Source organism: Euphorbia lathyris, chromosome 7 (genome assembly GCF_963576675.1).
Source record: "Euphorbia lathyris chromosome 7, ddEupLath1.1, whole genome shotgun sequence".
NCBI lineage: Eukaryota > Viridiplantae > Streptophyta > Magnoliopsida > Malpighiales > Euphorbiaceae > Euphorbia > Euphorbia lathyris.
In genome coordinates, this window is record NC_088916.1 from 89,055,692 (window position 1) to 89,127,780 (window position 72,089).

At 36.1% G+C, this 72,089-nt stretch overlaps 1 long non-coding RNA gene, 1 other non-coding gene and 1 pseudogene across 2 annotated transcripts; all 3 read left to right on the forward strand.

Annotated features, from left to right (window-relative positions):
* The first annotated feature begins 19,367 nt into the window (after positions 1 to 19,367).
* LOC136201328 (uncharacterized) lies at positions 19,368 to 21,473 on the forward strand. Its single transcript, XR_010673790.1, has 4 exons — positions 19,368 to 19,739; positions 19,837 to 19,884; positions 21,148 to 21,217; positions 21,307 to 21,473. It is a non-coding gene; the product is annotated as an uncharacterized lncRNA (long non-coding RNA).
* Positions 21,474 to 22,276: 803 nt separating this feature from the next.
* LOC136235768 (small ribosomal subunit protein eS4x-like) lies at positions 22,277 to 24,829 on the forward strand (annotated as a pseudogene).
* Positions 24,830 to 37,111: 12,282 nt separating this feature from the next.
* Positions 37,112 to 37,196, forward strand: TRNAM-CAU (transfer RNA methionine (anticodon CAU)). The gene is given in 2 exon segments: positions 37,112 to 37,149; positions 37,161 to 37,196. It is a non-coding gene; the product is annotated as a tRNA-Met (tRNA).
* The last annotated feature ends 34,893 nt before the right edge of the window (positions 37,197 to 72,089 follow it).

A 72,089-nucleotide genomic window follows, 5' to 3' on the forward strand; every position in this document is an offset into this window, starting at 1 on the left:
GTGTCCTCCCAAAAGCAATGGTGGGTTTCTTTTATAGTGTTGATTCAAGAATCTTCAATCTTCTGAGTTCCTTCCTTCATTTCAGGGATTTCCTTCGTTCAAAACATGTTGTTGAAACTGTGGAGATAAGTTAGTTTCTGATTCTGCTGACTTGGCGATCTGAATAAGTCGACCCTCTTAGTCTTGGGCAAGACTAAGCCAGTTACGTCCGCAAAGCTGAACTTTGAGTGAAAAAGGTCCAAAACAGCCTTCCAAGCCTTCTTTTCTCTAATTTGATCCCTGAAATCACTTATGCAACAAAACAAGTGAAAAGGTCCTAAAACGACACAATTAAGAACGAAATATTCACAAAAAGAACATAATAAACTTGCCGTTTTGGACACTTATCAAATTACCTCACACTTGGGCAAGACTAAGCCAGTTACGTCCGCAAAGCTGAACTTTGAGTGAAAAAGGTCCAAAACAGCCTTCCAAGCCTTCTTTTCTCCAATTTGATCCCTGAAATCACTTATGCAACAAAACAAGTGAAAAGGTCCTAAAACGACACAATTAAGAACGGAATATTCACAAAAAGAACATAATAAACTTGCCGTTTTGGACACTTATCAAATTACCTCACACTTGCCAAATGCTTGTCCCTAAGCATGTCTATGTGTAAGTCAATATTCCCCTTTTCAGATGAGACGCACCTACTAATTTTTCCAATCCCCCTAGCGTTATGAAGATCACAAACCATCGAATCAAGTAGAAAGGGACTTTTGTTATCCCAAACATGCTTGCTTTATGTATGACAAGGAATAAAGTAGTCAACCTTTATTGAAAAACAGTTTGAAAAACGTATCACCCTCGTTGGATTTCAGTCATGCCGCTCAAGTGTTTGGGCAATGATTTATTTTTGGGAATCACTCAATTCACAATTCTAGAATGAAATTACCATAAGCTTGCCAATATATCAAATCTCCACCACTTAGCATGAATTCAAGACACTAAATCAAAAGGACTTAAAACACGGTGTAATGTAGGTTGGGGGTAAGGTTTGGAAAGGAAAGGAGGAAGAAAGGGAAACCGAGAGTAGTAAAAATGTACATTCTACTCTGAAAATGACCAAAATGGAAATCAAAATTACTTGCAAACGAGTTACAATTCTCAAACTTCAGAATGAATGTTCAAGATGAATTTTAACAACTATAAACAGACTGAAATGGAAAAAAAAAAGAAAATTTTCTTTGTTTCTTTTTCTTTTTCTTCTTTCTTTTTCTTCTTTTTTTTTTTTTTTTTGGTTAGGAAACCTTTGATCTAGAACAAGCAAGCTGCTATTTTGCAAACTAATGTCTATTTAGACACCTTTTTGAAGCACACCCACATATACTATAACTAAAGGACTATTCAATTGGGTCCTCATACTTTAGTGAACCTGTGGTTATTTTGAATACGGACATTGCTCAAAGTAGCAACTAAACATTGAATAAACTCAAAGATTATACAGACTCTGACAACTAAAATGTCCCTGGCCAAGGGACTCAAACAAGGGTTGTGTCAAGAATGGGGAAAAGGCTCAAATGTGGCTAACTAAGGGCTAGTACTGTTATTTTTGTTAGTCTTGAGCAAGACTAAAGGTTCAAAGTTTATTTGGAGTGGTTGAAAGAAAGAAAACCTACTGCCTTTATCATGTTTAATACTTGGATTCATCAATGTGGTCTCGAAATGCATAACATGGCAAGTTCTAGAATTCCAAACTAGAATTGGACAACACTCAGAAAAATAGAGCAAAGTGTAATGTTTTTGCTCTTGCAATTTGGCTCAAAAACTTTCCATAAATTGGGGTAAAAAAATGGTGGTACAGGTTTCAAAACGTTTTTCAAGTCCGGGTTGAAAGACTTCATAAGCTATTAAACAATTAAACAAGGCATGATGGGTTATCTACTCGTCCTCGATCTTTTCAAACCAAAGGTTGTGAATTTCCATAAAACAAGGGGGTCCCGTACTAAACCAGCTTCGGTTGTCATCAATTCCAAGTGTAGAATAGGGACGACAGAGACATTTAGGAACATGCATTTGAGTGCTCACCTCGCACTTAGTCAATACTCTGTTTATACATAAAATTTGGTGGGCACCTCACACTTAGTCAAAAACAAAAATCTGCACACGTTTAGCACATAAAATTCACAAGACTCAGCAAAGGACAAAAAAAAAAAACAAAACAAAAAGACTCCTAATGACTAGCAAACCCTTCCTGTAAGACTCAATTGTCCCTCCCCCACTATTAAGATGCATTGTCTCAATGTAGAAAACGGAATAATGAAGAACTAAAGGCAACAATGAGAATGGAAAGGAGAAAGGATAAGAATAACTGCCCTGTGGAGGAGTGAACCCAATTGAATCAAGGAGCGAAGGGATGTGGAGGAGTGAATCCAACCTCCTTGAAATAAGCTGCCTGGTTCTGATAAATTTTCTGGATTGTCTCAGCCATTGTGCCAACAATGGCAGCTAATGAAACTAGTTGCTTAGAGGGATCATCAGTGTGCCTGTTCCGAGTGGAAGTTTCACCTTGTTCTTGTGGAGGGGCTGTGGAGGATGCAACAAATTTTCTGGGAATCTATCCATCGTGGGGGGGTAAGTCTCCTGCAGGGATAAAAGAAACAGAACCTCCTTCCTCGGTCCGGATTAGCTTCATAGCTTTTAACAGTTGCAAATCAAAAGGTAGCATGCGACAAGCAATATGCAAAGGGGATTCATCCACATCAAGTGCATATAGGTTAACAGCCAAACAAGTGATGATATGCCCTAAGTGAAATTTAGCTACCTTTTTCATCATTTCAGAAAATTTTAAGGCCAGCCAATAGCCTAAATTGACTTTCCTTTCAGTCACCATGCACCATAGGAAGAATAATTCTTGCTTTGACACAACAGTTGGGTCCTCATTCCTCGCTGAGTAGTTAATAGCTAAGAATCGATGCATAAAACGTAAAAGGTTCACTCAAAATTAAATTGGCCTTAGACTTTGAGGGGCTAAAAACAGTGTTAGCTAAACCAGTTAACTCAGAATAGACGCTCACGTCATTAAACTCAGCAGGATAATCACAAAGCATGGTAGAATATGCATCAGTGTAGCAAAACTCTCTATCAAACAGGCCCAAAGCTACATTAAACTCAGCTATAGACAGGTTATGTTATCTATCACATAGTCGAAATTAAATGCATGAGGCCTGTGATTTCTTCATTTTCTTCTTATCTACAGTGAATGTGGTAAAGAACTCATGCATCAAACAGTTATAAACAGGATAGTTGAGCAGCAAAAATGGCTTCCAGCCAATGTTATCCATCAAATCATGCATATCAGACCTGATATTCAGAGCAACTAAAGTGGGCTCATCCAACCAACGACCCGCAACAAAAGTCTTAAGTTTCAAAGAATTGTACCTCTGTTGATGTGTCGGCAAGTCGAAAGTCATCTCGGTGTCGATGACGACCAGTTTGGAGCGTTGCGGTCCTTTCTCAAGGCGAGCCCGAGTTGTTTTCCTTGGTTGTGTTGGAGGCTCAGGTTGTCCGGCTTGTTCGCTGTGAGTTTCGGAGGACTCCGATTCTGCTTGCTCGAAGGAGTTGTTGTGTGAGCTCGAATCTGTCTCTATTGAGTCAGTGGAGCTTGACTCGGAGAGTTCGATGGAAATTGTCTTTTTTGGAGGAGGAGCAAGTCGTCGGGACTTCCTGGTAGGAGCTGGCTTCTTTGATGGCGGTGCCTTCCTCTTTTTCTGTGTTTTTGGTGGTGGAGAGTGGTGGTCAGACACCTGAGGTGAGAGTGCCAGACCAGTAGAAATTAGGGGATCGTTACTCGCCGTTGGTGCTGGGGAGTTCGAACCTCCAGGGACTGGTGAATGATGGTCCACCATTGGTGAAGAAGGTGTCGTGTCTGCTGGAAGTGGTGAATGGTGACTCACCGTTGGCGAAGAAGGTGCCGGACCGGTTGGAACTGGAGAATGGTGGCTCGCCGTTTGTGGTGAACCGTTCGGACTCTGCGGAGCTGGTGAATGGTGGTCTGCCGCTGGTGTTTCGTCATCGAAAATGGCTTCTTGAGTCCGCTCTATCATAGCGGCTATCTCGGAGGCGAAAGGAGAGTGGAACCGGTATGGGGAAGGCGGCGCGGATCCCGTTGGAGGCAGCGACTAGTTGTCGGAGGATTCCTTTGGTGGAGGAGTTTCGGCTGCCATCGGGGCCTTTCCTTTTCCCTTCCTCGAGTATCTGCGAAGGTCCGCCAGTGGTGATAGAGACTCGGCATCTGTGCGGTACTGGCGGGGAGGAGACGGAGGTTGATGGTAGCGGCTCCGTCTGGGGACGTCACTGAAGTAGCCGTCCATCGGAGTTAGGGGGAGATGAGGGGTTTAGGGTTTTGGTTCTTTGATGAAGGTGAAAGGTTTAGGCAAAATGAGTCAAGGGGTCTAAACTTTAAACGGGGTAAAAAGCAAATGTATTATTTTTCCTTTTTTTTACCTCTCGTTTAAATTTTTAACCCTTTTTGGGCCTATTATGCCTATCTTGCTTAATTTCTTAACCCAACTCCATGGAAAACCATTACTTGTACCTGCAATCATCAAAATAAAACCCAGAAATCATCCAAGGAAGGGATGAAGTTAGTTAAGTTAGTTGAAGACTAAAAACAGTGGGAAAAAACTGAAATAAAAAGAGTGACTGGTCTTGGGCAAGACTAGTCTCAGGGCTGCCTCCCTGTAGCGCTGCTATTTTACGTCTGTAGCCAGACGTAACTGAACGTCAATATTCAGTTTTTGGGAACTTCAAGGCAAACTTCTTCAGTCCCCTGAGCTTGGAATCCCTCGTAAAACGGCTTGAGGCGATGCCCGTTTACTTTGAAACAATTGTTATTTTTCAGACTTTCAATTTCCACCGCACCATGTGGGAACACATGTTTTACTACGAAAGGGCCAATCCATTTAGTGCGTAGTTTTCCTGCAAAAATCTTGAGTCGAGAATGGTACAAAAGGACTTTTTGCCCCACTTGGCAATGCTTTCGTGTGAGTAGGCTGTCGTGGTAATTTTTGGACTTCTGTTTATAGATTCTTAAACTCTCGTAGGCTTCGGTTCTGAGCTCCTCTAACTCCTGTAGCTGTAATTTCCTTTCTTCCCATGCTTCATCATAGGCCATGTTGCATTTTTTAACCGCCCAAAATGCCCTATGCTCCAGTTCCACGGGGAGATGACATGGTTTTCCATAAACCATCCGGTAGGGAGACATCCCAATAGGAGTTTTGTACGCTGTCCTGTATGCCTATAGGGCATCCTCGAGCCTGATGCTCTAATCTTTTCTTATGACATTTACTGTTTTCTCCAGTATAGACTTAATTTCACGGTTTGAGATTTTAGCCTGACCATTGGTCTGTGGGTGATAAGCTGTGGATGTACGATGATTGACTCCGTACTTTTTAAGCAGGGATATCATTATCCGATTATAGAAATGAATTCCTTTGTCACTGATTAACACCCTGGGCATACCAAACCTACTGAATATGTTTCCCTGCAAAAACTTAACAACTGTTTTGGCATCATCAGTCTTGGTGGAAATGGCTTCCACCCATTTCGATACATAATCAACTGCCAATAAAATGTACAGGTAACCAAAAGAGTTTGGAAATGGGCCCATACGTCGAAAATTTCACAAGTTAAAATTGACGTAAATGGCATTTGACTTCGCTGGCTTAAATTTCCAGTCCTCTAACAATTGGCACAAGATTTGCAAAACAAGTACGAATCACAAAAAATATTGGGCCAAAACAAACCACATTCGAGTACTTTTCGTGATGTTCGCTTGGGTCCAAAATGGCCTCCGCATGAGCTCGAATGGCTGAACTGGAGTATGGACTCAACTTCGGTTTCTAGAATGCATCATCGAATCATTTGATCAGAACAGTGTTTCCACAAATAGGGCTCGTCCCAGACGTAATATTTGGCTTCCTTCCTTAATTTGTCTTTTTCGTTCCTGGTGAAATCTTCCGGCATTACCCCTGTAACCATATAATTTACCAAGTCAGCATACCAAGGTTCAATTGTATTGATGCTAAACAAGTGTTCGTCGGGAAATTCGTCTTTGAGCTCTCCATGGTCATTGTCCGATGAGAGAAGCCGGCTAAGATGATCTGCCACTAAGTTTTCAGACCCTTTTTTGTCATGTATTTCAAGGTCGAATTCCTGTAGCAGAAGTATCCACCGAATTAAGCGAGTTTTCGCGTCTTTCTTCTTCATTAGATACCGCAACGCTGCATGGTCATAAAACACAATGACTTTAGTACCGAGTAAATAGGAACGGAATTTCTCTAGAGTAAAGACAAGAGCAAAAAGTTCTCTTTCAGTGGTCGAATAGTTGCTTTGTGCATTGTCAAGTGTTCTCGTTGCATAATAGATAACGTGAGGTAGCTTATCCATCCGCTGTCCCAGAACAGCGCCGATTGCATAGTTGCTAGTGTCACACATAATCTCGAAGGGGTAATTCCAATTTGGTGGTTGGATGATAGGTGCAGACACTAGCTTTTCTTTCAATTCATCAAATGCATCCTTACAAGTCTGATCGAACTCAAATACGACCTCTTTTTGCAGCAATTTACACATGGGCTGTGTTATCTTGGAGAAGTCTTTAATGAAACGCCGGTAAAAACCTGTATGGCCAAGAAAAGAACGAACTTCCCGGACACTTCTGGGGTAAGGTAAAGACTGAATTACATCTATCTTTGCTCTATCTACCTCAATGTCCCTAGCTGAAACCACATGTCCTAGAATTATACTTTGATTCACCATAAAATGACACTTTTCATAATTTAGGACCAGATTAAACTTTAAACATCGTTTCAGTATTTTACCAAGGTTGATTAAGCATTCATGAAAGGAATCACTGTAAACTGTGAAATCATCCATAAATACCTCGATAATTTGCTCGACATAATCAGAAAAGATACTTACCATACATCGTTGAAATGTCGCCGGTGCGTTGCATAATCCAAACGGCATTCGTCGGTAGGCAAATGTACCGAAGGGACATGTGAACGTCATCTTTTCCTGATCTTCGGGTGCCATCGGAATTTGGTAGAAACCTGAATAACCATCCATGTTGCAATAAAATTTCTTTCCGGCCAATCTTTCCAGCATCTGATCAATAAAGGGGAGTGGGAAGTGATCTTTCCTCGTAGAGGCATTTAGCTTCCTATAGTCGATACAGACGCGCCATCCATTTTGCACACGAGTTGGAACCATCTCACCCTTCTCATTTTGAACTACCGTAATCCCGGTTTTCTTTGGTACCACATGGACTGGGCTTACTCATTTGCTGTCCGAAATTGCAAATATTATGTTGGCATCTAACATCTTTTGGACCTCTTTCTTCACTACTTCCATCATGGGTGGATTCAGTCGTCGCTGAGCCTCACGTTTGGGTGTTGCTCCTTCTTCAAGATGAATTTTATGCATGCACGTTGACGGGCTCAGACCTTCCATATCAGCTATTGTCCATCCTATGGCCTTTTTATGTTGCCGTAACACTTCGATTAACTGTCCTTCTTCGTCCGGACTTAGCTCGTTCGAAATTATTACCGGCAATGTCTCTTCAGCCCCCAAGTAAGCATATTTCAGATGTTTGGGCAGTTCTTTTAACTCCAATCGAGGTGCCTGCACAATAGATGGTAAAGGGCGCTGATTAGCTTTAATTTTCGGAACATGTAGAACATTTCCTACATGCTGGTCGGATTTTTCCAAGGCTTCGACAATTTCTTTTATGCTTTCCTCCATGTATTCGCTGTCCGCGGTCAGGCTCTCGCTTAGCGCTACCTGCAACTTATCTTTTCCACTCATATTAAACATATTTTGGGTCACAGGTTCAATTATGTCAATTCCACACACAGATGATACATCAATTGGGTATTTCATGGCATCATGTACATTGAATTGGACAACCTTACCGTCAAATTCCATGGTCAGTACGCCCTTATGGACGTCAATTTTGGTTCTCGCCGTGGTTAGAAAGGGTCTTCCAAGCAATATCTCAGAAGATTCCAAGGTATTGTCGTCATTTTGCATATCTAACACATAAAAATCGGCTGGGAAAACTAAATCATTGACCTGCACTAAAACATCCTCTAAAAGACCCTTTGGGTAAACCAAAGCTCTATTTGCTAGTTGTATCACTACGCCTGCTTCTGTTAATGGACCAGCGTTCAAAGCAGAGTAAATAGACATAGGCATAACATTAATTAATGCGCCTAAATCGCACATTGCTCTCTTGATACTGGTGTTACCAATTAAACACGAAATAGCAAACATACCCTTATCTTTGCATTTTTGGGGAATTTTTCTTTGTAAAACAGCAGAGACATTTTCTCCTACAACTACCTTCTCATGTCCGGCTAGCTTAGTCTTATTCACACATAATTCTTTCAGAAACTTTGCATGTCGAGGTATTTGCTTAATTGCATCAAGTAAAGGGATGTTTACCTCTACCTTTCGAAAGGTTTTGAAGATGTCCCTTTCTTCCTTTTCCCTCTTTGATTTGGCTAGTCGACTAGGAAACGGTGGTCTGATCACCAAAGGTGGGTCCTGGTCCTCAACTTCTTTTTTTGGAAGTTTGTCATTTGTTGAGCTATCAGTCTCTCTTCCAGTCACTTCGTTTCCTTTCGCAGTGGCCTACTGCTGGACGCAGGGTGGCTTAGTCTTGGGCAAGACCAAGTCCTTCCCGCTGCGTAATGTAACTGCACTTGCGTTCTGTATGGGGTTTGTTTCAGTTTGTGAAGGCATCTTTCCCTGTGTCTGAATTGCACTCAACGAGGTTGCAATCTGACCCATCTGTTTTTCTAGGTTCTGAATGCTTGCCTGAAGACTGGCGTTAACCTTGCTTTGTTCTTCCTAAAATTTAACCAAGTTAGTAATGACAGATTGATCAGTAGAACTAGATGCCATACCTGGGTTAGGGTCGGATTGGGGGGGTCTGTATTGTTGAGGCCGATGGTACTGTTGTGGGGAATTTGGTTGGAGGACATTGTTTTGCTGTTTATAGCTCAGGTTCGGGTGATCATGCAATCCGGGGTTATACGTGTTTGAATAGGGATCATACCTCCGCTGAGACTATCCTTGATACCCGAGAGCAGCATTAAGCTATTCTGGAGTATCCTCTTGCAATGTAGGGCACTCGTCCGTAGCATGTCCGGTCATCGTGCATATCCCGCATGCCTTTACCTGTACTGATTTCCCTAAAACCAAATTCTGAACAAGAGAGGTCAGAGAATTAAGCTTTTCTTCAATCGCTGAAGTATTTACCTCATATGCTTTCCTTGAACTCTCTTGTTGTTTTTTGAATTGTTGTGATGTCGCTGCCATGCTCCGGATTAGCTCTTTAGCTGCTGCTGGAGTTTTATCTATAAGGTTTCCCCCACTAGCGGCATCTACCATTCTTCTTTCCATGCTCAACATTCCCTCATAAAAATATTGAATGAGGGAATGTTCAGTTATACCGTGTTGGGGGAAGCTTGCACAAAGTCTTTTAAACCTCTCCCAATAATCATGGAGCGTTTCTATGTCCTTCTGTTTGATGCCGCTGATTTCTCTACGGATCATTGCTGCTCGTGAGGCTGGGAAATATTTTTCCAGAAATGCTTGGGTCATTTCTACCCATGTTGTGATGGATCCTGAAGGTAGATTTAGGAACCAATCTTTGGCCGCATCCTGCAAAGAAAAAGGGAAAGCTCTCAATTTAACTTGTTCCTCAGTAATTCCTTGTGGGCTCATACCTGAACAAACAGCGTGGAATTCTTTTAGATGATTGTGTGGATTTTCACTCTCCATCCCATGGAACTTCGGTAAATAGTGGATCAGTCCCGATTTGAGCTCGAAGGCTGCGTCCAGATTCGGATATGTCACGCACAGAGGCTGTTGGTCAGCTTGAGGGGCGTGCAATTGCCTAAGGGTTGCCATGGTTTCTGCTTCAGTTTCAATTATCTCAACTTCCTCGTCTGAAATTTCTTTTTCTTCGTTGGAGCTATGAATTCCAATGGCTTGTGATTTTTGTAGCCTTATCTCCTTACAAATTCTTCTTGTTAACAACTCTATTTCTGATTCGAAAAGGAGTTCTTTAGAAGGTTCAGACCTGGTCATATACGAAACAAAATCAAGTTAGATTAATCCCCGGCAACGGTGCCAAAATTTGATGGATGTCGAATCCACCAAATAAATAATTATTTACTGACCGACTACTGATTTGCAGAAATGGTAAGTAAAGATCGTACGCTAAGGATTAATACTGATTGTTTCGTATAATTACTAAATCTAAATGTGTGTAAATGGGGGGTGACTGATTGTTGGGTTGATTATCTTGAGACGAACTTCGTAAAGTTGAATTGCAATTAAATATGTTACTCTTATCTGACAAAAATACCGATCAAGGGATATCCGTAGGCTCGACAATTATTTCCTTTTTGATCATTGAAAGTGCGAAAATATCATAATTAACATGACCCGAGTTGGTTATAGTCGTTCCTTATTCATTCCCGACCTAACCCTTCCTTAATTGTAAAGCAAATCCTAGAGCGCCTAAAGATAAAAGCTCCTATTCGACAGGCAGTTCTAGCTTAGCGCTTAGAATTTAATCTGTCGAAAGCATTAGGAATTAGAAGGACCTAACCTAAGTTAACCGGATTCTTAGCGATTCCGATTCAAACCAAATTACATATTCATACGCTTGATAATAGTTAGGATTTCAGATGATTACAAATCCTATAGCCTAACGTTGTTTAAATGAATGAGAAAACCGAAGTCCGACCGAACTAAAGACTAAACTTTCATTGAAGGTCTGATTTTATAGATTGACAAACATGTAAACGGATCATAAAATTAGATTACTGAAATTAAGAATGACAATCTCACAATTGGAAATAATACTAGCCTTTGATTAATCCCTTAATCGATAAAGGAAATTAGCTACTCATAGTCATGAATCGACTATGATAGCTTACAAAAGTAAAAGTGATTAATGAAATGAGAAATTGTGCTAAAAGTTTACAAAAACCCTAACAAGGAAAATGAAACTATTAATTCAAAAGTGTCCTCCCAAAAGCAATGGTGGGTTTCTTTTATAGTGTTGATTCAAGAATCTTCAATCTTTTGAGTTCCTTCCTTGATTTCAGGGATTTCCTTCGTTCAAAACATGTTGTTGAAACTGTGGAGATAAGTTAGTTTCTGATTCTGCTGACTTGGCGATCTGAATAAGTCGACCCTCTTAGTGTTGGGCAAGACTAAGCCAGTTACGTCCGCAAAGCTGAACTTTGAGTGAAAAAGGTCCAAAATAGCCTTCCAAGCCTTCTTTTCTCCAATTTGATCCCTGAAATCACTTATGCAACAAAACAAGTGAAAAGGTCCTAAAACGACACAATTAAGAACGGAATATTCACAAAAAGAACATAATAAACTTGCCGTTTTGGACACTTATCACGGTATCAAAACGGATCAATCAGAAAATGGCAGCAAGATTCTATGGTCCATTCCAGATTATCCGTCGCATTGGGGAGGTAGCGTATGAGTTGCAATTGCCGCCACAGTCAAGAGTGCACCCGGTATTCCACGTCTCAATGTTAAAGAAAGCAGATCAACCGAGAACAGTGGAACCATCTTTGCCTGCAGGTTTTGAAGTTGCAATCGATGATTCCATTCGTCCGAAGCAAGTTTTGGCCACGCGCATTACCGATAAGAAGGGGGAACGAGTTAAGCAATGGCTTATTCAGTGGCATGGCACAAATGCAGATGAAGCTACTTGGGAAGATGAAATTATAATTCCGTCTCAGTTTCCTTCTCTAAGTCTTGAGGACAAGACTGCTCTTCCAGGGGGTGGTAATGTTAACAACCATGACTCAAAGAAGGTGGGGCCTAAGGAGTTGAAGGTTTATACTAGGAAGAAGGGCAAAAAGGGTAATTAGTTAGGGGAGCGGTTACCTTTGTCTGTAGTAGGTATTAGTGGTATTTAAATAAGGTGAGAGCTGAGGGAAAGGCAGGGATTTGTTTAGTTATTTTGGGAACCACCTGTTTGTGGCAGGAGTGGTGGGGCATAGTCCCTGGGTCTCTTTGTCTTGTAACTTAACTGTTAAGGGAGACTCCTTCTACTGTTCCATTAATCAATTGTTCTTTCATGCTCATTATACTGCCATTGCCAGCTACCTCCCATGCCGCGGTCGGTCAGCTTAATACCGAGGAATGAGGGATGTAGTATCACTGAATCAGTTCTGCAGCAGTCTCCAGCTGAGCCGGTTACCGATCCACAGTGCTTAGTTTCAGATTCTGAAACAGAATGGACAACAGTTCAAAGGAAAAAGAAAACCCTCAACACTCAGGTGTCGAAACCCCACTTGAATAGGCAAAGCAGGCCTCTAAAGCGTTATTTATGATCTGTTTATTCTGGAATTGTAGGGGTATTAATAACCCCCAAACGCAGATAACCCTTAAGCTTCTCTGTACATCTAATCGTCTTGATATTTTATGCATCGCTGAGCCTATGGTGGCCCTTGACAATATCCCGAACTCCCTTTGGTTATCTATCGATTTTCAATTTACAGCTTGCAATGCTAGCAATTCAATCTGGGTTTTTAGTCGCCATTCTATTGCCTCTCAGATTTCAGTCTTGGCCTGCCACAATGAACATATTACTGTTTAGATCACTAATGCAGGGTCATTATCCTTTGTTTATGGCAGTACCACGGCTGTAGGGAGACAAAATTTATGGTCGGATTTTCTAGCTCTGAATTTTGGTTCTGGCGATAAATGGGCAGTAGTGGGTGACTTAAATTCAGTTATTGGGGCTCATGAAAAAATCGGGAGCAACCCGGCTATAGGAAGCTGTAGTGACTTTCAGAGATTCATTGATTCGGGGGTTCTAATTGATGTCGAAACTACGGGTTATCATTACACATGGTCAAATGGCCGACAGGGCACCGTTCATGTGGAATGCAGTCTTGACAGAGCTCTTGTTACTGAAGCCTACCTAGACTCTTAGGATTGGGTTTCTTGCAATGCTCTTCCTCGGCACAGGTCAAACCATTGCCCTATTATTCTTAGCTGTGGCTAGGCATTGGGCTTCCGCTACTCTTTCTTTGCCACCTGCGCAACTGTTGATCCACAAGTTAAGGACGCTTATGCCTGTTATCAGGGCCTGGACTAAACATGTCTTCGGTAGAGTTGAGATGAACATTGTGGCGGATAAAGAAATTTTAGAACAAATCCAACTTGAGATTTCGAGTGACGGACAATCGGTGGAAAGGCACTTGAAAGAAGTTGAGGCTCAGAAGGAGCTAGAGTTGCAATTGTACAGACATGAGTTGCTCCTAAGGGACAAGAGCAAACATAAATGGCTCTCAGATAGGGATATGAACTCAAGTTTCTTCCATAGAGCGGTTAGAATCCAGAAAACATATACTGGTATCTCCTATTTGGTTATTGATGGAGCAATGACTAATGATGGCACTCAAATCTCACAACACATTATGGAATTTTACAAGAACCTGTTCGTCAGTACTGCTGATAGAATTGATTTGGATCTGATTAACTCGGTGATGCCTTCCCTGGTGTCTAACGTGGATAATGCAATGCTTTTAGTTAAGCTTGGGGTTGAGGAAATTAAAAATGTCATTTTTAGCTTGAACAAAGACAGTGCTCCAGGGCCTGATGGTTTCGGAGTATGCTTCTATCAACCCTTCTAGGATATAATTAGTCAGGAAGTTTTTCGAATGGTTTTCAACTTCTTTGAAAGTGGCTACGTTCTCCCTGGTATGAATTCAAGTCATATGGTTTTACTTCCATTGGACGGGGCAAATCAAATTACTTAATTCAGGCCAATTGTAATGGGGAATTTCAGCTACAAAATTATTTCGAAGATCCTGGGAGATCGCCTTGCCCCTGTGGCTGCTCAAATTGTATCCCCTAACCAGTTCGGCTTTATCCAGGGGCGCAGCATTCACCAATGCATCGTGGCTACATCAGAAGGAGTCGATCTTCGTTCCAAACGTTGTTATGGGGGCAATATCGCCCTCAAAATTGATGTCAGGAAAGCATTTGACACATTAGATTGGAACTTCCTTTGGTCGGTTATGGAGGCTTTTGGCTTCTCTCTTCAATTCAGGGACCGAATCCTTAATTTACTTGCTTCTGCCTGCATATCTATCATGATCAATGGTTATCCAAATGGCTTATTCGGATGCTCTAGGGGCGTTAGATAGGGGACGCTTTATCACCAATCCTATTTGGCATTGAAGAGGACTTCTTTAGTAGATGGATTTTGAAATTAGAATATGATGGCAAGTTCACTCCCATGTCCTACACTGGATGAATTGGTTTTCCTTCTATTTACTGTATGCGGATGATATGCTACTATTCGGTAAAGCCACGAAAAAAGATGGACGCGGAAATGGAGATTTAGATGCTCCATCATCTGGTTGTTGCAAGAAGAAATTTGTTGAGCGATTTCCGCAAGTGCACGGGTTCGCTTGTAATAATAAAAAGATATCGATCCCACACGGAACATGGATAACATAGTGAAAGTAAACGTTTTATTGTAGAATTGTGAATCTTCACAAGTTAACAGAGAAAAATAAACATGGATAGCATTTGAACTAAATTGAGTTCTGGGTTGTCAATCCTTTCCTCAAACTTCGTAGGTTTCTCAGACCCTGGGGCGCTTCACCGTTAGTTCTTCTCGATGAATCTTCGGAATAGAGATTGTCCGATCTTCTACCAAAATGTGAACTTGTCTTCGAACAATTCTTAATCTAAACTTAATCGCTACTGTGTTTCTAATAATCTAAGAACAATCTTGTGTACAGCAAGTTTGCTTTACAAAATTGAAAGTTAATCTCTGACTCTTTTCTGAGTCAGAGATTCAACATAATATCTGCTCTCTAAACTCTAATTAACCAACTCCTTAGACTCTGAAATCAACTCTCTATTTATAGATGTTGAAGAGTCGTGTTTGAAGGGTCGTGTCCGTTGTGAAGAGACATTTCAAAAGCTGCTGGTCGTACCAAGATTCTAGAATCTCAGTCGCGACCTAAGGAGTAATTTTTTCCTCAGAATGACTTCTGATTTCGTGCCTCAATTTAGCGTGTCGCGACCGAGATATGGGAATCTCGGTCGCGACACGGGTTGTTCCTCCCGGTCTCGCTCCGTTCCCATCTCCTCGTATCGGTGCGCTGATATTCTCGTATTTTTAGCTCGTAACTTAGGGTTTTTCCTTCGTTTTTGATCCGTTTTAGCTCTTATTTGGATTTAACCAAATAATTGAGTACCTTGCATCAAAGAAACATATATAGACGTAAAAGTACTCTAAATAGGTATAATTAGTACGATTTCATGACAAAACTGACGTAAATATTAATGATATTTTAGGTATATTTTGGGCGTAACAAAATTCGAGCATGTGGTCATTCAGCTTTAATGTTGATTCACTATACGCCTTGACAAGGGTGATCATTTTGACAAGTTGTTGTGGCAAGCATATGTTTCTGCTAATAAATTCATGACCATCACTTATGGTCCTCCTTACATTTTTTAGGAAGTGTTTGTACCGAGTTAAACTTGGTTTCTTCCTTCATTTTCCTCATTGGAAATTTATCAAACTCTCCCAGTTAGAGACGATATTATGTAAGCATTGCTCAATGCTCTGATTTAATTGGTAGAATGGTTTTTGTCTTTTAAAGTTAGAGTTTGATGCAATGAAACTAATGTTGTTCTAGTCATATGCACCCAGTGGTGTTCAATTTCCAATTCGAAATGAAATTTTTTTTTAGGCTGTTACAAAAATGTTTCAGAAAGTTACAACCAAGGTATGTGCTATATTTGCTTTTTTAGGCTACCTGAATTTTCTAAGCACCTTTTAACTCGCCTTTCCTAATCATTCGTCACAACAAAATCAGCAATTGTCTGTAAATTAGAGTAGAACAAAGGAATGTTGTGATGATTATTTATATACGTGAATATCAGATTTTGACAAACCAGTCATATCTATGTAGAAAATGTATTGTATCCAACTTATTCACATCTCTTCCTCTGGTAAATTTTTTTCGTATATATGGTTTCAACCTGTAGAAAAAATGATTGAAACTGGAAAAGTAACTAAACATATCTCTTCAGTGGCTACTATATCTCTTATCTTATATTTTCTTTTCTTTGGTGTTCCTCTTTTATGTATCACCGAAGGTTAACAGCAGGGTCGTCCCTGGCATGAGCATGGGCATGAGGGGCACCTGCCTAGGGCCCAGGGAATGGAGGAGCCCAAAAATAATATTTTTAGAAAAAAAAATACAAAAGTGAAATCTTAAAAGATAAAACAGTTAAGGAAATAATCCTAGCCTTAAATAATTTGCAACACATATCTAGGCACAATGGAGGGAAGGGTCCGAATATAATTTTTTATAAAAAATACAGAAATTAAAATCTCAAAATGATAAATACATGTCATAGTCCTAAATAGTCACAACACGCAAATTTATTATTATAATAATTTTTCACATGTTGATGCAAATAATTCTTTTTCAGAAATGAAAGTGTTGCAAATCTTGGGCCAAAATTATTGCTGTCAGCATTTGATATTCTTGAGTTTGTCAAAACAACAGATTATTATCCAAATGTTCCGATTGTGCTTCGAATCCACTTAACTATATATCTGCTAAAAGAGATTTTTTAGAGTTAAAATTATTGAAAAACTATTTGAGATCATCATCGCAAAAAAAAAAGATTAAATAGTTTAATAATTTTATCTATTGAGAAAAATATATTAGAGAATGTTGATGTATTATTTTTAATAGGAAATAAAATGTTTTTTTTTTAAACTTTATTAGATCCCTTGTTAAAAGTAATAAATAAGTGTCATTTATAAGTCATTTTTCTTTTACATAATTGATTTTTTTAACTGTACTTATTTACTAGGCCCTGGTTTGAAGCTTCGCCCTTAGGCCTCCAGAATCCCAGGATCTGTCCTGGTTAATAGTATTTTATTATATGATAGACAACAGCTTTATACCAGATGGTAGAATTTAAGCAAAATAGTGTAAGGTATTTTATTACATAGTTTCTCATATTTTGAGTTTGCCCCCAAATTCCATTCTTAGCCAACTAAGAGTAGTTTAAGATTCCCTCTCTAACTTCGTCGCCAAATTGAAGAAAATTAGGGATAAGAGGTAATTATTCTTCTAGAAATTATAACAGCTGAACAGGTGGGACTCAATCAAACTATTCTTCTAGAAACAATGGGATACTGACAGCACCAAACAAATCTTATTTCTGGATTTAGTTTCACACAAATCAATCTACTTAATCTTATAATTGATAAATTTTAATAACATTTTTCATTGTAATATCCTTTGAAAAACCGAGCACACACATAGTATGCATATCATGTGTTTAATTAAGTACTTATAAAGCTAATTCCTTCTAAAGGTATTGAAAAAAATAATAACTTTGTCCTTATCTTATAAAACAGCTTAATTGTGTCCATTCATAATTTTTTTTTGTGAATTTTATTTTGATAATAGAAAATTTAATTTAATTTTATCATTTTCAAAATAATTTCGAATAAAAAGTTTGCACGGAATTAGAAAATGATAAAATTGAACCAATATTTTAGGACAATGATAAAAATTAAGCCTTTTTGTAAAATGAGAGGGAAATTCCCAATAACCTCAAGATTAAAATTGAGGTTTTCCTAAAAATAATTTTGACCCATAGTAAAATTATATATGACTCGACAACACCAAAAGTAATCGATACTATCCTGATTAGGTTAATACGAGATGGAAATGAATTTTTTTGGGTTGGATTACGGTTTAATCATTTTGACACTAATTCGAAATTCACACCGCACGATCATTATAGAAACTCAATAATTGTAACCTGTAATATTTATTTTGTAAGTTTTTGTATATTTTTTTAATTGGGATCAGGGTCAAATTTAACCATAACGCTTCAATCAAAGTGCAGATTTAGCTCATAACGTATGAAGTGATGCAAATAAAACCCTAATTTTTCCAAGCAAGACCAATTTTAGCGAAGCTCTGTCGAAAATGCAAAAAGACTAGTTTACTGTTATTTAATTATCACATCGTATCTTCCAAATAAGTTTGTCGTTAGATTGAAGCAGTTTCATATATTTTTTATTTTTTATTTTTTTATAACTATATTAATAACATTCTAAATATTTAAGAGAATTTGATAAAAAAAATTGTGATTAATTTATATGTAGCAGATTTAGTTTTTAGTATTTTAGCATAATTTTTGTAGTTTTGTTACTAATAAATTAATAAACTAAAGTGATAGTAAAATACTAATAAAACATGTTTTTTTCTAAATTTCATAACGTATGACTAAAATTGATCTGACTATCAGAGTTAAATTTGTATCATTTCATACGTTAAGGTTAAATCAGCACTAGAATTAAGAACGTTAGGGTTAAATTTAAGACTAATATTTGGTCCAAACTGTTACAGTGAGAGACACCATGTGTCACATGTCAAAAAGAAAATAACTTATGGGTAAATACTTGTGAACTTTTAAAAACTTAGAGAATAATTGAAGTTTTGAGGTTATTGAAATTAATTATATAAAGATAGAATTGGACAAAAATACGAGGCTATTAAAGATACAACAACAACAACAACAAAGCCTTAGTCCCGAAATGATTCGGGGTCGGCTAACATGAACCATCATATAAAACCGTGAAAATCAAGTCGTGTCAGCGACACAGATTCGCTCCCTCCACTCCGTCCTATCCACTACCATATTTTCCTCAATTCCCAATAAACTCATATCACTCTCGATCACCCTCCTCCAAGTTTGCTTAGGTCTTCCCCTACCCCTCACCACTACATCCCTTTGCCACTCTTCGGTTCTCCTAACCGACGCATCAAGCGCTCTACGTCTCACATGGCCAAACCACCTTAGTCGGTTTTCTCTCATTTTATTCTCAATAGATGTAACCCCTACTTTTGTCCTAATTATTTCATTACGCACCCGGTCCTTTCTCGTGTGACCACACATCCATCTCAACATACGCATCTCCGCCACCGACATCTTATGGATGTGGCAGTGTTTCACTGCCCAACACTCCGTACCATATAACAATGCTGGTCTAATTGCCGTCCGGTAGAATTTTCCCTTCAATCTATTAGGCATGCCAGGATCACAAAGGAACGAGGCTATTAAAGATAATTAGACAAAAATAGAGGGTCTAATTTAGAACTTTAAAACTTTAGTGAGTAGGTGAAGTTTGAGAGTAAGGGATGACATCACCTATATAACTGGACTTACACCTTTGCTTTTCTCAATCCCCGAATAGCAATTAGGGTTACCCAATGTTCATAGATATCTCCTCTGTGAGATCTGAATAGCAGATAGCCCATATATCGTTTATGGATACGGTTAGGATTAGGGTTTATCTTCTCTAGAAAGTGGCATAATCAATTCTATAGAAATCAATGCTTAGGATTAGGGTTTATCTTCTCTAGAAATTTAGCATTCATCAATGCTTTTAGGATCTGATCTCTAACTGCCCCGTCGTCGAGAAAATTTCCAAAGAGAATCAAACTTAATTCTGTAGAAATCCTTCCTCAAGAAAGAAGGGAGGAGCATCAATGGTCATGAACCCTACAAAATCTTCAGGATTAATAACCTCCATAACTTTATCTGCTAAAATATTATTAGCAAAAAAGGGTTGTGTATATTTACAGGTGAATTGAGCAACTGTAACTTCTTTATGTGTTTTTGTTTTTTTTGTTGCTCACCAATTCATATGTATTTTGATCCTATCTTAATTTTTTTTTGCAGGAAACTATCTTGCTTAACAAATCGAATTAATGCTTATAATTGTTTATGGTAAATCTTTGCACTTTTTCTTTGTTGGGTTTTATGTTTTAATGGCAATTCTATTGTTAAATGTGTTTGTTTGTGAGTGCCTTACATATGCTCATTTATATAACCTATCTAATGTGCGAGGATGAAACTATGCTTCTTGTGTTATGATAAGTTTTTTTTATACAAATCAAGATTGTTTGTTATTTGCTATGATGAAACTATGCTGCTAATGCTTGATCTGAATATTATGTAAATTTCAGCAGACAATTATCTTTGTTGTAATTTCCTGCATTTTCAACTAGTTGAGATTGCGGCTTTGGGAGTAACCATTTTTAGCTTAATTTGAAATGGAGAAAATTGCAGAGTCCAAATTGTGTTTGTTCATTTAGTAAAGCATTAGCTATTGTTCATTTTAGTTTGGCAATGCTAGATATTTCTCTCAAAATACTAATTTGTTGTTTGTAAGAAATGATCAGGAAATTGTTGGTGTCTGATTTTCTCAAATGGTATTATTGTTTTGCTTCAACTGATGTACTTTTTTTATGATCAGGATTGATTCAACTGATGTACTTTTTTTATGCTTCTTCTGTATTATGGTTTGGCACTTTCTGGTAATCATTCATTGCATTTATAATGACTATATTATCTGTTTTTTTTAATTGTTTGATCAACACCGAATGAATTTAATTCCATTGAACATCTTAATCTATTTCCATTGTTTCCAAGTAAAGAGAATGAATTTAGAGATTAGCATTTTTGAGAAATATATATGTGCTATGTTGCACGGAAACGGAATACGGAAAAGCTATCGAAGAAGAGTTCAACAGAGTATATAAAAATGCAACTTCCTAGAAAAGAAAAATGTCTCCGTTTGTACCAGAAATGGAAGGATGATTTGAGCCATGTAAGGAATTCAATTCCTACTGACTGGCTTTTTATATACTTAATTAATTCCGATTAAGGAAAACTTATACACAATAATTAGTGATTCATCAGAGAAAGAGAAAGGAATTCTTGTTAGAATTTTTTAGATAACATTTTGGGTGTAGAAAGTGAACTTTTGAAAGTTCATGAGACTTTTGAGATTATTAAATACAATTGAACAATAATATGGATTATTGAATATAATTGTATAAGATTATAATAGAGGGTAATTTAGAACTTTAAATATTTAGGGGATTGTTGTAATGTATGAAGCCTATTATTTGATATGAATTCAATATCCCATAAATGCATGTTGTAAATGTGGCTGTGCATTAGACATTGATATCTCCAATCTTACAGTTCCACAAAAAGCGGCTCAACAGATGTGGCAGGCAACAAATCAAATCAAATTGAAATCAACATCCAAGAGGTAATAAGAATCATTATTTTATAGATAGCTAGGGTTGTTAAGAACGGAAAAGAAACACAAAAATCTGAAAAAACCTTAACTATGTGCAGGAAAAACAATGGTGAAGAAACATGAGAAAACCTTAACTATGCCAAGATGTCAGTACATCAGCAAATATCTTTCAGGCTTTCTCAAGAACAAAAAAGGATATTTTATCACTGATTGCAGAATGTTGCCGGCGAAAACAATCTCTTCCAACACAGAGGATGATAGGAGACTGCAAGTAAGTTTATGTTTAAATTACTAATTTCTTCTTTAAATATGCATTATTTAAAGAAAATCATTCTAGAGATCTTGTGTTGTTTAGATGCATTTTTGGTTGATTGACCCTACGGAAACATGGTGGTGTACATAAAAATTAATATTGATCAATTTGTTCAGAGAATCAATTCAGAGGACACGTTTGCTCCTGGCTAGATTTCTCTGGCAGCCGCAGAGAAGCAGCAGCAGCAGAGTACTTAATATCTAGAACACTCTTGGGTATTGTTATGAACCTCGTCCCCCTCTCGGATATTTTGCTCAATGCCATTGCAGATGAGGCTGTTTTATGTCTGAAATGTCTTGATGCAAACAACAGTACCTTTAGAAATGTCAGCAGAAATCCCTCTCACTGCTAGGATAGTGGAGAAAGAAGTTTCTTTACAAATGTTCCGCCTTAATAAGTTTTCAGCTATCACTGGAGTCAAGAATTTACTTAACTCTGTGTGTTCTAGGATTTTCACTCACATATTGCAACATGTTCTAGGATCGTCAAGATCAAGCCAAGCGCTAGTAATTCCTGGTTTTCCTCATCCAGTGTTCGGAAGTATGAGCATTCTCCCAAGAGCAGTGGATTTTGACTTGGGTGCAGGTGGATTATGGGGCTGGGATCCTTGCAAAACCGTCTCTGAAGATGACCTGACTATGTTCCTGGCGTTTTCAAGAGGTTTTCCAGTGACGAAGGAGGAAGTTACAACTCTTTTACTAAATTAACTCAGTAAAAAGAGTTGTAAATTCCTCCTTCGTCACTCGAAAACCTTTTGAAAACGTCAGGAACATAGTCCGATCATCTTCGGAGACTGTTTTGCAAGGATCCCAGCCCCATAATCTTCCTGCACGGAAGTCAAAATCCACTGCTCTTGGAAGACTGCTCACACTCCCGATCACTGAACGAGGAAAACCTAGAATTACTAGTGCTTGGCTTGAGCTTGACAATCCTAGAACATGTTTCAATATGTGAGTGCAAATCCTAGAACACATAGAGTTAAGTAAATTCTTGACTCGGGTGATAGCTGAAAACTTATTAAGGCGGAACATTTGTAAAGAAACTTCTTTCTCCACTATCCTAGCAGTGAGAGGGATTTCTGCTGACATTTCTAACGGAACTGTGTTTCCATCAAGATATTTCAGACATAAAATAGCCTCATCTTCAATGGCATTGAGCAAAATATCCGAGAAGGGGACGAGTTTCATAACAATGTTTTTATAGCCATTTGCTTCGAGCCATACCCACATGGCCATGACTAGTAGCGACTCTACTACCCAGAAGTAATTGAAGCTTTAGAAACAGTTCTCTTACCAGCTGATTTAGGAGGTTCCGGCTTCTCTCAGTAATGAACAGCACAAAAAGAAAAATGGTAAGATTTCTTCCCTCTTTTATTCTTCTATGTCATCTGAATTCTCACTGTAAAACAAGGTAGATGCTTTTATATTCTGATTTATTTTTCTTTTTGTTGATTGTAGCTAGGAATTTATTTTAAACATCATCAGACGAGTTGAAAAAGAATTCTACTTTTTTGTTTTAGGGTTTCGAGATTTCATGGCCTGTCTTACTGTATATGAGAGAGTGAAAGCTGTCGTTTGCTTAGAAAAAAGTGTTATCTCATATATCAAATATGACTGTTCCTTGCAATTTAGATGAATTATATCACTACCTCTGCAGCATTTGATATTGTTGCTCTTAGAGTATTTGCCATAGAAAGGACAAATATTCGTTGTTCTATATATGAGTACTATTTTAACTATTTTTTCAGATTAGCTAGTTTAAGGACAAAATTTTGTAAATCTATATATGTGTGTGTATGTTTAAGTCTTCTTACTGGTGCTAGACATTTGTGTTTTCTCTTGTTAAGCATTAGATTGTGTGTGGGCTATTAAAAAATATGGAAACTATAAGGTTTTTCAACAATAATACTTTATTTGTTTCATAGTAGACATACAATAATACTTACATTATTTTTTTCTCTGATGAACTGTTGGATGTTTATCAGTCATTAAGATGTGTTCTGAGCCCATATATTGTTGTGTGCATTGCAGGCAAGAGGCTTGAAGAAACACTTGAAGAGGCTCAATGCCCCCAAACATTGGATGCTTGACAAACTTGGTGGTGCTTTTGTATGTTAACTATCTATTTGAACTCAATTATTTTTGTATACATACCTGTTCTTGTGGCTCTAATTCCTGCTTTTTGTTTCTTCTGTTATATTATTAGGCACCCAAACCATCATCTGGACCTCACAAGTCTAGGGAATGCTTGCCGTTAATTCTTATTATTCGTAACAGGCTTAAGTATGCTCTCACGTATGGTGAAGTCATTGCTATTCTACTGCAGCGTCATGTTCTCGTTGATGGGAAGGTTTGGACAGATAAAACATATCCTTCTGGTTTTATGGGTATGTGGACTTCTGGCTTCACAGATTTTATCTTTCTATGTACAACTGCGGTTAAATGACCAAATTTTATGCTTAATTGTTTGGCCAAATATGTTATTATTGTGTTTTATCTTTTCAAAAGTGTGATTTTGTATTATATTGATTACCTTGCTTTAATTTTTCCATTCACAGATGAGAACTTTCGTCTCCTCTATGAAACCAAAGGTCGCTTCAGTCTCCATTCCATTAGAGATGATGAGGCAAACGTTACGCCTGTTTGTATCACATAGACTTTAGTTTTCTTGAATGTTAAATCTTAATCCGGGGACTAAAATGTGGTATAGTCAATGTTATGCAGTTCAAGCTTTGCAAAGTCCGCTCCCTGCAATTTGGCGAAAAGGGAATCCCATACCTTAACACCTATGATGGGCGCACTATTCCTTATCCAGATCCACTTATCAAAGCCAATGACACCATAAAGCTAGAACTGGAGAGCAACAAAATTACTGATTTTCGATGTGGGAAATGTTGTGATGGTGACCGGAGGGAGCAGAGGACGAGTTGGAGTGGTAAAAAACCGGGAAAAGCACAAGGGTAGTTTTGAGACTATTCACATAGAAGATGCAACGGGGCATGAGTTTGCTACCCGATTAGGAAATGTGTTCACCATTGAAAAGGGAACAAAACCATGGGTATCTCTTCCAAAAGGCAGAGGTACGTATTAAGCTGTCCATCATTGAGGAGGCGAGAAAGCTGCAGGCAGCAGCAGCACAGACAGTTTCCTAAAAGGGCTTTTAAGGTTGGCCTTTCAAACTTCATGCCTGAAGGGAGTTAGTTTTATTGAACGCTTGATGAGGGTTACTTGATTTATTCTAAGTGCATTACAGTTTGAATTGTTCTGTTTATTTTTATCTATAGGCACAATTGATTCAGTTAATTAACAACTAATGCTATTCCTGATCTTTCTAGTGCATCTACTACCTCTTCATTTAATTCCTATTCCCTTTTGTCAAACATTATATAATTTGGCTTAGAACTCATTGTTCTGAACATATCACTTTATGCCAACATTGTAGTTGATAATATTGAAGAACTGTTTCGAAAATTAGCACTTGGACTATTTTGCAAGAAAGCAGTGAATTCATAATTAAAATAAAAAAGGCCTAATGCTTCTCCAGCCCTCTTAACTTGTCCAAATTGGTCATTTTACCCCTTCAACTCATCGAATGTCCTATTTACCCCTTTAACTCCATAAAAGTGGTATTCCTCACCCCCTCAACTTGTCCATAAGTGGTGAGAAGTACCACTTTTATAGAGTTAAGGGGGTAAATAGGATATTCGATGAGTTGAGAAGGGGTAAAATGACAAATTTAGACAAGTTAAGGGGGTGATAAATATCATTTTTATGGAGTTAAGGGGGTAAATAGGACATTCGATGAGTTGGAGGGGTAAAATGACCAATTTGGACAAGTTAAGGGGGCTCGAGAAGCATTAAGCCAATAAAAAAAATTCCCTACCTATCATTTTGGAGCATGCTTTGATAATTCTACAGAAAGGAAAACACGTCCTATATTTGATCAATTCGCCAAAATTACAATTACATTTCCAGTTTCGGTCATTTTTGCTATATATCGAAAAAGATAAAGACAAACTTTTAGGATTTTTTACATTAAGTGTATATATACACTTTCTAAAAAAGGTGGGGTAAAAAAAGATGGTGTATGAAACTAACTTAGTAATCATTCACAATGTTCATGGCTATATAAATTGAACATCAACTATATTGTTTCTGACCACATTTTACAAAATTCCTAGAGCAGTCATCACCATCTGAATCTCCTTTCTTGGGTTCCATTAACTAAAGACACTATGCAAAATAACAATCAATATCTAAAAGTATACTACAGGTTTAATTATAACAAAATAAACGAAAATAGCGAACAAACCAATGATTTCAATTATTTTTCATCACATTTATAGCTAGTCCTACATTTAACTAGAATTGATTTTCCAGTAAGAACCGCAACTAGAATATTGAATCTGTTAGGTAAAGGTATTGACAATCTGTTTTTCCTTCAACTCTCATGCCTAATACTTTTGTGGCCTTCCAGTGCATCTACGACCCCTGCATTTACTTAATATTCCCTTTTCTCAAACATTATATAATTTGGCTTAATAAATTGAAACTCATTGTAGTTGGTGAAATGTGATCCAAATTAACCTCCTAAACTTTGAAGATATCGCATTGGCATTCTTCACTTGCTAAATGCAACATGATTACTTCTAAATCGTATGTGACATCGGCTTAAAACTGAGATTTAGACCAGTTGGAGCGAGTATCACTTTATTCCCTTATGGAAGCTGATAATTTTGAAGATGTGTTAGAGAAAATTACCACTTGAAGTATTTTGAAAGAAAGCAGTGAATTCACAATTAAAATCTAAAAACTTTCTCAACCTATCAGTAACGGACTTGGTTATTTTCTATCCATGTGTAATTGGCAATGAAAGGCCACTATAAGATCTTGTTCAACTAAAATTGCTTTGATTCCTTCAATTTTTATATTATCATTGTCAGTTTGCAGTGAGTATTTATCATCCTATTCAAAAGGAACAAGTAGCACTTCCGAAATAGGACCATATGTCATAACATTTAGGGGAAGAATACAAATTTCCAATACTGGAACTTGGTCAACTTCATAACTAGACCACAAGTTTTCATATATGATGTGTACATTACTGAAATGACTGAATTATGTAGTTACTTGTAATTTTCCAAGATAACATTCAACTTAACCAAGTCAAATACCATTCAGGGAAAACACATTATCATAAAACAAAATCAATAAGTGTTGAGAAGAAGAAGTTCAATAAATTAACCACTCAACAATTGACAAATTAAGAAATTTGCTGACATTTGGTAATCATTGTAGAATAATAAGCCAAAACTCATATTTATATTCTCCTTAGTGAGTTCGTGGCTGTTACATATAGATCAAAGACAGAACAAGCATAAAAAGTTCATAAAAAGTTGAATTAATCAGCTTAAAAGTAGGGAAGTGAATTGAAGCAAAACACTAACAGCTTCCAGATCATTTGTTACAAACATCAAATTATAATTTTGAGAGAAATATACAATACAGATCAACTTACCTGTCAAGCATCACAACCACAGTTTCATCATAGAAAATAACAAACAAATGTTGGTTTTTATCACAAAACTTATCATGCCAAAGCAATATTGATAGAAACATCTAATAACAAAAATTAGAATAACAACCCCAGGGTCATAGAACATATCAGATAGTTTATGTAAAAGAAACACATCTAACAATCCAAAAATCAAGTACAATCCAAAAATCAAGTAATTAACCAAAATTAAGAATGATAGATCATTTGTAAACACATATAGTAAGGTAGAATAGCTCCAAAACTCATTAGGAGCATATAATAACGTTTCTAGGTGTCACAACGAGAAAGATAACACATATATAATCGTCTAATTCACAAGAGTGCAGCGTTTGGAGGTTTAATTTCTGTTTCAGTTTCTTGTCCGTATCTGGCTATACTTGTTTTAGAAACATAGCATATATATAATCTTCTAATTTACAAATGTACTCTCTTTACTTGGAAACAACGGAAATTCATTAAGATGTTCAATGGAATTATTTCTCCATTATCAAATAACCTAACAGGAAAGATAATGTTCCAAACACAAGATCTATTCTTTTTAAGATTAGAGAGCATCCGATTACACAGTGAAACATCCCGACTTTCTAAGCATCAGGCTTTAGAAACAGGATGAAAAAAATCATCATTTTTTATTTAGAAATGGAATATTTATACCTTTATTCTTCCTGCTAGGATGTTGTTCATTGTATGTGAGTTTATTGTTTTTGCAACCTCACCAACATCTGCACATCTCACATTCCCAATCCACTTGAATCCATTGTATTTTGTGTTTTTTCTCTTTACCTTCCATTTGATTATGCCTCTTTTTCCAAAGCAGTCCATTGAATCCATTGAATTTGTTGTTTTTTCTCTTTACCTTCCATTTTGATTCTGCCTCTTTTTCCAAAGCAGTCCATTGAATCCATTGAATTTGGTGTTTTTTCTCTTTACCTTCCATTTTGATTCTGCCTCTTTTTCCAAAGCAGTGCAGTCAACATAATCCCTTTAACAATCCAGAATCATTTAGTATCCAGAATCATTTTTCCAAACAATGGCTGTTCATTTTTTGGCATTTTTTGTTGCATCTTAACATCAACAACACCCACACCAATTAACTCAGTAAAAAGAATTGTAACTTCCTCCTTCGTCACTGGAAAACCTCTTGAAAACATCAGGAACATAGTCCGATCATCTTCAGAGACTGTTTTGCAAGGATCCCAGCCCCATAATCTTCCTGCACGGAAGTCAAAATCCACTGCTCTTGGAAGACTGCCCACACTCCCGAACACTGAATGAGGGAAACCGGGAATTACTAGTGTTTGGCTTGAGCTTGACAATCCTAGAACATGTTGCAATATGTCAGTGAAAATCCTAGAACACACAAAGTTAAGTAAATTCTTGACTGTAGTGATAGCTGAAAACTTATTAAGGCTGAACATTTATAAAGAAATTTCTTTCTCCACTATCCTAGCAGTGAGAGGGATTTCTGCTGACATTTCTAAAGCTAATGTGTTTGCATCAAGACATTTCAGACATAAAACAGCCTCATCTGCAATGGCATTGAGCAAAATATCCGATAAGGTGACAAGGTTCATAACAATGTTTTTATAGCCATTTTCTTCAAGCCATAGCCACATGGCCATTTAACTTCCATTTTGATTCTGCCTCTTTTCCCAAAGCAGTGCAATCAACATAATCCTTTTATGTTCCTCGTTCCTTCATATTAATTACTCTGCTGCTGCTGATGTAAAAATTACTCATGCAGGTGTTCTTTTGCCCAAAATTACAGAGAAATCTACCCAGGAGCAAACGTTTCCTCTGAATCGATTTTCTGGAAAAAAAAAATCAATATTATTTTTTAGGTACACTAACAACACCACCATGTTTATGTAGGATCAATCAACCAAAAATGCATCTAAATAACACAAGTTCTCTCGAAAGATGAGATTCTAAAAGCATGGCTGGATGCTGATTTAATTGGAAGATCTGTTGAGCCACTTTCTGGAGAAGGAAAACCCTAACAACACATAGAAGAGGAGGGGGAGGAGGCAATGTTTTGAAAGCTGTAATAAGTGCGGTTATATAGGCTTCACAGTTTCTTGCCCCTTGCTCTCAAATTTCACCTACCCCTAAACTCTTAAAAGTTTTAAATAAACTTTTATTTTTATTTAATTGCGTTCAGTTACTCTTTATTCTTGCTTAATTACATTCAATAACTCAAAAATTATTATCAAATTGTATTTAATAACCTCAAAACTTATTGTAATTTACTCCCAACTTATTAATTTTACCCTTCAACGAAAATTTAGATGGGTTGGTATTATAATTTTGAAAATTTACATACTCATTCCCTTTTGAAAAACTATCTACAAATATGCCAAATCATAATTTTAAATTATGTCCAACTAATAGAATCATTATTTTTAAGGATTGAAGTTTGTAAATTAGGGCTATATTATATTGTCTAGGAGTTTATAATTTTTTGGGGAAAGTTCAAATAAAACTCATGTGGTTTCACTAATTTTCAGATAAAGGACTGTGGTTTACTTTTTGTCAAAACGAGGACTGAGGTTTCACACTTTTATTAAAACTATCTTTAACGACCTGAAAATGAAAATTTTCAAGAATTAAAGTTGTTCAATGTCATATTTTCTATGGAACTACATTTTCGATTTTAGAAAATCATCTTTTTTGGAACTTTCTCTCTCTAAACATTAACTTTCTCTCTCTTTACCAAACATCATCTAAATAATCTCGAAATAAAAAAGTTGAATAATTAAAGTTGCTTAGAATATTAGTAGTTCTTAAAATATGTCAGTTTTGAAGTTGTTAAGGGTGATTTTAATAATATCAATCGAAAAGGTCCTTATTTTGCTAAAGTTGAAAACCTCAGTCCTCGTTTTGACAAAAAATAAACCACAGTCCTTTATCTGAAAATTAGTGAAACCACAGGGATTTTATTTGAACTTTACCCTAATTTTTATAACTATATTTTATTTATTATATAGAAAATAATGAAATATTAAGAATTAAGTATGATAATATGATTTAGTTGTAAATCTATAGTCAATTATGATGTTAATGTAAAAAGCCCTATAATTTTTAACCTGGATTGTGTTAATAACATTATAAATATTTTAAATGTAATTGATGTTTGTAGGATTTAGAGTGTGTTTGTTTCAGTTTTTCAGATGAGCGTTTAGCGTTTCACTCCAACCGCATGAAATATAGCGTTTGGTTAGGTTTATATAACCGCAGCGTTTAGCATTTTCTCTGAAAACTGCAACATTTTAGAGCGTTTCACTAAAAACTCATATTTGGAGCTTTTCATAAACAACTGTTTGTAGTTAGTTGTTATTGACAGAATTATCCTTCTTATTTCCACAAAATATGTTTATTATTTAACATTATTTACATTTCTACAACATAATTACCAGAAAAATAAGGTTTTGTTGCATTCAATAAATTTTTTATTTTTTATATAGAGTATTTTTATTAATTTATGTAATACATTTTTTATTTTATAATAGGATAAGCTGCAAAAATACCCCAAGCATTTAGAGCTAGGAGCAATTTTACCCTTAACGTCTAAAATGATGCAATCATACCCCTAATTTTGGCAGCCAAAAGCAATTTTACCCATAACATTGACAAGTTGGATCAATTTGAGAAATAATTTATCAAACTGTCTTCTTAGTCATGAATATTGTCATCTACACTTCACATGTGCACCATTTTGTCATCGTTAGTAACAGATCTCACACATATGATTATACGTGGATTTTTTTTAAGAAAATAAAAATATATTGTCTTTTGTACGAGTTGGACAAGAAAAATTTCAATATTTCATCGAATTTATAAATATTAATTTTCAATTTTATTATTAAATCATAAAATAATATGAAATCTCTTTGTTGGAACCACCAGTATGTGCAATTTGTGTATAATAAGAAATAAAATATCTATGTTTTCTAATAATATCTGAAATCGACCCAACTTGCCAATGTTAGGGGTAAAATTGTTTTTAGCTGTCAGCGCTATGGGTAAAATTGCACCATTTTAGACATTAAGAGTAAAATTATTCCTAGTTGTAAACGTTATGGGCATTTTTTCACATTTTTTCCTTGTATAATTTCACCGTTGATTAATTTAAAATATGTCCATTTTAGACATTTTAAATCCGAACAGCAACAGTTCAATATAATTTTACCAAACACTAGTAATTAAATAGCTAATAACAAACAGCTAACAACTTACTGTAACCGCAAACAGCTAACAGCAACCGCAACAACTATTAGCTAACAGCTGAACCAAACAAGCCATTAATATTAGTTAAACCAACATATAAATTCGTAGGATAATTAATAAAATTTATACTCCTCGAAAGATGACAAGAGCACATTTATATTATATATGATATAAATACAACATGAATAATAAATATGTTAAATGAATTATATCTATGGCCACTAAATTTTGTCGATGATTATTAAATTTCCAAATTGGCTAAAGAAAGCCATTTAACTTTGTCCTTTATTTATAAATTTCCATATGAAAATAGGGTCGGTCCCGATATTTTATGAGACCTATTAATTAAACTTGAAAAACGGTCCCCATACTTTTTTTTAATCAAAGATAACGATAAATTAATGATCCAAATCTTGGCAAAATTGTAACAATAAAACAGAAACAAAACTCGGTATAAACTAAAAACAGAAGGGCAAGTGGATAAACGAGAAGACTGTGCTAACACATGTGTCATCCCATTCGCTTGCCGACGTATCCATTTGACTGAGTAAGAGTCATTTGATGTGAGAATTGATCATATTTGAATAATTCTATATCCTCAAATTCATAATCATCAACAGATGTAGAATTTATAGCACCAATCACTTGTTTAGCATCAGATTCAAAGACCACATTCCTTATTCCACCAGCTTCTAGCCATTGCATAGCCTATAATAGAGCTTTGGGCTCACATTATCTTGTTGTCGGACAACATAATAGACCCGCACATCTCCCTATTACAAACTGCACATTTGCATCCCGTACTGATGCTTCCATCCCTGCACAACCATCAGCATTAAAACATGCGGCATCAACACAACACGAGAGAAGTTCTTCCGAAAGGGGGTGCCAAGCCGTGCAACCAGCAGATGAAATATTTCCTACTGCTGTATTTCCGATCTGCTGTTCCCCGTACCAGTTTGATTCCTCAAGGCATTAGCTTCTGACCAATCATTAAGTACAGTACAAGCTTGAGCCACAATCTGATCTGTTGTGTGAATCTCATACTTCCCAAGACGGGTATTTCTAGATTGACATAAGCTCCAGAGGTGCATCAAGAATATTTTAACAATTTGTTCCGGGGCTGCTCTAATTATATTATGAAACCATGATGTCAAGTTCTCAGCCACCACTGCCTCAACATTAATTCGATCCAGAAGTCCCGCCTTTTGCCACACTCTTATAGCTCCTGCACATTCAATAAAAAGATGTCATCCATCCACGGTTCGTTACATATCACATAATTACTACATACCTGTAATCCATGAAATTGAAGATTTACACGCGTGGGGAGACAATTATGTGCTAGTTGCCAGCCAAAGTACCGGACCTTGTGTGGAATTTCAGCATACCATAATTTTTTCCATGCTCCCTGAACATGAAATTCTCTCCTGCTTCCAACTTTATAGCTAGTCGATAAGTGATTTTCACCGTGTATCATCCTGAAGAATGGAATTGCCATATTAACCGATCCTCACTACTCAAAGTACCAACAGACAGTTTATGAATTTCCGTAATATCTTTATGCTCGAAAATTTCTTCATATAAGATCCCCTCTTGGATAATATTTAGCTTTGAAAAGTTTGCTAACAAGCGAAGATGGATTAGTAAATAACCGCCATCCCTGCTTTCCCAACCTAGCAAGATTAAAGGCTGTGAAATTTTGGAAACTCAGTCCTCCCATCAATTTTGGCACACATAATTTGTCCCATGCCATCCAATTCAGTCCTTTCTCTCCTAAATTTTTATTACCCCACCAAAACGCATTCAGAATTCATTGTAATTCCTCAGCCGTCGATATAGGAAGCAGGAATACATTCATGAAATAAATTGGGATGGCTTGACCAGCTGCTCGAATAAGTGTAGCTTTACCAGCTTTTGATATTCATTTCCCTCTCCAGCATTGTAGCCCTTACCAACGATGGCAGACCTAGATATCTTCCCGTATTCAACTGACTAGTAATACCCAAAATGCTAGAAATTCCCATAGTCAGGTCTTCTGCCACATTTCTACTGAACATGATTCCAGATTTTTTTAGATTTATAGCTTGCCCCCAACATAATTCTTATGATCTGAGTAATTGTTTTAACATTCTAATTTTAGAAATTGTAGCCTGGCAAAATAAAAATGCATCATCAGCAAAGAGCAACTGTGAAATCACAGGTGCCCCTCACTTAACTCAGCAACCATGCAATAACCCCATATTCTCAGATGTACTCAATAATGACGTTAACCCTTCAACACAAAACAGAAATAAGTACGGTGATAGTGGATCACCTTGGCGAAGTCCTCTCTTTTGGCAAATAGGACCAACCAACTGATAATTTATTCTAACCATATATTGCACAGAAGATACACAATGCATTATCAAATTTACCCATTTATCTGCAAAAACCCAACTTCAGCATCGATTCTCTTAGATAATTCCAATCCACCCTATCGTATGCTTTACTCATATCAACTTTTAACCACATTACCTACTTTCTTAGCAATGTTACTATTAATGCTATGAATAAGTTCAAATGCGATCAAAACATTGTCATGAATAGAACTCCCTTTAATAAAAGTAGATTGACACTAATGTTTAATTTTGTTAAAAAATCACTTAACTTTATCTTTTATTTAAATAAAAGTTTCATAAAGAAAGGCCGGTCCCCATACTTTATGGATCCTAGACGAAATAAAATATAAAAGTCTATTTAATAATTATACTTAAAAGTTTAAAATTAAAATTTCAACCCATTTTATGCCTGAAATACCAATTTATTTGGCCTCATTGTAGAGTTGAATGAATAATATAACTACATTTATAATAAACACTTGGAAAATGTACATGGAAATTCACTTATTTTATTTAAATAAAAAATGGTATTTATTAAGAATAAGCCTCAAGGGCATTACAAGCAAAAATAGGCGGAGTATGCGTCCATACTCTATGATCATACAAAGATTCTACCGCCCTTGCAATGACATGAGCAGTAAGATTCACGAATCTTTTAATATAAGAAATTGAACAGTTAACAATAAAATGAATTAGAAAGTAGCAGTCTCCTATTATTAGCTCTAGAGGTGAGCTATCAGTCGGTAGACGGTGTAGCGCGCTGACCAAGAGTTGCGAGTCAAATTCCACCCGAATATTTTGCCAATTAGTGCTTTTTATCCAACTTAGTGTCTCCCGCATGTTAGTGCCTCTGCTAGGAAAGCATCAGCCACCCGACCACTCCAGCCATTACCCTCCGCCATAAACCATTATGCGGTGCGACCCACGAAGCCATATCCAGCCAAACCTGATCCTGGGAAAAGAGCAGCATGGAAATTAGTTTGATCTCGTCTTTGGCAAGACGCAACCAGTGATCAAGGGAAGACAGTGATGCTGCATTCGCACGACGAGTCTGGGCTTCTGTCAAATTTGAGTGCAGCGATACTGCCTCATAGTGTAATTCCACTATGTTAGGCCAATGGTTGTTCCAAACTATATCATTCCAGTTTTTCCATAAGACCCAGCATATCGACGCTGCGAGCCCCTAGATATCCGCCAATTTTGCTGAAATTATGAACTCCGAGAAAGCCTCAATGTTGTCAAAAACCAAACTCATATATCCAACCGATGTCTTAGCCCATACCTGTTTCGTTAAAGCACACCTGAACAATGCGTGGTTAAATACTTATCTACAACTATGTCAAATAATAGTTTTAAGTTATATCAAACTGCTAAAATCATTATTTTTAATATATTTTGAGCCCTTTTTAGCCTGACCCAAGATGGTCGCACTTTTAACCTATATATAGGGCCGACCCTGTATGAAACAAACTGATGTCAAAACTACAAATTACAACCTCAAAATGAAAAGTTTAAGAATTAAAATTATTTAAAACAATGTCGATTAATGACCTCGAAATGAAAGTCTATGATTTAAAATCATTTAAATTCGCATCGATCTATATATTTAAAGTAGCTAACACATTGTTGGGCTTATTTAGACAAGAGAATTATTCATATGCCGATGTAAACACTGAGATCCTGGCTAGGCAACAAGGAACAATGGTGGAAGAATTGAAGAGCCTCATTAGTTCAATGATATCCAAGGATTCCAATCCATATTTGAACCTTTTTGTGAATCTGAACTCTTTTAGAGATTCGGAAATTAACTTAAAGCATCCATCTTACTAACTCGCTACCCATTTTTCCAAGGTAGAGTTTCCAAGATTTGACAAAATCGACTTGGAGGGATCACTTTTTGGCTATGATTTTTTTTTCCGGATTGACTAGACTCCACCAAACACCAAGGTGAAGTTAGCATCCTTGCATCTGGGCGGACGAGCTCTTCAATATCATCAAACCTATTTGAAAAATAGGGGACGTTTGGGTGAACCTCCAAGGGGTGATTACATTGTTGTAGTTAAAAGGAAGATTTGGAGAGCGTGTCTATGAAGATCTGAAACGCTTAAATCAAAATGGTACTCTTTTTTAATATATTGAAGTTTTTTTATATGAGAACATTATACTCTAGGTGCATAGAAATAGTAGCTTGGAGAACTTTAGGTTTTGAGTTGCCCGTTTGGGACCTGGTAACCATTCGTTGGGGTGGGATGGCATAGGGGCTTAATGTTTTGTTTTTTCATGGCCCTATTCTGTATTTCCAGACCAAGATAACACAATGGGGAGAGGGATGGTTGGTATTGTTGTGGAAGGTGTGGGTGTTGTTGAGTCATTATGTGAAATGGTGGGTGGAGTTGAATTAATAGTTGGCTGACTATTAATTGGGTTGATTGTACGCAGTATTTGTGACGGTAGTTTCTAGATTAACGATATTAGTTTCAGGACAAGAGGATTGCCTTGGGCAAGAGGTGGTTCAGCAGGCAGTAAAGGGTTCTTTAATGGCTGGAACAGTGAGGGGATGTGAGCCAGGATAAGCCATTGACAAGGAGAGCAAGTCACATTCCACTATTTTTATGGTGAACCTTGTAAAAATCATTGTGTTCGTTCTTATTTGTTTATTTCCTATATTCCATGTCTTATTTCAACGTTTTGTCGTTGTGTCCTGAAGAGGAATTTGGTACTGTGATCGTTTTTTTTCTAGAGCTATCTGGTTATGGAATAAAAAAGTTTGATGAAACTGACTTTTCATTCTAGAGATTACAAATTATAGACTATTTGTATAGCAAAAAGCTGCACTTGCCGCTTTCAGAAGTGAAACCAGCTGACATGAGCCAAGAGGATTGGGAACTTCTCGATCAACAAGTGTTGGGCATAATCAAACTGACGCTAACACAGAATGGTACTTTGTACATGACCACTAACACAGAAAGGAGTAATCGTTGTTGCTCGAGGTAATAAAACTGGTACTTTGTACATGACCACTAACAATAGTTTCACCCTTTTAAAGTAAAATTATAAGGATTTAGGTAAATATTACAATTCTTGCAAAAAAAAATTATATGATGAATATTAAAAAGGATATTAGAAATGTACATCTAAAACATTATCACTACATGAAGGTTAACTAATTAGTTTTTTTAATATCAATTCTCACCATTATAAGCTATTTCATGGAAACAGTAAAATAAGTTAACTAATTATTTAAAATCATAATTATTTTAAATAAGTTCAAAATATGTATAATTGGACCAATATAATTGTAAATTATGTTATGGTTTCAGTGGTCATTGCTTCGTATTTCTATATTGAATTCTCCCAACGTGAAGTTCGACTTAATTATTACCCTTTGTACTTATCTTATATGCAGATTCAGAAATCTTTACCATTGGGGTGATGGCGCAGTTGGCTAGCGCGTAGGTCTCATAGCTTCTGAGTGATCCTGAGGTCGAGAGTTCGAGCCTCTCTCACCCCAAATCTTTTTTCCATTTGGGCGGACGTATTTTTATAACTAATATAATGTAATTGTAGTTTTTATAACTAATATGATTTTCATGTAAAAAGCCGAAACTTCATCTTTTTGGTATATTCGCAAAAAACCATGACATTTTTACACTTTTTTTTTATTACTTTTAGTTCTACTTTTTTATAATTTTAATAAATTAAAATTTAATTAAAAATTATGTGATTTGTGTCTCTAAAATATGAAACAGAATTTTGTAATGGAAAATAGATATAATAATTCATAAAAAAAATAGATATAATAAAAATTAGTTGAAGAATGTTATGAAAATAATTATAGAAATATGTTCCCCCAAATCTTTTTCCTAGGGCTAAAAACTACGGGAAATTTACACAGAAATTTAAATTTGAAAAATTATTTACAAGCTTTCAAGTACTAATTTAAATAATATCAAATTTAGAAAATCATTGTTTTTTATATATTTTAAGAACTAGGTTTTATCAATTAGAGGTCTAAAATTTATAAATTAGGGATATAATCATACTTTATTTATGATATATAGAAAATAATGACATATTTAGAATTAAGTTTTGTAATATGATTTAATTGTAATTTTATAATCAGATATGATTTTGGGCTTTTTTCATGAATATGATAATTGACTACAAAATTATAACTAAATTATGTCATCAAACTTTATTCTTAATATGTCATTTTTTCTATATATACCAAATAAAATATGATTTTATATCTAATTTAAAAAGTTTAAACTCCAATTCATAATATTTAGAATTAAGTTTAAACTATTTATTATAGACTCCTAATTTATAATATTTAAAAATAATGATTTTATTAGTTTGACATAATTCAAAATTATGACTTGACATAGTTGTAAATAGTTTTTCAAAAATGAATTTGTATGTAAATTTCCCTATGATTTTCATGTAAATAGCCCAAAATCAACCCACCCATGTATGGATTCCTAGCTTCTAGGTTTGGTATATAGGTAAACATGTGGTATACATGGAAGATGTGGAGTACACTAGACTTTGGAAATTCTTGGAGGGACAATTGGAAACTACAGTAAGGATAATTCTGAATCCAATTCTCTTTCTTCTTCATTCTCTCTTTGGGTAAATTACAACCATTGCCACTAAACTATACCCATTTTCACATTGTGGCCACTGAACTTACATTCTTTCCGGTATGACCATTGAACTTGACTCTTTGATACACCGATGGCCACTATGATTTTTGACTCTTCCTTTTAACTAGTTGTCTCTTTCCTTCCTTTTTTCTCAAATATTTTATACCCATTTTAACATTTGTCATTTTCTTAATATGTCTCTCTCTCTTCATCCCTCTCTTTCTCCATGTCACTCTTCTCTCCTATGCGTCAATCTCTTCTCTAATCTACATCATCCTTAAGAAATTACACTTCATCTTCTCGATGTTTTGGAACTCTAACTTCATTTCTTGATTCGCAATTTTATACAAACCCTTGAAAACAACCGTAGAAATCCATGACGGGTTTTGGATAAAAACTCTTTTCCGCGACTCAATATTCCGGAGTTGAAAATTGGACCCAAACATTTCAAGCCACTTATAGTTGTCCCATAAAACATACTCACACTAGTATTCACAGCCACATGTATAATTTAATCAGCCAATTCGGCAAAAAAAATTCCAAATGGAAGCCATATGAACATTGAGAGTGTTGCTAATGGAGTTTATTAGAGATATTTACTGTTTACATAATTTACTGTATTTTACACAACAAACAGTTAGTTAGACAGTATTAGAGTTTCACAGAAATGTGAGCTATGTAATGTATATATACCAATTTACATATCAATAACGATCACTGAGAATCATATTGTTACATGGTATTAGAGCTAAACTCTATCTCTCTTTCTCTCCCAACAATTTCGAAATCCCTTCCCTCTAAACCCAAAGCTCCGCCGTGGCCGCCGCACCAAACCCTAAACCCACCTCTCCCACGTCGTCGACTGTAACTTCCGCAACCATGACCAATACATCGGCCACCTCAAACACAAACACAGTCAACACCGAAAATTCCAACAACGAATCCCCTCCAAACGCAAATAACACATCAACCCATCCCTCCCTATCCGTTTCAAACATCTCCACCTTCATTAAAATTGCCCTGGATATTGAAAAAGGCCATTATCCGGCCTGGGCAGACTTGTTCAAGCTCCATGCCAAAGCATTCCAAGTACTAGATCACATTATCCCTCCTTCTGAAACCCCTGCTACCTCTCTTAAAACCCTAAACCCTGACCTTTGGTTCCCGAATTGATGTCATTGTCCTTCAATGGATATACATCAGCATATCCCTCGATGTTCTTCACACCATTATTGAAGCAGACTCCACTACGGCCACTGCCTGTACTCGATTACATGATATATTCTCAAATAACAAGCACTCCCGTGCCCTTTTCCTATAACAAGAATTCTCCAAAACCAAGCAAGACAATTTTTCTGATATCTCCTCGTACTGCCAAAACCTAAAATCCTTGTCTGATCAACTGTCCAATGTGGACTGCCCTGTTACCAATGATCAAATCGTTCTACAACTCATATATGGTCTCACTAATGCCTATGACACTATTGGCACTCAGATTCGTCATGGGGACCCCCTCCATCCCTTTCACAAGGCCCGCTCCATGCTTATATTAGAGGAGACAGCCCGTGCTCGAAAGAATACTCCACCATCTGATACTATTGCACTCACCATAGCCTCCACCGACTCCGCCTCACATCAGCCGCAATTCCCAACCACTCGTCAGCCGCATCAGCGCCAACAACCTTATTATCGCGGTGGATGTTACGGTAGGAATAATCGCGGCCATGGAGGACGCTATCACCCACGGTCTACCACTCCTTTAGGCTACCGCCCTGCTGCTTACATGCCCTAGGCTCCTCAATATCCATGGATACCACAACAGCCGTGGGCCACCCCACCATGCCCCTTTCCGATAAATAATTGGCAGCCACATCACTCTTCGGGTCAGTCGGCATCTCAATCTGGAATCCTTGGTCCGCGCCCTAACACACATCAAGCACATGTCAACATGGCTTCATCATTATATGCTCCAACCGACATTGCCGAAGTCATGCATACCATGTCAATCGCACCACCTCCGGATCAATAGCATATGGACACCGGAGCCACATCTCATATGACAACTCAAAAAGGTACACTTATGTCTTATTTTAATTCGAACTTCAATGGTAATATTATAGTTGGTAATGGTACTTCTGTCCCAATTTGTGAATCTGGCAATACACAATTAAACACCAAGCACTGTCCTTTAAAATTAAATGATGTCGTACATGCTCCACAACTCATCAAAAACCTTATCTATGTCCGTAAATTCACTAAGGATAACCATGTTTCTGTTGAATTTGATCCCTTGGGTTTTTCTGTGAAGGATATACAGATGAGAACGCCTATCATGATGTGTAATAGTAACGGGGATCTCTATCCAGTCACATCCAATTCCTCCGTGTCGTCCTTCTCTCCTTTCGCATTTACTGCTTTGTCTTCCGATGTCTGGCATAGTCGTTTAGGGCATCCAGGACCTCCTATCTTGAGTGTTCTGCAGAATAAAAATTTAATTTCTTGTAATAGGATTAAGGATATCTCTGTTTGTTCTTCGTGCATTAATGGAAAACAAGTCAAATTACCGTTTCAGTCCTCGTATAATGTTGCTTGTATGCCTTTTGATTTAATTCATAGTGATCTCTGGACCTCTCCTACTTTAAGTTCTAGTGGTCACCGATACTATGTGCTCTTCCTTGACAGTTACACCAATTTATTACGAACATATCCCATAACTAATAAATCACAAGTATTCTCTGTTTTTCTTCACTTTAGTTCATATGTTCAAACTCAATTTGAGCGAAAAATTAAAGTATTCCAATGTGACAATGGTGGTGAATTTAACAATCAATCCTTTCGTCAATTTTGTAATAATCACGGTATGCAATTTCGTTTCTCCTGTCCATATACTTCTACTCAAAACGGTAAATCCGAACGCACCATTCGCACCATTAACAATGTCATCCGGACAATTATGAATCTTGCGTCAATCCCATTTAAATTTTGGCACCATGCACTTGAACTTGCCACATACCTGCTCAATATTTACCCTCACAAAATTTTGGGTTATAACTCTCCCACCAAAATCCTATATCAAAAAGATCCCACATATTCTCACCTACGCGTGTTCGGATGCCTCTGTTTTCCTCTAATTCCTTCCACATCTCGCCATAAACTTGCAGCTCGATCCCCTCCGTGTGTATTTCTCGGATACCCGTCCAATCATATAGGGTATCGCTGTTTCAATCCTTCCACAAACAAATTCGTAATTTCCCGTCATGTAGTGTTTAATGAGTCGATTTATCCTTTTTCGCTCAGTTTAGCGCCTAGCGTGTCTGTTCCTGCACTTTCTTTGGAAGAAGCAGATTGCCTCATTCCCGTTATTGCCAGTTCAACTACTTCATCCAACCATAACTCGTCACCATCGACCTCGCTGTTCCCCATCGTAGCGTCGTCTCCTATTCGTAGCGTCACTTCGTCAACCCACACTTCGTCAACCCACACTTCGTCCGCATCAATTTCACCAAAAAGTCCCCCGAGTCTCCTGATTCCATTGCGTCGACAACACCGTTGTCATCCTCCTCTGTTGAGTCGTCTGTTCCTATCAAGTTGTCAATTCCCATATCATGTTTCAATGCAACATAGCACATATATAATCCTCTAAAATGCTCATCTCATAATTCACTCTTTTTACTTGGAAACAATGGAGATAGATTAAGATGTTCAATGGATTTAAATTCATTCGGTGTTGACCAAATAATTAAAAAAACCATATAATATAGTCATTTCAAATGCAATGAATTATTACCAGAAAATACCAAACAATAATCCAGAAGAAGCATAAAAAGTACATGAGTTGAATCAATCTGCCTAAAAGTAGGCAACTGAATTGAAGCAAAACAATAATACCATTTCAGAAAATGAGACGCCAACAACTTCCTGATCATTTGTTACAAACAACAAATTAGTATTTTGAGAGAAATATCTAGCATTGCCAAAGTAAAATGAACAATTGCTAATGCTTTACTAAATGAACAAACACCGATTTGGACTCTGTAATTTTCTCCATTGCAAATTAAGCTAAAAATGGTTACTCCCAAAGCCGCGATCTCAACTAGATGGAAATGCATGAAATTACAACAAAGATAATTGTCTTATAAAATTTAGATAATATTCAGATCAAGCATCACCAACATAGTTTCATCATATCAAATACAAACAATCTTCATTTGTATCAAAAACTTATCATAACAAAAGAACCATAAACAAACTTGTGGTTTCAATTTCAAATAATTATATCAGCCTGACACATCAGATAGCTAGGTTATATAGAAAAACACATCAGAGAGCAGCATCTAATAACAAAAATTAGCATATCCAGTTTAAAACAAACTTATAGGGTTTCAAATAATCATATCATATCATCATAGAACACATCATACAGCTTATGTAAGCCACTCATAAGCAAACACATTTAACAATAGATCTATTGAAATCACAATTACAATCCTCAAATTCCCTCCTTTTGGCATAATCATTTTTAAAAAACCACTATAGTAAATAAGTAATTAAAGAAAGCTTAATAATGATACACCATTTGTAAACACATATAATAAGATAGAGTAGCTGCCAAACTCATTATATCTTCAGAATTGCCATTAAAACATAAAACCTGACAAAGAAAAAGTGCAAAGATTTACCATAAACAATTGTAAGCAGTAATTCGATTTGTTAAGCAAGATAGTTTCCTGCAAAAAAAATAAGACAGGATCAAAATACATATGGATTGGTGAGCAACAAAAAAAAACACATAAAGAAGTTACAATTGCTCAATTCACCTGTAAACAAACACAACCCTTTTTTGCTAATAATATTTTAGCAGATAAAGTTATGGAGGTTATTAATCAGGAAGATGATTTTGTAGGGTTCATAACCATCATTTCATGCTCCTCCCTTCTTTCTTGAAGGGTTTCTACCGAATTAAGCTTGATTCTCATTGGAAATTTACCCGATGACCCAGGAGTTAGAGATCAGATCCTAAAAGCATTACTGAATGCTAACTTTCTAGAGAAGATAAACCCTAATCCTAACCATTGATTTCTATAGATTTGATTATGCCACTTTCTGGAGAAGATAAACCCTAATCCTAACCGTATCCATAATTGATATATGAATGAGAAAAAACATGTTTTATTAGTATTTTACTATCACTTTAGGTTATTAGTTTATTACCAAAAAACATTGTAAAAATTCTGCTAAAATGCTAAAAACTAAATCTGCTGCATATAAATTAATCACAACTTTTTTTGTCAAATTGTCTAAAATATTTACAGTCTTATTAATATAGTTATAAAAAACAATTAAAAAATATATGAAACTGCTTCGATTTATTGACAAACTTATTTGGAAGATACAATGTGACAATTAAATAACAGTAAACCAGTATTTTTAAATTTTCAACAGTGCTTGGCTACAATTGGTCTTGCTTGAAAAAATTAGGATTTAATTTGCATCACTTCATATGTTAGGGGCTAAATATGCACTTTGATTGAAGCGTTATGGTTAAATTTGACCCTTATCCCAATAAAAAAATGTACAAAAACTTACAACATAAATATCAAATGTTGTAATTATTGAGTTTGTATTGTGATCATGTCGTGTCAATTTCGAATTAGTATCAAAATGATTAAACCGTAGTCCAACCCAAAAAAATTCATATCAATCTCGTATTAACCTAATCGGGATAGTATCGATTACATGTGGTGTTGTCGAGTCATATATAATTTTACTATGGATCAAATTTATTTTTAGGAAAACCTCACTTTTAATCTTCAGGTTATTGGGATTTTCCCTCATTTTATAAAATGGTTTAATTTTTATCCTTGCCGTAAAATATTGGTTCAATTTTATCATTTTCTAATAAATTCCGTGGACACGTTTTATTCGAAATTATTTTGAAAATGATAAAATTAAATCAAATTTTCTATTATCAAAATAAAAATCACAAAAAAATTATGAATGGACAAAATTAACGTGTTTTATAAGATAAGGACAAAATTATTATTATTTTCAACGACTTTGGAAGGAGTTAGGCTTATAAGTACTTAATTGAGAAAAATAATGGATTAAACAAAATAAAATCAGATGATATGCATACTATGTTTGTGCTCGGTTTTTGAAAGGATATTGCAATTAAAAAAGTTATTAACATTTATTAATTATAAGATTAAGTAGATTGATTTGGGGTAAATTTCATCTATGGTGCACAACTTTTATCCTAAATCACACTTTGGTGTACAAACTTCAATTTGTCACACTAATATGTACGTACTTAGGGATGACCTCCCACTGTGGTGTACATCCAGTAAAAATGACCGGTCAACGCTTAGTCAACGTGCCACCTCAGCTTTGAACAGTCAAAAAATAAAAAAAAAATCAACCACTTAATATGAAATTACTTATATCTCCCTCTATTCATCTTCTTCAAATTTCTTTCTCCCTCTTCAAATTTCTGTCTCTAACTCCTCCCTCTCTAACCTCCATTAAAATCCTTGAGAGCTTGTTTGAGATTAGCACCCAACTTCCAAACCATTAACCTAACTGAAATTGAAAAGAGATGAAGAGAAAGATATTTGTATATATGAATCAGAGAGGATTACAGTATTTATATACAAACAATTAATACGGAACATGGAAGTTTACTTTCTATGTCTAAAGACTCTAATACCCTTATCTATATAACACTAATATAGACAACCTCTGTCTATATAACACCAATATAGACAACCTCTGTCTATATAACACCAATATAGACAATGATATAGGTATATATTCTAACAGCCTCCCCTCAAGTTGAGATACTCTGAATTTCAACTTGCACAACCATAATCTGCATAAGTGTACAACTGCATCTTATGCAAAGTTGTGGCCATCTGAGGTCCTGTCAATGGCTTTGTCAGTAAATCAGCAATCCGTTGAGAAGAACTCACATAAGGAGTACTAATAAACCCTGACTCCATATGCTGTCTGACTATATGACAATCTATTTCTACATGTTTCATTTGCTCATGAAAAACTGGATTAGCTGCTATGTGAATGGCTACTTGGTTATCACAATATAACGGAATAGGCAACTGTGGTTGATACCTGAATTCAGATAATAAGTATGACAACCATTTAAGTTCGCAAGATGTTGTGGACATAGCCCTGTACTCTGCTTCAGCAGAGCTTTTGCTGAATGTTCCTTGCTTTTTGGACTTCCAAGACACCAAATTTTTCCCTATAAAAACACAGTATCCTGTTACTGACTTACGTGTGATTTTGCACCTTCCCCAATCTGAATCACAGTATGCCTCCATGTTTCGCAAATCAGCTGCCACACCATAGAACAAACCAACATTAATTGAATTCTTCAAATATTTCACCACATGTATTGCTGTCTCCATATGTATTACTGTTGGATTGCTCATATACTGACTCAATTGTTGTGTAGTAAAGGAAATATCAGGCCTTGTGAATCCAAGGTAAAGCAACCTGCCAACCATTCTTCTGTATCTCTCTGGTTCAGTGTATAATGGAGAACCTTCATCATCAAGTTTAACACCTGATGCAAAAGGACTGGTTACACTTTGATCTTTTGTCAATCCAGCATCCTTTATCAAATCTCTAATATACTTTGATTGAGAGATAAGCAAACCTTTATCTGATCTTGATAGTTCTATTCCCAAAAAATACTTGGCTTCTCCCATATCTTTTATAGTGAATGACTCATCCAAAGCTCTTTTAGTTTCTGCAATGAATTCCATTGATGTACCAGTTATAAGTACATCATCAACATGTACGATTAATGCAAGGAAGTGGCCATCGGTTGTTCTTTTAGTAAATAGACAATAATCATGTATGGATTTCACATATCCCAATTGAATCAACTTGTTTGTGAAAGCTTTATTCCATTGCCTTCCAGCCTGCTTAAGTCCATATAAGGAATTTTCCAGTTTGCAAACCATGCCCTGACTATCATATCCTGCTGGTGCTTCCATGTATAATTCCTCCTCAATTGATCCAAGCAAGTAAGCATTATTAATGTCTATCTACTGGATTGGCCAATTGTTGGCCGTAGCCACTGCAAGAAAAACTCTCACTGTGGTTACTTTAGTAACAGGAGAGTAACTATCATGATAATCCACTCCATATGTTTGGTTATAACCATGAGCCACAAGTCTGGCTTTATACCTAGAAACGGTTCCATCATAAGCATATTTTACTTTGAAAATCCATCTGGAAGTGATAGTTGTCTTTCCTGAAGGTAGATGCACAAGCTTCCAAGTTTTGTTCCTTTCCAAGGCTTCAATTACTTCAGACATAGCTTTCTCCCATTTAGGATTCCCTTTAGCTTCATTATAATTCTTTGGCTCATATTCTTTATTTAATTCTGCCATATAAGCTGTATGCTCTTGACTGTACAATACAATTGCTGTTTAATTGTATTGTACATTTTCCACCCCTTTTGTCCTGCTGAATAATCGAGATATATACACAAATTTGATCTGTCATCAAACTTACCCCTCTTAGGATTGACATTTAATACATACCCTGCACATCCAAAGATCCTCAAATCTGTGTAATTTGGGACCTTCCATTATCTATTGTACATTATATAGCACTTCATACGGGGTCTTCCATTGCAACACTTTAGTAGGAGACATATTTAACTGTTAGGGGTTATAGCCAGTTAATCAACTGTAGCGCAGCGGAATTGCGGTTTAAAATTTATTTCTAATCCCTTTTAGTTTGATCTTTGTCCATTAACCATTGATTGAATAAAACCTTTTGGATCCGTTTAGGGATAAAAACTTACCCGGACTGTCTCTTCTAGAGACGGCTGAAGAATCCACAAAGTAGTAAGATCTCCGTAGTCAGGTGGACGAACAGCTATTGAGCTAGAACCGGTGCTAGCCGAAGAACGAAGGAAGAACTGAAGAGATTATGTAATTCGCCAAGAAAATCCCACTATTCTCAATGTAGTGGCTGTCGATTTAGTATTGCTTTTCAAAGTAAAAATGTTGGCCGAATTTGTATGTGTATGTGTATATGGTTAGTTAGGGTTTCAATGTTTTAATTTATATATATAGTGTATTCCTAAACCTAATTGGTTTAGGGTTAATTGGTTAATTACAAAACTAATCCAATCCTAATCTAATTACATAAATAAATACCAATAATATTTATTCTATGCAATTAATTATGATTAGATTAAATTTAATTACCCAAATTAAACAAACAACACTAATTAATAAATTAACGTATTAGTTTAATTAATTACATCCCGTAAACTAATTAATCAATTAAATACTCAACACTTAAGACCATTAATCAATTACCTTGATACAAAGTATCAATTAATCAATTAATTAACCACCAATTAATTACCTTGATATTTTACTATCAATCAATTAATTAATTTCATCTCTCCAATGTACCGTTTTATAAGTTCTAACTCAGATGTTCGATGTGCACGATCCTATGGGACTGTCCTTAGCTAGCAGTGGGCTCACAGCCCACAGACAGTAAGTGGGTTCTAGCAAACCATTACTCCCCTAACCAAGACAGAGTTTCAGCAGTCTAAAGATGCAGAGACCCTGTAGTTATCTCTTAACGTCTTTTACCATTTGATATCGATATTATAAACTAGAGGCATGGCGACTGTCATCCTCTCTGTTGTTTATGATATTTCTCGATCTTAAGTAGATTAATGAAACAGATAAGTAAACTACTTATCAGGGCGTGGCCACACGCTTATCAATCTCACTTATCAAGTGGCCTGTGATATCATCTCACTATTACATGAGCGGTAATTCCATCACTTCAATATCAATACAAATGTGTTCACCTGTTCACCCAATCATACCCGTATTTGGCATCCTGTTACAGACCTGTTAGGCGTATGTCAAATTGAACCGGATCCCACATTGATATTATAACGAAATCTGGTCTGAAGACAGTTAGAGACCTATTTAAGAAAACTAATGACACAACCACCATGTAGTTTTCTCGGGCGGATCGATCCAGTCACATGTATACAACATGTACCCATACTCACAACTGACTTATCAAGTTCTATGGCTAGTATCAATTACTACCATACAGTCGTCGAATATACAAGTCTGTGGTCCTAATCATTCCCATGATAGAATAGACTTGGGATATGGTTTTACGATTATCAATCAATGGATTCTCTATTCATATTATAGCACAAGATATAAATGAACTAGATTAATGCCTTTATTAATGTGACACAAATACATTTTATAAGAACCAATGCCTATGAACTAGGGCACACCAACAGTTTCCCACTTGAACTAGTTCCAAGCGGGTATTGCCCTAAACAATATAGATCTAGTACTACCAAGTGCCTTGGTAAACTGATCAGCGACATTGTTCTCAGTGTCAACCCTCTACAATGTAATATCACCGGGTAATGTGCTACTATCTAAGTATGCGTTTGGATCTCTTGTGTGACATGGGCTCCGGTGCTTGTGCTATGGCCCCATTATCGTCACAGGAAAACATCAACTGATCTTAGGAGAGTTTGACCTACTCCTAAATCAGTTATGAACTTCTTAATCCAAACTTCTTCATCTGCATCATCGCATGCAATGATGTACTTAGCTTCCGTCATAGAATCGGTAATGGTTGGCTACTTTAAGGATCTCCAACTAATGGCATCGCCATTCCGGAGAAATATATACCTAGTATGTGACTGGTTATCATCCTTAAAACCTCGTTCAGTGTAACCTGATATGTCCATTCATCCTACCCATCAAATACTAAGAAAAACATCCTTGGTACGATTGAGGTACTTCAGGATTGCCTTGACTATCTTCCAGTGTTCCTTATCGGGATCTGACTGGCACTGACTAGTCATGTTTGGTGCAACACACAACATCTGGCCTTGTACATAACATAGAGTACATGATGGATTCTTGTCTATGTACAATGCCTGACTCAAGCCTAGAAGTCGGTTGGATCTAACCTTGTAGATCTTAATCGGCTTCTCCTAAGTCTTTCATTGTGAAGCATTTACTCAACCACTACTTGATCTTGCAGTGTTAATATATTGCCTCCAATGAGCAGTATGTCATCGACATACAATATTAGGAAAATGGATATGCTCCCACTGAATTTCATATACACACAGGGTTCATCAGAATTCTGTATGAACCTACTTGAAACACCACCTGTATTACCGGTTTAGCCTCCTCAATGTTTTGAGGATCTATATCGGTTCCCAAAGCATCCTCAGCATAAGCTGTAGGAGTTTGTGAGTCTTGAATCCCAACGAGATCAATATCACTCCCACTGTCTACTTTGGAAAGGAATTCCTTTTCCAAAAAGATTGCAAACATAGCCACGAATGTTTTATTCTCAGCTAGGTTATAGAAGTAATAACCCTTAGTTCCCTTAGGGTAACCCACGAACCGACATTTAACAGATCTGGACTCTAGTTTGCCACTTATCAATTTCTTGACATGTGCATCAAAGCCCCAAATCTTCATGAAGGAAACGTTGGGCTTTCGGCCCGTCCATAATTCATATGGCGTTCCTTCAACTGCCTTGCTCGGTGTATTGTTAATTATATGAGTAGCAATTTCCAAAGCAAATCCCCAAAAGGAGATAGGGAGAGAAGCTTGACTCATCATTGAGCAGACCATGTCGAGCAGGGTCATGTTCCTCCTTTTGACACTCCATTCCATTGGGGTGTACCAGGAGGAGTGAGTTGGGAAACGATCCCACACTCTCTCAAGAATGAGACAAACTCTTGGCTCAAGTATTTGCCCCCTCTATCAGACCGGAGCGCTTTTACTTTCTTGCCAAGTTGATTTTCTACTTTATTTTTGAAATCCTTGAATCTCAGAAGAGTTTCAGATTTATGTTTCATCAGATACACATGCCTATACCGGCTATAGTCATCTGTGAAGGTAACAAAGTACAGTAAACCAGATCTAGCACTGGTGCTCATTGGACCGCATACATCTGAGTGTATCAGCTCCAACGGCTCCGTGGCCCTTACACCAGTTTTGGTGAAAGGCGCCTTTGTCATCTTCCCTCTTAAATAAGATTCACACGTGTCATAAGACTGCATGTCAAATGACCCTAGCGCTCCACTAGAGTGAAGCCTAGTTATGCATTTCTCATTTATGTGGCTAAGACAACAGTGCCAGATATATTTAGGATTCAGTTCATTAGTCTAATCCTTTTAGCTTTTATGTTATAGGTTGATTCACTACGTTTTAGATCAAGGATATACAAACCATTTTCTAGAAATGCGGTTCCATAAACAATATTGCCACGATGTATAGAAATCATACCACGTCCAATATTAAAAATTAAAACCATAAATATCCAACATAGAAACTGAAATAATATTCCTGCGCATTGCAGGTACAAGATAGCAATTTCTAATTTCTAAAACTAATCCACTAGGTATCTCTAAGAATAATCTTCGATCTTTAAGGCCTCTACATGAGCACCATTTTCGACTCGAAGATCCACTGCACCAGATCCCAGTAATCTCCTATTTCTTTGTCCCTGCACATTTGAACAAATGTGAGTACCACATCTAGTGTTTACAACCCAAGATGTAGAAATAGCCAGATTAAATTCAACAACATAAATACCTGAACCAGAAGCTTCGTCCTTCTGTTTCTCCCTTAGCTTTGGACACGCATTTTTCCAGTGTCCCTTCTCATTACACTCATGGCAGATATCATCTGCTGAGGCCAACCTACCTTTAGAAGCTGCCGCCCTGCATGTGGTAGTGCATGATAAACTGATTATAGGATGCCGAAAGTGATCCAAGAATGATGTCGACTGCTAGTTGTGCAGGCACCGGTGAGCCAACCCTTGACAATGTGTCAATAAAACCCTTCAACTTTAGCACATGTGTGCTAACAGAAGTCCCGGCTTGCATCGTAGTGCTGCATAGCGCCTTTGTTGTCACGTATATTTCCTAACGAGCTTGATCTTGGAACATCCTTTTGAGTTGATCCATGATCTCAAAGGCGTGCTGCTCCATGAACTATTTCTGAAGATCAGGAACCATGGTACCCAGCATAATGCATGACACATCCCTGTCATCCTTAACATGTCGGTCGTACTCCGCCATTTGATTAGCGGTTACGCCCCGACCTGTAGGACGAGCTGCTGGTAAGGCATCAGTCAGCACATATTCCTTCGACTCATGTCTAAGAACTATTTGCAAGTTCCTGGACCAGTCAAGGAAATTAGTCCCTAAAAGCTTTTCCTTTTCCAGGAGTGGACTGAGTGAGTTGTTGCTTGTTGCAGCCATTTAATTTTCTTTTCGTGTAATTTTGATATGGAGTTTAATCTACGTGGAAAAATTACATTAGAGTTAGAATAAAGGGCTTAAGCCAAAGATCAAATTAATAATCCATTTTAATTTGTTATTGGTGATATTTATTTGGCTGTCTTGACCAAGATCCACAATCCATCAATAATAGACCGAGCTAGGGCTCCGCCGTCAACCATTGACGATTTGGTAGGATAAACTATCCAATCCTCCGCAAGGACTCTCGGTTTGATGGGCTTTGTGACACTTAGCCCATCTGTGCTTAGGGCCCGCTCTGAGCTAATGCTACCCATGTTGAGTCCAACCACCATACACATGTTAGCCATACCGATGTATCCTAACCCTCGACGGCCCACTAATTACTACAGCATACCTGCTAGGGCACGTCATACACTGTAGCACTACCTGGGAGGAAGAGATGTGAATCTGGAAAGCACTTTTAAGCGACTCAATATTTCATTATCCGGATTAATTAAGTGATACGGCTTTAACATATAATTATCGCGGGTGATGATCTGGTGATCGTTGCTACTTATATTTCATGTTATACTAAGCAATTATATAATTAAAATAAACATAGAGACTCTATGGGCCTTATAATACATCCTAGTGAAACTAGATAAACTATCTAATCTTCACGGGCTTGCTTCAAGTCTCATTGGGCTCCCACCATGGGCTTGGACCATCTGGGCTTCTTCACGACCAATTACAATTTTTTTATGAATAGAACCTATTCTAAAATTACATTAATGAAAGAATGGCACGCATGTCATATTTCCCAAAATAAATTAAATTACAAACCGACTTTAATTTAGGGCCCATAGAACTCTATAACACATTACTGCACGGTAAGACATATAAATATAATGCATGATCATGGCATTCCAAAATCATCTAATAAAGTTAAGCCGAGTTACTTAGGGTGAAATCGCCAATTTTACCATATATGACTAAGGCCCATAAAGGCCCAAATGGTTAACATCCATTTGTATGCAAAATTACAGTTTTGCTCCCATTGAATTTTAGGGTCGTCACATATCTAAAATTTAGCCCTCCCAATTTAAACCGGTGTCACAGTCTATTGGGCCAATTTCACAAATTAATCATATTCAATTTTATACAAATTATCAATTCGATCAAAAATTAAATATGCATGCCAATCAAAAACGTTTTAATACCAATTAATTTTTATTCAAAGCACGTTTAATAAATTAAACGGTATTGGGGCCCTGATTTTATTAAAAAATACCCGAGAAAAATTTAAAGATTAAAATCAGTCCCGTCAAATCCAAAATTAAACAAATTCTGAATTTTTAACGGACCCGCAACAGCGACGGGGCTGCTGTCTGCGGACAGCAGGCCCGTGGCTACTGTCTGGTGGACAGCAATAGCGCTGTTGTCCGCCCAACAGCAGCCGCGGGACTGCTGTTCGCGGACAGCAGTCCTGCGACAGCTATTCTGTGTCTGAAACCATTCCACTAATTATATCAGAGCATTGAGCAATGCTTACATAATCTCGTCTCTAACTTGTAGAGTTTGATAAATATCCGACGAGGAAAATGAACTACGAATGAAGAAACCAAGCTTAACTCGGTAGGAACACTTCCTCAAAAATGTAAGGAGGACCATAGAGTGATGGTCATGAACCCATACAAAAGCATCTTCAAATTAAACAAATGGGTAATCTAAGACATCCACATAAAGGCATTTGCTTTTAAGAAATTCCCTCAGCCGCTTTAGATATCATCATGTACAGGAACATATCAACTTCAACTAACATCAGTCTCAAACTTTTTCAAATTAACCAAAAAAAGGTCTCCAGTTCATGTCTATAACATGTAGATCAAAGACAAAACAACCATAAAAACAGAATTAATTTCTTCATCCGTTTTATAATTAATTAATTAATTAATTTCTTCATCTTGTCTCAATGGAATCTAAAATATTCTAACAAGAATTCCTTTCTCTTTCTCTGATGAATCACTAATTATTGCGCATAAGTTTTTCTTAATCAGAATTAATTAAGCATCTAAAAAGCCAGTAAACGTAAGAATTGAATTCCTAACATGGCTCAAATCATCCTTCAAATTCCCGTACAAACGGAGACACTTTTCTTTTCCAGCAAGTTACATTTTTATATACTATATATGTTGAACTCTTCTTCCTTAGCTTTTCAGCATTTCGTTTCAAATTCAGTTTCAGGGCAACATAGCACATATATAATCCTCTAAAATGCTCATCTCATAATTCACTATCTTTACTTGGAAACAATGGAAATAGATTAAGATGTTCAATTGACTTAAATTCATTCGGTGTTGATCAAACAATTAAAAAACCCATATAACATAGTCATTACAAATGCAATGAATTATTACCTGAAAATACCAAACATACAGAAGAAGCATAAAAAGTACATGAGTTGAATCAATCTGCCTAAAAGTAGGCAACTGAATTGAAGCAAAACAATAATACCATTTCAGAAAATCAGACCCCAACAACTTCTCGATCATTTGTTACAAACAACAAATTAGTATTTTGAGAGAAATATCTAGCATTGCCAAACTAAAATGAACAATTGCTAATGCTTTACTAAATGAACAAACAACGATTTGGACTCTGCAATTTTCTCCATTGCAAATTAAGCTAAAAATGGTTATTCCCAAAGCCGCATCTCAACTCATTGGAAATGCATGAAATTAAAACAAAGATAATTGTCTGATGAAATTTAGATAATATTCAGATCAAGCATCACCAGCATAGTTTCATCATAGAAAATAACAAAAAATCTTGATTTGTATAAAAAAAACTTATCATAACAAAACAAGCATAAACAAACTTGTGGTTTCAATCTCAAGTAATCATACCATCCCAACACATTAGATAGCTAGGTTATATAGAAAAACACACCAGAGAGCAACATCTAATAACAAAAATTAGCATATCCAGTCTAAAACAAACTTATAGGGTTGCAAATAATCATATCATCATAGAACACATCAGACAGCTTATGTAAGCCACTCATAAACAAACACATTTAACAATAGATCTATTGAAATCACAATTACAATCCTCAAATTCTCACCTTTTGGCATAATCATTTTGAAAATAAACAATTATTGTAAACAAGTAACTAAAGAAAGATTAACAATGATACACCATTTGTAAACACATATAATAAGATAGAGTAGCTGCAAAACTCATTATATCTTCAGAATTGCCATTAAAACATAAAACCTAACAGAGAAAAAGTGCAAAGATTTACCATAAACAATTTTAAGCATTAATTCGATTTGTTAAGCAAGATAGTTTCCTGTAAAAAAAAATAAGACAGGATCAAAATACATATGGATTGGTGAGCAACAAAAAAAAAACACATACAGAAGTTGCAATAGCTCAATTCACCTGTAAACAAACACAACCTTTTTTGCTAATAATATTTTAGCACATAAATTTATGGAGGTGATTAATCCCGAAGATGATTTTGTAGGGTTTATGACCATCACTTGATGCTCCTCCCTTCTTTCTTGAGGAAGGGTTTCTACCGAATTAAGCTTGATTCTCATTGGAAATTTACCCGACGGAGCAGGTAGAGATCAGATCCTAAAAGCATTGCTGAATGCTAACTTTCTAGAGAAGATAAACCCTAATCCTAACCATCAATTTCTATAGATTTGATTATGCCACTTTCTGGAGAAGATAAACCCTAATCCTAACCGTATCCATAATTGATATATGGGTTATCTGCTATCCAGATCTCACAGAGCAGATATCTATGAACATTGGGTAACCCTAATTGCTATTCCGCGATTGAGAAGAGCAAAGGTGTAAGTCCAGTTATATAGGTGATGGCATCCCTTACTCCCAAACTTCACCTACTCCCTAAAGTTTTAAAGTTCTAAATTAGACCCTCTATTTTTGTCAAATTATCTTTAATAACCTCCTATTTTTGTCCAATTGTATATAATAACTTCTATCTTTATATAATTAAATTCGATAGCCTCAGAACTTTAATTGTTCTCTAATTTTTTAAAAGTTCATAAGTACTTACATATATATATATATTTTTTTTTTTAAATGTGACACATGGTGTCTCTCACTGTTAGAGTTTGTGCCAAATATTAGTGTTAAATTTAACCCTAATGTTTTTAAGTGGAGTGCTGATTTAACCTTAACATACAAAATGGTGCAAATTTAACTATAATATTTCCAAGTAAGATCAATTTTAGTCCTACGGTATCGAAAATTAGAAAAAACATGTTTTATTAGTATTTTACTATCACTTTAGGTTATTAGTTTATTACTAAAAAACATTATAAAAATTCTGCTAAAATGCTAAAAACTAAATCTGCTACATATAAATTAATCACGACTTTTTTTGTCAAATTGTCTAAAATATTTACAGTGTCATTAATATAGTTATAAACAACAAATAAAAAATATATAAACTGCTTCGATTTATTGACAAACTTATTCGGAAGATACAATGTGACAATTGAATAACAATAAACCATTCTATTTAAATTTTCAACAGCTCTTGGCTAAAATTGGTCTTGCTTGAAAAAATTAGTTTTTAATTTGCATCACTTCATATGTTATGGCCAAATATGCACTATGATTGAAGCGTTATGGTTAAATTTGACCCATATCCCAATAAAAAAACGTACGAAAACATACAACATACATATTACATGTTGCAATTATTGAGTTTGTATTGTGATCATGTCGTGTCAATTTCGAATTAGTGTCAAAATGATTAAACCGTAATCCAACCTAAAAGATTTCATATCAATCTCGTATTAACCTAATCGGGATAGTATCGATTACGTGTGGTGTTGTCGAGTCATATATAATTTTACTATAGATTAAATTTATTTTTAGGAAAACCTCACTTTTAATCTTGAGGTTATTGGGATTTTCCCTCTCATTTTATAAAATGACTTAATTTTTACCCTTGCAGTAAAATATTGGTTCAATTTTATCATTTTCTAATAAATTCCGTGGACACGTTTTATTCGAAATTATTTTGAAAATGATAAAATTAAATCAAATTTTCTATTATCAAAATAAAAATCACAAAAAAAATTATGAATGGACAAAATTAACCTGTTTTATAAGATAACGACAAAATTATTATTTTTTTCAAAGAATTTGGAAGGAGTTAGGCTTATAAGTACTTAATTGAGAAAAATAATGGATTAAACAAAATAAAATCACATGATATGCATACTATGTTTGTGCTCGGTTTTTGAAAGGATATTGCAATTAAAAAAGTTATTAACATTTATTAATTATAAGATTAAGTAGATTGATTTGTCTGAAACTAAATCTAAAAATAAGATTTGTTTGGTTCAATTTATTCGAACAATATGGTTGTATCCCATTGTTTCTACAAGAACAGTTTGATTAAGTCCCACCCGTTGAGCTGCTAGAGTTAAGAAAGAGTGGTGCCAGTGGCAGGAAAAAAACATATCTTATCCGTAATTTTCTTCAATCTGGCGACCAAGTTACAAGGAAGCTTAAACTACTCTTCCTTGGCTAAGAATGGAATTTGAGGGGAAACTCCAAATATGAGAAACTGCAAATAATCATTTGGAATTGGAAATTGAACATCATTGGGTGCACATGTCTAGAACAACATGTTCATTTACCAATTTAGAACAAAATTAGTTTCATTGCATCAACCTCTTACTTTAAACACAAAAACCATTCCACTAATTATATCAGAGCATTGAGCAATGCTTACATAATCTCGTATCTAACTTGTAGAGTTTGATAAATTTCAGTTAAGGAAAACGAACTACAAATCAAGAAACCAAGCTTAACTCGGTGGGAACACTTTCTCAAAAATGTAAGGAAGACCATAGAGTGATGGTCATGAACCCATACAAAAGCATCTTCAAGATTAATAACCTTCATAACCCTATGTGCAAAAAATTTATTAGTAGAAACATATGCTTGCGACAACAACTTGTCAAAGCAATCACCCTTGTCAAGGCATATAGTGAATGGACATTAAAGCTGAATGACCACCTCCTCTGAATTTCTTCTTGCAACAACCAGATGATGGAGCATCTGAATCTCCATTGCTGCGTCTAACTTTTTTAGAAAAAAAATCTCTGAGCAATCGTGGCCATCTGAATCTCCTTGCTTCGGATTTCCATTAACTACAGACAGGATGCAAAAATAAGGATCACCATCTAAAAGCAGGATGCAGTTTTAATTATAATAAAACAAATGGGTAATCTAAGACATCCACATAAAGGCATTTGCTTTTAAGAAATTCCCTCAACCGAGTTAGATTTTCAAATTAAGCGAAAAAGGTCTCTAGTTCATGGCTATAACATGTAGATCAAAGACAACACAACTATAAAAGCATAATTAATTTCTTCATCTGTTTTATAATTAATTAATTAATTAATTTCTTCATCTTGTCTCAATTGAATCTAAAATATTCTAAGAAGAATTCCCTTCTCTTTCTCTGATTCTGATGAATCACTAATTATTGCGCATAAGTTTTTCTTAATCGGAATTAATTAAGCATCTAAAAAGCAAGTAAACGTAAGAATTGAATTCCTAAAATGGCTCAAATCATCCTTCAAATTCTCGTACAAACCCGTACATTTTTCTTTTCCAGCAAGTTACATTTTTATATACTATATATGTTGAACTGCTCTTCCTTAGCTTTTCAGCATTTCTTTTCAAATTCAGTTTCAGGGCAACATAGCACACATATAATCCTGTAAAATGCTCATCTCATAATTCACTCTCTTTAATTGGAAACAATGGAAATAGATTAAGATGTTCCATGGATTTAAATTCATTCGGTGTTGATCAAACAATTAAAAAACCCATATAACATAGTCACTACAAATGCAATGAATTATTACCAGAAAATACCAAACAAGAATACAGAAGAAGCATAAAAAGTACATGAGTTGAATCAATCTGCCTAAAAGTAGGCAACTGAATTGAAGCAAAACAATAATACCATTCCAAAAAATCAGACCCCAACAACTTCCCGATCATTTGTTACAAACAACAAATTAGTATTTTGAGAGAAATATCTAGGATTGCCAAACTAAAATAAACAATTGCTAATGCTTTACTAAATGAACAAACACCTATTTGGATTCTGCAATTTTCTCCATTGCAAATTAAGCTAAAAATGGTTATTCCCAAAGCCGCAATCTCAACTCATTGGAAATACATGAAATTAAAACAAAGATAATTGTCTGAAGAAATTTAGATAATATTCAGATCAAGCATCAGCAGCATAGTTTCATCATAGAAAATAATAAACAATCTTGATTTGTATAAAAAAAACTTATCATAACAAAACAACCATAAACAAACTTGTGGTTTCAATCTCAAGTAATCATATCATCCCGACACATCAGATAGCTAGGTTATATAGAAAAACACACCAGAGAGCAACATCTAATAACAAAAATTAGCATATCCAGTTTAAAACAAACTTATAGGGTTTCAAATAATCATATCATCATAGAACACATCAGACAGCTTATGTAAGCCACTCATAAACAAACACATTTAACAATAGATCTATTGAATTCACGATTACAATCCTCAAATTCTCACCTTTTGGCATAATCAATTAAAAAAACAACTATTGTAAACAAGTAACTAAAGAAAGATTAATAATGATACACTATTTGTAAACACATATAATAAGATAGAGTAGCTGCAAAACTCATTATATCTTCAGAATTGCCATTAAAACATAAAACCTATGAACACAAAGAAGAAACTGGAAGTTTTATTACCAAAACTCTTGAAAAACAATTAACTATGAATCACTGCTTATATAACAAGTGAAATTAGTAATCTGTTACAAAGAAGAAGGAGCCAAAATGCTGATTCAGCAAGTTGTTGAAACAGAAAAGAAAGAGAAAAATACACAGTTGTACAGCTGCTCCAACACGCCCCCCTCAAGAAGAATCGAGTTGAATACTGCGAAGATTCATCTTGACCAGAGCAGGAACCATTTGAGAGTGGCTGAGTGTTTTAGTGAACACATCAGCAATCTGTGAGTGTGTTGAGACATGAATCAATTTCGAAATGTTTGGTTGTATCATGTAAGACTGGGTTTTTTGGCAACTATCATAGGAAACCAGAATAGGAAGTTGAAGTTTGAACTTAAAGTTACTCAACAAATAGGAGATCCACTTTAACTCAGCACATGTAGCAGCAAGACTTCTATATTCAGCCTCAGCTGAAGATTTACTCACAACACTTTGTTTTTTGTTTTCCATGATATTAAGGATTCTCCAAGGAATATGCAGAAGCCTGTTAAAGATCTTCTCGTTATCTGGCACCCTCCCCAATCTGAATCATAAAAAGCCTGTAGAATATGTGTTGTATGAAGGATAAAAAAGGCCAACGTAAAGAGTGCCTTTTAAGTATCTAAACACATGTAGAGCTGCATTAAGATGATGGACACAAGGTCTCTGCATATGTTGGCTGAGTTGTTGAGTACAATAGGCAATGTCTGGTCTGCTGAAACCAAGGTACAGCAATCGGCCAATAATTCTTCTATAGAAAGTTGTATTGGAAATTTCTTCTCCTGTCATAGATAAGTTGATTCCTGATGGCAGAGGGCTAGAAGTAGGTTTAGCATCCATCATGCCTGCATCTTTAAGCATATCAGTAATATACTTAACCTATGATAGCATCATTCCAGATGAAGTTTTGGCTATCTCAATGCCAAGGAAATAAGCGACTGATCCCATATCTTTTATAGTAAAAAGACTATGCAAGAAAGTTTTGACATCTGAAATTTGTTCATCACTAGAACTGGTTATAAGAATATCATCTACATAGATGATTATGGCTGTAAGAAAAACTCCTGAACTGCTTTGCTTAATAAACAAGCAGTGATAAAAAACAGAACGAACGAACCCAAATTTCTACAAATTAATCGACAGCTCCTTGTGCCATTGCCTTCCTACCTGTTTTAGACCATACAAAGACTTAACTAGTCTGCAGACTTGACCATTTTTAGCTTTCGAATACCCTTGTGGTGGAACCATATATAGCTATTCATTAATGGTACCATGTAGGTAAGCATTGTTAACATCTACTTGATGAACATTCCAGGAATATATAACAGCAATAGCAATAAATAGTCTTACTGTTACTGTTCTTGCAACAGGGCTGAAAGATTCATGAAAGTCAATGCCCTGAACTTATTGAATCCTTTTGCAACCAATCTGGCTTTAAACTTGTCAATTTCACCACTTGGCTTGTATTTGATTCGAAAAACCCTTCTAGATGCAATTGGCTTCTTTCCTTTTGGTAACTCTGTAAGTATCCATGTATCATTTTTCTCTAATGCTTCAATTTCATTTTTCATAGCTTGTATCCAGCCTTGTAACGGGCGCAAAGACTTCCTCATAGTCTATACCATGCTTCTGAACATACCCCTTTGCAACAATTCGCGCCTTATGTTTGATAATCTCACCACTTGTATCTTTCTTAATTTTAAATACCCACTTTAAATCAATGGCTTTATGTCCCTTTGGCAAGTCAGTCAGCACCCAAGTCTTGTTCTTCTCTATAACATCGATTTCACTTTGCTTTGCCACCTTCCAAACTTTATTCTTCGCAGTTTGTTCATACACAACTGGTTCATCAATGCCTAGTAGCAGTAATTCTTCCGCCAGTTCAGTTTCTTCAGTGTGATCATATATATCGCTGAGGCGTCTGAATCTTCTTGGCTCATTGTTGTTGCTAGACGTCTCAGACCTGCTTTACTCACTTTCCTCAATATTGTGCATAACTGATTCCCTTGACTGTGGTGTGACCAGATTCGAGTTTAATCCTGATCTGTTGCTTGTCCTCTGTGATTGAGGCGTTGACTCCATAGTTTCTCCAGTCGATAAGGCTGTGCTTTCAGAACTTTCAGAACTACCGCCATCTCGTTGTGTCTCGTCTGCATGCCCCACTATTGTGAAATTTCCTGAAGCAGCATTTTCAGCCTCTGCATCGTTCCAAGGCCAGCCTTTTGCTTCTTCAAACACAACATCGCGACTTACGTGCACAGTGCCTATGCTTGGATCGTATAGTCTATAAGCCTTAGTACCTGGTTCCCTTCCAAAGTGCACAACCTGTTTACTCCTGTCGTCTAGTTTCCTTACATGAACACTAGGAATTTTCATATGAGCAATGCATCCGAAAACACGTAGATAATCAACGTAGGGTTTCTTACCGAACCAAGCCTCATAGGGAGTCATTCCTGACAGAGAGCGAGTGGGCAACCTGTTCAGCACGTACACATCGTGTCTTATTGCTTCTCCCCACATTTGTGGTGGAACTTTTCTCTCTTTTAGCATGCTCCTTCCCATGGCTACCACCGTTCTGTTTCGTCGTTCTACCACACCATTTTGTTGTGGAGAATACGGCACTGTGTAGTGTCTCAGTATCCCTGTATCTTCACAAAATTTGTTAAACTCATTTGAACAAAATTCTCCGCCCCTATCTGTTCGAAACACTTGTATTCCCTGTTTTGTACCATCTTTTTCTACTAGAGCCTTAAATCTCTTGAACACTGATAATGCTTCATCTTTAGTTTTAATCATATATACCCACATCATACGAGTATGATCATCAACTAATAACATGAAATATTTGTTCCCAACTGGTGTGACAGGAGATATAGGGCCACAAAGATCCTCATGTATCAATTCTAAAGCTATCTTAGCAGTAAAATTAGATTGAGAAGGGAAGGGCTTACATGCTTGCTTAGATAGGAGACAACCACTGCATATTTCCTTAGGTTGGATCAAGTTTGGCAAGCCATGTACCATCTGATTCTTTTGCATCAACTGTATCGCTGGAAAATTCATGTGACCGAACCGAATGTGCCACAACCAAGCTTCTTCTTCTGTCTTGGTCAGCAGGCATGCTCCTCTAGTTTCTTGTATGTGGAGTTTGTATAGTCTATTTGAGGCTCTTTTGAATTTCATAAGTAGCTTTCCCCTTTCATCATACACCCACAAAAGATCACCAACAAGAACGACTTTGTTTCCTTCCTCTGATAGCTGTCCCAAACTGATTATGTTGCTTCGGAGTGTGGGTATATAATACACCTCCTTTAGTTCTCGCTCTTCTCCATTTTTACATGCCATCGATATTAACCCTTTTCCCTTAATATGCACCAGGGATCCATCTCCAAATTTGACTTGGCATGTGAAGGTCTCGTCCAACTCCTTAAATTTTTCACGGTGCCCAGTCATATAGTTGCTGGCGCCGTTATCGAGATACCACATATTGACTTCACTTTCTTTACTCAAGCCAGTTGATTTCTCAACATTCCCAGCAGTGTACAACACTATCTGTCCATCTGCACCACTCTCATACTCAGCCACCAGTAGTGCAGGCTCATCATCTTTGATCTGAGCTAAGTTTACCTCAGCTTTGTATTCTCTGTCTCGCTTTGGTTTACGACACTCTGCAGCAAAATGCCCGTAGTTGTGACAGTTAAAACATTTTACTTTGCTTCTATCACGAACCACACGACCATCTTTGCTACGATAATCACTGTTGCCACCAGTTCCTCCCTTGTTTGTTCTTTTCAACCACTCATCGCTTGTGAGCAGAAGTTTCTCTTCGCTATCTTCACGTCTTGACCACTGTTCTTCTGTGAGCAGGAGTTGTTGTTGTCCACCATTTGTTTCAGGTTGCCCGCGTAGTCTCTCCTTATGAGCCTTGAGAGACCCTACAATTTCTTCTACAGACATCGTCTCCAAATTCCCGAATTGCTCAATGGCTGAAGCAATTTGCAAGAATTTTGCAGGCACTGATCTCAAAATTTTCTTGACGACATACGCCTCTTCAACCGTCTCTCCTAAAGCCCGTATGTTTGTCACCAGGCTGCTCAACTTCATACAAAAATCATCTAGCTGTTCTGTTTCTTTCATAGTGAGTGACTCAAACTCGTACCTGAGTGTTTGAGCCTTAGCTTTCTTTACTTTGTCTGCACCCAAATGTGCTGTCTTGATCGCTTCCCATGCTGCTTTGGATGTCCTTTTATCTGCGATTGATAGTAACAAATCTTCAGCGATCCCTTGATAGATGATGGCCAGTGCCCGTTTGTCTACCTTATCTTCACAAACAATCTTAGACCAAACGAACTTTCTTTACCTTTACTGCTCTCCATCGTTACTTAGCGGGATGTGAAGCTCTGATACCAGATATTGGATGAAAGACACAGTTTAACTAAGAAAGAAACTGAGATATTGGATGAAAGACAGAGTTTAACTAAGAAAGAAACTGTAACTTACTGATTTAATTGCTTTAGGATTAATACAATACGTAAGAGTGTTACACTCAAAAGGAATTACATACAGTATTTAAACACAACTGATCTACTAAGTTGGTAGCTAAAAAACAGGTCAACGATCCTGTTTTTTCTCCACTCTTTAATCCATCAGATTCCAAACAAACTACTACTACCTTTGACTTGTTCCTGTTGCTATAAACAAGCAAGGCTGGTTGATTTATTCAAGTGCAATTTAAAACAAATAAAGCAAATAAAATGTTTAGATTAATTCCAACAAATCCTAGCCATCGATTTCTATAGATTTGATTATGCCACTTTCTGGAGAAGATAAACCCTAATCCTATCCGTATCCATAATTGATATATGGGCTATCTGCTATTCAGATCTCACAGAGGAGATATCTATGAACATTGGGTAACCCTAATTGCTATTCGGCGATTGAGAAGAGCAAAGGTGTAAGTCCAGTTACATAGGTGATGCCATCCCTTACTCCCAAACTTCACCTACTCCCTAAAGTTTTAAAGTTCTAAATTAGACCCTCTATTTTTGTCTAATTATCTTTAATAACCTCCTATTTTTGTCCAATTGTATTTAATAACTTCTATCTTTATATAATTAAATTCGATAGCCTCAGAACTTCAATTGTTCTCTAATTTTCTGAAAGTTCATAAGTACTTACCTATAAAAAAATTTGTTTGACATGTGACACATGGTGTCTCTCACTGTTAGAGTTTGGGCCAAATATTAATGTTAAATTTAACCCTAATGTTTTTAAGTGGAGTGCTGATTTAACCTTAACGTACAAAATTGTGCAAACTTATCTATAATATTTCGAAGTAAGATCAATGTTAGTCATACGTTATCGAAAATTAGAAAAAACATGTTTTATTAGTATTTTACTATCACTTTAGGTTATTAGTTTATTACTAAAAAAACATTATAAAAATTCTGCTAAAACGGTAAAAACTAAATCTGCTACATATAAATTAATCACAACTTTTTTTGTCAAATTGTCTAAAATATTTACAGTGTTATTAATATAGTTATAAACAACAAATAAAAAATATATGAAACTGCTTCGATTTATTGACAAACTTATTCGGAAGATACGATGTGACAATTAAATAACAGTAAACCGGTCTATTTAATTTTTCAACAGCGCTTGGCTAAAATTGGTCTTGCTTGAAAAAATTAGTTTTTAATTTGCATCACTTCATATGTTATGGCCAAATATGCACTTTGATTTAAGCGTTGTGGTTAAATTTGCCCATATCCCAATAAAAAAATGTACGAAAACTTACAACATAAATATCACATGTTGCAATTATTCAGTTTGTTTTGTGATAATGTCGTGTCAATTTCGAAATAGTGTCAAAATGATTAAACCGTAATCCAACCCAAAAGATTTCATATCAATCTCGTATTAACCTAATCGGGATAGTATCGATTACGTGTGGTGTTGTCGAGTCATATATAATTTTACTACGGATCAAATTTATTTTTAGGAAAACCTCACTTTTAATCTTGAGGTTATGGGGATTTTCCCTCTCATTTTATAAAATGACATAATTTTTATCCTTGCCTTAAAATATTGGTTCAATTTTATCATTTTCTAATAAATTTCGTGGACACGTTTTATTCGAAATTATTTTGAAAATGATAAAATTAAATCAAATTTTCTATTATCAAAATAAAAATCACAAAAAAAATTATGAATGGACAAAATTAACCAGTTTTATAATATAACGACAAAATTATTATTTTTTTCAACGACTTTGGAAGGAGTTAGGCTTATAAGTACTTAATTGAGAAAAATAATGGATTAAACAAAATAAAATCACATGATATGCATACTATGTTTGTGCTCTGTTTTTGAAAGGATATTGCAATTAAAAAAGTTATTAACATTTATTAATTATAAGATTAAGTAGATTGATTTGTCTGAAACTAAATCTAAAAATAAGATTTGTTTGCTTCAATTTATTTGAACAGCATGGCGGTATCCCATTGTTTCTAGGAGAACAGTTTGATTAAGTCTCACCCGTCGAGCTGCTAGAGTTAAGAAAGAGTAGAGCCAGTGGCACGAAAAAAACATATCTTATCCCTAATTTTCTTCAATCTAGCGACGAACTTACAGGGAAGCTTAAACCACTCTTCGTTGGCTAAGAATGGAATTTGAGGGGAAACTCCAAATATGAGAAACTGCAAATAATCATTTGGAATTGGAAATTGAACATCATTGGGTGCACATGTCTAGAACAACATGTTCATTTACCAATTTAGAACAAAATTAGTTTCATTGCATCAACCTCTTACTTTAAAACACAAAAACCATTCCACTAATTACATAATCTCGTCTCTAACTTGTAGAGTTTGATAAATTTCAGACGAGGAAAACGAACTACAAACGAAGAAACCAAGCTTAACTCGGTAGGAACACTTTCTAAAGAATGTAAGGAGGACCATAGAGTGATAGTCATGAACCCATACAAAAGCATCTTCAAGATTAATAACCTTCATAACCCTATGTGCAAAAAATTTATTAGCAGAAACATATGCTTGCCACAACAACTTGTCAAAGCAATCACCCTTGTCAAGGCACATAGTGAATGGACATTAAAGCTGAATGACCACCTGCTCTGAATTTCTTCTTGCAACAACCAGATGATGGAGCATCGGAATCTCCATTGCTGGGTCTATCTTTTTTAGAAAAAAAATCTGGGAGCAATCGTCGCCATCTGAATCTCCTTGCTTCAGATTTCCATTAACTACAGACAAGATGCAAAAATAAGGATCACCATCTAAAAGCAGGATGCAGTTTTAATTATAATAAAACAAATGGGTAATTTAAGACATCCACGTAAAGGCATTTGCTTTTAAGAAATTCCCTCAACCGAGTTAGATTTCATCATGTACAAGAACATATCAACGTCAACCAACATCAGTCTCAAAGTTTTTCAAATTAACCAAAAAAGGTCCCTAGTTCATGGCTATAACATGTAGATCAAAGACAAAACAACCATAAAAACATAATTAATTTCTTCATCTGTTTTATAATTAATTAATTAATTTCTTCATCTTGTCTCAATTGAACCTAAAATATTCTAAGAAGAATACCTTTCTCTTTCTCTGATGAATCACTAATTATTGCGCATAAGTTTTTCTTAATCGGAATTAATTAAGCATCTAAAAAGCCAGTAAACGTAAGAATTGAATTCCTAACATGGCTCAAATAATCCTTCAAATTCCCGTACAAACGGAGACATTTTTCTTTTCCAGCAAGTTACATTTTTATATACTATATATGTTGAACTCTTCTTCCTTAGCTTTTTAGCATTTGGTTTCAAATTCAGTTTCAGGGCAACATAACACATATATAATCCTCTAAAATGCTCATCTCATAATTCACTCTCTTTATTTGGAAACAATGGAAATAGATTAAGATGTTCAATTGATTTAAATTCATTCGGTGTTGATCAAACAATTAAAAAACCCATATAACATAGTCATTACAAATGCAATGAATTATTACCAGAAAATACCAAACAAGAATACAGAAGAAGCATAAAAATGCTTTTAAGAAATTCCCTCAACCAAGTTAGATTTCATCATGTACAAGAACATATCAACTTCAACTAACATCAGTCTCAAAGTTTTTCAAATTAACCAAAAAAGGTCTCTAGGTCATAGCTATAACATGTAGATCAAAGACAAAACAACCATAAAAACATAATTAATTTCTTCATTTGTTTTATAATTAATTAATTAATTTCTTCATCTTGTCTCAATTGAATCTAAAATATTCTAACAAGAATTCCTTTCTCTTTCTCTGATGAATCACTAATTATATTGCGCATAAGTTTTTCTTAATCGGAATTAATTAAGCATGTAAAAAACCAGTAAACGTAAGAATTGAATTCCTAACATGGCTCAAATCATCCTTCAAATTCCCGTACAAACAGAGACATTTTTCTTTTCCAGCAAGTTACATTTTTATATACTATATATGTTGAACTCTTCTTCCTTAGCTTTTCAGCATTTCGTTTCAAATTCAGTTTCGGGGCAACATAGCACATATATAATCCTCTAAAATGCTCATCTCATAATTCACTCTCTTTACTTGGAAACAATGGAAATAGATTAAGATGTTCAATGGATTTTTTTTTTGGTAGGAACACGAAAGGGAAAAACAAACAACAAACAACTAACCTGGGATTAGCCTAGGGAAGCTAACCCCAATCCTATCTTCTAACAGAAGAGAAGAGAGAAAGAAAGGGGGATCCGAAAGGATAGAAACACCTAACATCCCCTCATGACCAGCATCAGCCAACCGATCCGCAACACGGTTCTGCTCTCTGAAAATGTGACTGAAATCTAAGGTTGCGGCTACTAGTACCAATAGCATGATTATCAGAAATCATTTTGATGGCCTCCCTGTTATCAGACTCCACAGAGAGCCTCTTAACGCCCAGCCTATTCGCAAGCTTGATACCAGAGAGAATACCCCAGAGCTCTGCTGAGAAGGAAGAACCCAACCCCAAATTCTGGGTGAACCCAGAAAGCCAGGCGCCCCCCGCATCTCTAAGAACACCTCCGGCAGCAACCTTACCATTGATGAGACAAGAGCCGTCAGTATTCAACTTCACAACCCCCTCTCTCGGCCTGCTCCATTGAATCTCTCAACAATAGAGGAAAGTTTATTCGAGAAGAACTCAGCACAGATTGGCAAAAACACAGTTTTATTACCAAAAATCTCCTCGTTTCTCCACTTCCAAACTTGGTGACAGACAATAGCAAAGAGAATGTCATCATGCTCCATGTAAGACAGTAACTTTCAACTAATACCATCAGAGAACCATTCATTCACAGAGTGAGCCATGAAAGAAGAGAGGATATGGTGTGGTAGAATTTGCTTCCAAACCTCCTTACTTTTAGAGCAATCCCTAAAGGCATGGCACAAAGTTTCAACGTGGCCTCTACATCTACTGCAAGCTCCTGAGTCCGCCAGATGCCGTCTGTGCCTATCCGAATTAGTAAGCAACCTGTCCTTAATTCCCAGCCACAGGAAACTCCTAACACGGTAAGGGACTTTGAGGGCCCAGATAGACTTCCAAACGTCCGAGGGAGGATCGGACCTGTTGAGGGAAAGAGCTTCAAAGGCAGATTTGCAAGAATAAACTCCATTATTAGTTAGCGCCCAGTAATGCCTATCCATGTCTTCCTCTTGATTACTAACCTTCACTCCCCGAATTCTAAGGAGAGTCTCAAGGTTAAAGAAGCTATCAAACTTTGACCAGATCCAGTCCCCTTCAGAGTCTACCACATCGGCAATCCTCCAGTTACGGATGTCCCTAGGCGGGGGGGGGGGGGGGGGGAAGAACACACATCTATTAAAGGTTTATCCCCAATCCAGGTGTCAAACCAGAAACTAATGGTCTTACCATTACCCACCTCCAGACTAACTCCCAAGTAGAACTCAGCAAACACGGCGCTGAGGCCTTTCTAGAGGAAAGAGCAATTGACAACTCTCTCCTTAGGGCCCCCGAAGATTTTATCTTTCCGATACTTACCACAAAGAAGGCGAGCCCAAAGAAAGGAGGGGTCTTGCCACATACGCCAAAGGAGTTTCATTAATAAAACTTTGTTATTGTCCTTAGCTTTCCTAATGCCCAGACCACCAGAATCTTTCGGCTGACAAACCTCACTCCAAGGCACTAGATGGATCTTTCTTTAAATTCATTCGGTGTTGATCAAACAATTAAAAAACCCATATAACATAGTCATTATAAATGCAATGAATTATTACCAGAAAATACCAAACAAGAATACAGAAGAAGCATAAAAAGTACATGAGTTGAATCAATCTGCCTAAAAGTAGGCAACTGAATATTGAAGCAAAACAATAATACCATTTCAGAAATGTAGATACCCATTTTTGTCCGGACCAATTTTTAAGTTTATAATAAATTTCACTCAAAATTTGAACGATTCATGAATTATCCAGAATATATGGTATTATCTCGAAAATAATTTATTGGAGAAAAATTGTGCTATTAAGGCTAATTTGTCATATTTCGGTATAAATCGGTAAAATTATCGAATTATATTCAAAATGCGACTTAATAGAATTAAGGTATAATTTTAACCTGTTATGAATTTTATTCGAGATATGTTCCTCATATTTTGAATAAAATTGAATTTGCTTGAATTCGAGTTATAATTTATTAATCAAGGTTCAGATGTCAATCAATCGAATTAACATTTCAATGCTTATTTATTTGTCGTAAACTATATTTAGAAATACCTATAGTCTAAATTGCGAATTATAATGTAACATCGTATATTAAAGTTAAAGTTAATATTGGCTTTGGTTACGATTTATATTATAATTAAACGTTTAGAATATAGTTGATTTCTAAATAAAGAATTATGACAAATGGATTTAAAATTTGAAAAGTTAATAAATTAATGACAAATGAACGCTTAAAAATGGAATATTTATTAATAAATAAATATTACAGTATTATTATAATTATCTTTCTAATTATGTCTATTTTCCAATAATTTTGACAGATCCGGAGATCCGCTCGTCAACGTCAAAGACACCCGAAAATGCTCACCCTAAAATTGAAGACAATTTTTATATATCTCGAAAAGCAAGATCAAAATGCACACTCAATTCAAGAACATTCTAAGAAGTGATCAAATCATATTCAAGTGACTGAGTTATCTCATTGCGGTACAAGTCTCAACAAATCGGAAGTTCGAAGGATTATCCGTACGAGTCCAACAAAATCCAAAGCACGGGTAATTATCAGTTCAAGTCCGATTCCAAAAGCACGGATAACTGTCAGTTCAAGTTCGATTCCAAAGCACGGGTAATTGTGAGTTCAAATCCGATTCCAAAGCACGGATATTTGTCAGTTCAAGTCCGATATATTCCCAAAGCACGAGTAACTATCAGTTCAAGTCTAATAAATTCCAAAGCTCGGGATTTTGTCCGTACAAGTCCAACAGAGTCTGCTCGGGTCAGAAATAATTCAAATTCAAGTCGGATCCCCATCAAGCTCGGGTCAGAAATAACTCAAAGTTACGTATCATAAATAATTCAATCCAGCAGCGTGAATCCGCAAAAAATCACAATTACAGGGACCAAATGGCATTTTTGCCAAAAAGCTTATTTGCCAGAGGCTTCTCGACAGTGAACAGATGCAATTGGGCATAGGCAAATAGAGGTAGGATTACAGTAGGAAATGGAAAAAATGATGAACCTCAATAATTCACAGCAAATTTTTAATATAAATAGGAGGGATTCATCAGTGTGATAGGGGAGAGGAATTTGGTAAAAATTCCAACACTGTAATAGAGAGTTTGTTCTTCACTGTAAAAGGAGAGTTCGAGGGAGAGCAGGAAGAAGTTCTTCCTCAGTATTGTAACAGCCAAATAATCAATCAAAAGAAAGGGTAACACACTTTCAAATTCATTCATACATATAGATATATACATATATATTGCCATATCACTGCTGCTTCTTTTTCTTTCTCATTTCATCATAGAAATTAACCAAACAATAACTGAAACCCACATTCATTCCCGAGCACACTGAAGGGAGGACCGAAACACCCTCTAGAGCCAATAAGGCTCTAGTTGCGTTTTCGGAATCCGTTTGGAGGTCACGGGAGACCATCCCCTAAACCAAAACCAAGTTCAGACCAATAAGAAACAGAGATTAGAACGGGATTGAGAAACCACAAAATTGAACGAAACCGAATAGACACAGCAAAGCCATCCCGTAGGCGGCTCAAACCAAATAATCCCAGAACAAACACCCATCTCCACCAAAGAAAACAGTACAAGCATCTCAAACCAAAGCATATAGGATAGAAATCGCAACACAAACCAAAGAGAAGCCGAGGTTAGAGAAGAGAGAGAGACAGCAAGGAAACCCACAAACCTCAAAACTCACCTTCGGATGTATATTGTATACCGACTAAACCTCCTCAGGAACTCAGAGTTCCTCATCGGAGGCTAGAACCCTCGCCGTTCCCAGTCCGACTAGACCCAAAGGGTCTGAAAATAGGCGGAAATCACAGGAGATAGTTAGGGAAA